This window comes from Populus euphratica, unplaced genomic scaffold, assembly GCF_000495115.2.
Source record: "Populus euphratica unplaced genomic scaffold, PopEup_1.0 scaffold475.1, whole genome shotgun sequence".
NCBI lineage: Eukaryota > Viridiplantae > Streptophyta > Magnoliopsida > Malpighiales > Salicaceae > Populus > Populus euphratica.
Genome location: NW_011500195.1, coordinates 186,220 through 258,308, shown reverse-complemented (window position 1 = coordinate 258,308; position 72,089 = coordinate 186,220). Strand labels below are relative to the sequence as shown.

General features: G+C 34.0%; 3 protein-coding genes and 1 long non-coding RNA gene across 6 annotated transcripts; 1 reads left to right on the top strand and 3 right to left on the bottom strand.

The window, feature by feature from the left end:
* The first annotated feature begins 8,411 nt into the window (after nucleotides 1-8,411).
* LOC105111783 (uncharacterized) lies at nucleotides 8,412-9,766 on the top strand. The gene is made up of 5 exons (XM_011007234.1): nucleotides 8,412-8,637; nucleotides 8,730-8,764; nucleotides 8,797-8,811; nucleotides 9,235-9,339; nucleotides 9,628-9,766. The coding sequence occupies exons 1-5, from the start codon at nucleotides 8,533-8,535 to the stop codon at nucleotides 9,764-9,766; spliced, it is 399 nt and encodes a 132-aa protein (XP_011005536.1). The 5' UTR covers nucleotides 8,412-8,532.
* Nucleotides 9,767-45,758: 35,992 nt separating this feature from the next.
* Nucleotides 45,759-47,811, bottom strand: LOC105111777 (uncharacterized). The gene is made up of 5 exons (XR_839654.1): nucleotides 47,613-47,811; nucleotides 47,358-47,423; nucleotides 46,370-46,441; nucleotides 46,011-46,271; nucleotides 45,759-45,901 (listed from the first exon to the last, which is right to left on the bottom strand). It is a non-coding gene; the product is annotated as an uncharacterized LOC105111777 (long non-coding RNA).
* A 3,025-nt stretch (nucleotides 47,812-50,836) lies between these two features.
* Nucleotides 50,837-55,350, bottom strand: LOC105111776 (uncharacterized). 3 transcript variants are annotated; one of them, XM_011007229.1, is made up of 9 exons: nucleotides 55,099-55,350; nucleotides 54,272-54,345; nucleotides 53,751-53,876; nucleotides 53,527-53,632; nucleotides 53,024-53,206; nucleotides 52,236-52,317; nucleotides 51,509-51,741; nucleotides 51,205-51,261; nucleotides 50,837-51,076 (listed from the first exon to the last, which is right to left on the bottom strand). In XM_011007229.1, exons 2-9 carry the CDS (start codon nucleotides 54,284-54,286, stop codon nucleotides 51,015-51,017), a joined length of 864 nt encoding a protein of 287 aa, XP_011005531.1. In that variant the 5' UTR covers nucleotides 54,287-54,345; nucleotides 55,099-55,350; the 3' UTR covers nucleotides 50,837-51,014. The 3 variants fall into 3 exon arrangements, with proteins under 3 accessions (XP_011005531.1, XP_011005530.1, XP_011005529.1); XM_011007228.1 differs by having other exon boundaries at nucleotides 52,236-52,398; nucleotides 54,272-54,322; nucleotides 55,099-55,347; XM_011007227.1 differs by having other exon boundaries at nucleotides 52,236-52,398; nucleotides 55,099-55,346.
* Nucleotides 55,351-56,029: 679 nt separating this feature from the next.
* Nucleotides 56,030-58,755, bottom strand: LOC105111775 (ubiquinol oxidase 2, mitochondrial-like). The gene is made up of 4 exons (XM_011007226.1): nucleotides 58,233-58,755; nucleotides 57,738-57,866; nucleotides 56,672-57,160; nucleotides 56,030-56,554 (listed from the first exon to the last, which is right to left on the bottom strand). The coding sequence occupies exons 1-4, from the start codon at nucleotides 58,608-58,610 to the stop codon at nucleotides 56,495-56,497; spliced, it is 1,056 nt and encodes a 351-aa protein (XP_011005528.1). The 5' UTR covers nucleotides 58,611-58,755; the 3' UTR covers nucleotides 56,030-56,494.
* Between the last annotated feature and the right edge of the window lie 13,334 nt (nucleotides 58,756-72,089).

Here is a 72,089-nt window from a genome sequence, read left to right as displayed (position 1 = left end):
CTTCTTGAAAACAACTAGGGCTTCTTCAATCTCCCAATTCTGAAATACTTCTTCAACTGAAAGATTTCACACAAAGGCGCTGGCTGAAGCTTCTTCTAAAGTATGGACAATTAACTAAGGTAACAATTCCTCTTCTTTTATTGTTTTTTGCTCATCATCACAGTTCTAGCCTTTCTCTTCACCTTTCTCTACATTGTTGATCCATGACAACAAGTTTCTATCCCAAGACTTCCATCATGTTTTCAGGTTTCATCACATATACTGACTTTGGAAAAGAAACATGGATAGGTGGGATTACAATGTCTTCTTCCTTTGGCTTTCTTCCTTCTATTCTGGCCAATCTTCTTTCTCGCTTTATCCTAGCAGCTCTCTTGTGATCATCTTTCTTAGGCTTAAAGCCAAGCCCAAACCTTTGATCAGCGGCCTTAATTTTCATCATGTTGACTCTTTTAAGATTTCCAGTAATTAGATCATTCTGGAATGGTAGACCATGTTTCAAAAAGCATTTAGCTATCATTCTGACAGTATCAGAAATAACTGGTCTTCTCAACACCGTATTCTTTGGAACTCATTCGGTGTTCAGAATCTCAAAGGCATGGAGATTTCCATCTTTACAATCTTCTGCTTTAATATAAGGGACTACCATATTCCTTATCATAGACAACATTTCTTCTGCCTTAACTTTCATTAGAGTACCATTGATGATGTATTTTAGGCATTGGTGTAGATATGATGTCACAGCCCTAGAGGCGTGTATCTATGGTCTTCCTAATAACAGTTTATACGAAGGATGGATATCCATCACTTATAGGGTTATCAAAAACATTTGAGGCCCTATAAACAATTCAATATCAATGGTCCCTATCACCTATTTAGGGGAACCATCATATGCTCTAGCCGTCATAGTACTTGGCCTCATATGAGTAACATCAATTGGCATCTCATCTAGCATATGCCTTGGTAGTATATTCAAAGCTGAACCATTATCCACAAGTACTTTGCCGATCAGATAGTCCTTATATTTCACAGTGATATACAAGGGCTTGTTATGCCTAGTCCTTTCCGGGTCTAGCTCATCTTTAGTGAAGTATAAATAATTAGAGGTTTGAATTCTTCCCACCAAATGCTCCATTGTATCTTGAGTAATATCCTGTGGCTCATATGCTTCATTCAACACCTTTTGCAACGCTTTACGGTGTAACTCAGAACTTAAGATAAGTGACATTAAAGAGATTCTAGGAGGAGTTTTCTTCAACTGATCTACCACACTATACTCACTATGCTTCATCAACTTCAAAAATTCATTAGACTCCTCTTCACTTATGGGTTTGTTCACTTCCATATCTTTAAAAGCATCAACAGTTTCTTTTCCTTTAGCTTTCCTCTGCCTCTCTAATTCTTCTAGTGTAAAACATCAACCACTTTGAGTTAAACCACCGATTTCAGTATGAAAGATAGGAGTAGGATTTTTAACGTTGAAAGCATACCCATAATTGTAAGGTATTGTGCTATAACTTCCATTATTGGTGTATACAGGCTTGGTTAGGATTAGTTTTGGCAGACCACCCACAGTTGGTTAAAGTCTACAAACCTCCTATTTTTTCTCCTAGCAGCCTATCATCCCAACTTCACTGCTTTCTTCTTAACTTTCTATTCGTATAATGCCGAAAATCAGTATCTTTTTCACTTTTTGGTGAAATTCTTCGCAATCATCAATGTGATGTCCCACCTCGCCATGAAACTTACAGTAAATATTTCCATTCATTACTAGTTCAAACTTGGATAAATATCCAGACTGTACCATCATACCATATAATTTTTCCATAGAAACCTTCAAAGTTCTTTCCTTCTTACCCTCTACTCCTATAACATTCACCCCTCTATTGCTTGTAGCATGATTAGGTAAAGGGTTGGAATTCACATTCGGTGCATCACCAAAAGTTATCTATCCAGCTTTTATCAATTACAGAAGCTTGTTTTTAAATGCATTGCAGCTTTCAATGTTATGCCTAACAATGGCAGCATGATACTCATATGTCATATTAGGCTTATACTAATTTAGGTATGGAGGTTGTAGTGGGTTTAAAGGAACAGGGGCCACTTGCCCAATACTCAACAACTTCGAATACATTTCTCTCAAGGGAAGTGGTAATGGTGGCAACCGTTCATGGGTTCTTTGAAAATTCCTTCTTGGAGGATTAATAATCTGGTTACTTTATTGGTCATTTGGTTGGTTTTGTTGGTTGGTAGGGAAGGGTTTAATGAAGTTTACACTTGCAACTTGTTGGGTAAGTATTTGGAAGTTATAGTGATGGTAATTTTTCTTCTTACTCTTGTACCCTCCTTCCACATTGTTCACCTCAAACTCCTTCTTTTTCCCAATAAAGCCTTTCTTCTTAGTAGCCTTTAACATTCTCCCCATTCTTATTATTTGTTCTATCCTCTCAACAATAGTTACAACATCATAGAAATGCTGAGCTGAACTACTCACTAGGTGTTCAAAGTAGGGAGATTTAAAAGTGTTAGTAAACAGAGTGACCATTTCTTTTTCTAACAAAGAGGGTTGTAAACGAGATGCTTTTTCATGTCATCTCAAAACGTATTCTCTTACAGTCTCTTTGTTGCCCTTCTCTATGACTAACAAGCTTGACCTGTCCGGGGCTACCTCCATGTTGAATTTATACTGCTCCATAAAAGTTTTGACCAAATCTTTCCACTTTCTGATCTTTGTATTATCTAACCTTGATACCAGCTTAGTACTTCTCTAGAAAGACTATCTTGAAAGAAATGGATGAGAAGTTTCTTATCGTTCATCACTTCTACCATCTTATTGCAATAAGATTTAAGATGAGTGATTGGGCATTCAGTTCCCGTATACTTGATAAATTCCGGTACCCTAAATTCTTTAGGTACAACTACATTTGGGACTAAACATATCTCTGCAGCATGAACAGGATCATATAAGTCTACCCCTTCGACTACTCTCAATCTTTCTTTTAGAGCGGTTAATTTATCATAATCAACAGGTTTAGAGTATCTCATCCTTTGTGGGTCATTAGTTATCAAGTTTATAATCGGCACTTGTGCTAGTAGAACATTAGCAGTGAACTGCTGTTCAAATAAAGAAGGATTTGCCCCTAGATTTTAAGAAGTGAATACAAAATGAGCTACTAACATAGATACAGATGGAGTTGCAACTGCTGGTTGAGTAGAGATATCCTCTCCAGACTTGGATACCAGGGTCTACTCGAGTAGACTTGTAAGTTGTGTGATGTCATTTTTCATGCTCTCCAACTCTTTTTGATAGTTAGCCTCTAGATGTGCTCTTTCTTCGTTCTCTATTATCTTTCTTCATAGTCGAGTGTAATGAATTTTATGGTCTTTTGGGGGACCTATATTTCAACCTGAATGAATGCAAGTAAAATGAATGAAATGCATAAATGGATGCAAAATGCCATATGGATAATGCATGCTTATTATTTGTTTCAGGTTTTCCTTTAACTTATGATGAGGAACAGACCAGATTAGATTCTTTTAAGAAAGTTCTCATTGAGGACTCCAAACCTACAAGAACTTGAATCGATTTAGGGAAGAAATTTGATGCCATAACTCCATATCAAAATAAACATTTCTCATAATGAAAAGATGATGAAATTGTCTTTTATTGGTTTACAATATTAGAATTACAACAAGTCAATCTTTCCAAAGCCTTGGACCATTATATATTGTTATCTTTAATTAACCCAAAAAACTAATGGAATTCATTTCTAGTCATTGGCTCACCATCAGCTATTTGTTGGGCTATGCTTCTTAATCCTAAAGTATAATTCTTGGCATCATCTACTTGTAGATGATAGCGCATAGCTTCAGAAGCACAACATTCTGCTTCTTTTTCTACATTTTCTTTTTCTGATGATAAGGTTTGCTCAATGGAAAGCAAATGGTCCACCTGCTTATCTAAATTAGCAATTACTGTATCTTGATTTTGACACTGTTCCTGAAGTGATTTATTTGCCTATTCCAACTTTAATGCCATTTCCTCAGATTTTGATGCTCTTCTAACCCATTTCTTCATGTTGACTTCTTGCTTCCTCTTATCTTCTGACATAAATGCATATTTTTCTTGTAGCTGCTAGAACTCAAGTTGTTAATGTTGTAGCTGAGTTGACAAGTCATCCTTTTCCTGTTTCGTGATAGCCAATGCTTTTTCTCGAATGGCTAGATTACATGCTAACTTTTTTTTTTTTAGCCGCTAACTCTTCCACTTTAAAATTCAAATTTAGGTTGTAAGATTCATGTTGAGCATGAACTTCTTTATATATGTCTTCAGCAGATTGAATCAAAGACCTAGATGACCCTTCAAATGCAGGCCTACCAGGATGTTTCCATGCTTTTTTCACTAACTCTAATAATTTCTTTGAGGTCTTGAAATCTTTATAAAATGTTGCCAGCTCGGTAGTCCTTGGAATAAAATGCTAAAATCCAAACTGTCGTAAAACCATGTTAGGACAATAACTAATACAACAGCGGGCTCCTATCAACGGGACCTATGGGTACTCACCATAGTATGCCAGATAAGATTTGAAGTAAGAATATCGACTCCTCCAATGAAATTGAGATTTACTTAGACTCAAAAATAGTGATTCCCATGTAGCTCTTCCTACTTCATGCAAATGTTTTTCAACAAAATTCTCCAGCTTAGAATAAAGATACCATAGGGTACCAACCAAACCTGAAATCTTCCCCTCAATCATGTGACTCATAGTCCAGACAAACAATAGCTGCAAGTAACATCTTAAACGATCCTTTCCTGTTTTTCTACAATAATTCAAGAATAAGAGAGTTTTAGCCAATATTGTTGTAGCAGGATTAATTTTAAGGGTCGCCATACTTTTAAATATATTAATAGCCTTAAAATCGATCATTCCCTTGGCAAATGGGAAAAGAACCAAACTGTATATGCCTAAGGTCAAAATTCTCAATCGAATTTCATTGTTGTCATCATGTAGTCTCCTCTGGAATACAACTTCTAGCTCATTCCAAAACCAACCCTAGCTATTTCCTTGTGAAGTTGCATGTGATTTTGCTAGTTGATAGTCTATTTGGGTAATCCAAGCAAAGTTAGAAATGCATGTTTTATAGGTGTATAAAAGTATACCTTTTCTCACTTGGGACAATTTAGCAGAGATTCATACTCCTCGATAGTAAAAGTCATATCCATAGTATCAAAAGTGAAGCACCGATATTCTGGATCCTAAAAACCTATCATGGCTTGAAAACAAGCATGTTGGACTCTAATTTTCATTAAATGTGACAAGTCCCCATATTGTTTCTGAAAATCAATCTAATCATGAACAGATAGCATTTCCCAACAATTTAGTAGTTGTCCTGTACCAAGTGGTCTATCATCTAATTTAATCTGTGCTGGTAATTGAGGCTCAAATTCTGATGGCAAACAATCCCCTTCATCATGTTGGCTCAATTCTGATCTGGTTAAAAATTCCTCAATAGTATTGGTTTTTTCCATCTCACACTTCCTAAGGATCGGTGGAGATATAATGAGAATATAGAATGTATATAAAAATGTATGTTAATGCAATGACATTTATTTGTGTCTTAGAGGGTATATCCTACTTGATAGGATTTAACTCATAAGGTTTGGTAAGTTATAATCATGAATGTTTGATGAGATTTACAAGTATTAGCATTAATCGAATAAGATGACTAATGTAATAATGTTAACAATCTATAATCAGATTGGAACCTCCTTTGGTGTGGTTTCCAATTAAATAATAAGAGTTTATACTATACTTGTTTGACATATCATTAGTGAAACCTCTAACCTTGACATTTGTTATTATCATCGTTTAATCCTTACATTAATATTCCATCTCAAAGGTCATCATCTTCTCCTTCTTTTTCTTTTTCTTTATTAATATTACTACTACTGCTACTACTACTACTATTATTAGTATTATTATTATTATTCTAGTTGTTGTTATTGTTATTGTTATTGTTGTTGTTATCGTTATTATTATTATTTTTTATAATTTGTATAATTAACCTCCATGTAGTTCGACCCCGGTCTTGCCGGGTTATTTATTACTTCGACACTCCTACACTTGGGAGAAGACATCAATCTTTTAGTCATGTCAAGTTTTTGGCGTCGTTACCGGGGAGGTAAGTTCTTGTATAAATTATAATAGTTATTTTAGTTTCTCTTTTCACTTTTCTTGTATATAACTTTGTTTCTTTTCTCTTGTTTCTTCTTCTTTTGTTTTCTTCTTTCTTTTATTCTATTCCTACACATGCATGAGAGTGTGGTCACGTACATCAAGTGGTAGACTTTGTAGGGTATCCTCATCATTTTCAGAAAATATAGCCAATGAAGATAATTAAACACTTCATAATAAGAATAATGAGAATAACCGTGCTAGAACACTTAGAGACCACATGAATCCCATAAGAACAAGTGCACCATTATGCATTGTTTTTCCTCCTGATGCATCTCATTTTAATTTTAAGCCAGACATTATTCAACTTTTACCTTCTTGTCATGGCTTAGAATTGGAAAATCCATACTTGCATTTAAGGGAATTTGAGAAGGTTTGCAACACATATAATAATTTAAATTATAGCATGAACACCATTAGACTAAAGCTCTTTCCTTTTTCATTAAAAAATAAAGCTAAAACATGGCTACAAAATTTAAGACCAGGATCCATTCGTGCTTGGAGTGAAATGCAACAATAGTTTTTGAAGAAGTTTTTCCCATCTCACAGAATAAACTCTTTCAAAAGAAAAATCACCACTTTCACTCAAAAATCAGGAGAAACATTTTACCAATGTTGGGATAGGTATCAAGACTCACTTAGTACTTGCCCTCATCATGGTTTTGAAACATGGAGATTGATTTCACATTTTTATAAAGGGTTAATGATTAGTACTTAAAAGTGCATTTTTGTCATGTTTTTATATCATCATTTTGCACTTGAAGTATCAATAACTCCTTAACTAAAGCATGTTTTATAATAACATATCTAATAATATAAGATACCTTTAATTTGTGGTAAATATTCATTTTAAATGCAGGCCTATCACATAAATAAAAGGATTGATTGATGACTTTAAGAACTTAAATTGCAAGGGGAAAGAGATGACCGAACTTAGAAAAGAGATGTCGGAGCAATCCAAACCAGAACCCTGTAGATTTCAGCTTTAAGTCTACTTTATATGGATGGAAAGGTAAGACATAGGTCTACAACTTTTATATGGAGCCCAAGATCTAAAAAGACCATTTTCAAGTCCAAATGGTATCAACTACAAAGAAGCCCGAATCTATCCTCCAGCCTGAGCACTGTTCAGTATTTTAGTCATATCTGGAGTTCTAGAAGTTCAAATGAGCTGAATTGTTTACATAAGAAAGATGAGACAATTGCCTACAACTTTCATATTTTCAAATGGCTCCAATTTGGACGTTATTAATGACGTTTTGGGCAAACAAAAGAAGATAAGGATTGTCACCAAGTCAAGAGTTGGCCACCCACTCATCAATTAATCACCAAATCAATAGTTTCCAATTTTGGCCTATAAAATGAGGCATTTGCCATGCATTTAGGCATCTTAGTGTCTATATCAAGATCATACTCTCGCTTTCTCTCTTTGTATTTTTTGTAATGTTTATGCTTTGCTTTCATTAATATCAAGTTTATGTCTTTCATTTCCTTTCATTTACGTAGTTAACTCTTATTTTATTTATGTTCTTATTTTATTTGTCTTGTCTGTAAAATAAAATTTAAACTCTAATTTTAGTTACTTTTTTTTAAAAAAAATTAAACGAGATAAGATAAAGAAAATATCTAAAAAGTTTAGGTAAGATAAGAAAATTTTAAAATAACTGGATTTAATTAAACCTAATCCTATTCAATTGGACAAAACTATACAAAAGAAATAGATAAGAAATTTCAAAACAACTTTGATTGTGGGATAGGATGAAACCTTACCATATTGGTACTTGTAAATGAGCCCTTAAGTTATTAGTAATATTATTTATCGTATTGATTTTGCATTTAACTATAGTTTTTTATAAATTGGTAATTATTTTCTTATAGAAAAAAATCAAAGGATTAATTTCAAAATAGATTATATTACTGTATCATGACAAGAATGGAGTCAAACCATCAATTTAAAAATAATAGTTGGATTGGATTTGACCTAACCCTAGCCACATTTTTCGTTGGGACGCTGACAATTTTGATGCTCTGACAACATAAGTTTCCATTGGAGTCATTACTCTTATGCTTATCCAGCACAAGCAATTACGTGGTACAAGGAAACTACGAAAGAGTACGATAATTCTTAAGTTGGCAATCCCACGTATAATTAGAAAAGAGAGAAAGTACGTGAACACGTGTATGAAGGAAAACCCTGATGAGAGGATGAATCCAGCCTATATAATCTCTCATATACATTTTGAAAAATCCCAACTCTAATTAGAGGCGTTGTTTTTAACAAAATAAATAAATAAATAAAATGGAGATAGTTAGAAAAGAAGAAGAGGGAGATGATGAGGAGGAGGAAGAGCTTAAAACAATTCTCTTTTATCAATTTGAGTATATACCAAATCAAACTCCTAAGGTATGTATGTTCTTGTTTCTTATTGTTCTCTTTATTTCTTTTTTGTGCTGTCAATCAAGATTTAAAAAGGAATAATACTTAATTTTCTTCAGATTTTGGAGCTAAAGAAAATGGAGAGCAACTGGACATCCATCATTTTGCAGCGCGCTTCAGGTTGACTTGGATCAAGCATAGGTATTGCATCTGGCTTTGTATTGGTTAATTTCTTTTCTTCATTTTTTTCTTTTTCTTTTTCTTAATTATTTGTAATAAACTAGATTAAAATTGAATTTTCCATGAATTTAAAATAAATTACATGAACTAAGAGTTTTGCTAAACCGTTGTTAAATTGAGAATAAATCTTTTATTTTCATGTCTAATTGGAACATGTGTAAATGATACTTTCGTATGATGAATGACTTTATATGCCAAGTAGACCCCTAAGAAAAAGGGCTTTCACGAGTCCAATCTTGCAATTTTATCACTTAGCATATATAAATTTCTAATATTTACTATTTGTTTCAAAGGTCAATTATGCATAAATTTTCACAATTTAATAAGGGAGTTTAATTTGAGGATATTAATGTAGCAGATATATTTACTATGTTTGAAATATAGTGAATCTCAGTTAAAGTTAATCAGCTCTCTCTTGCAGTACCAGAATGAGGCTTGGGATGGCAAGGTGGATGTGGGGTGGCATATTCAATCCGATTGCGCCTCTCAGTAGCGTAATTGATATGATGCCTGTTCGTAGGTTCTAATGTGGGAGAAATTATTTCTTTGCAAGAAATTGACCAGGCATCAATCATTTTCATCTATCCATTCATCCATCTGGTTGGTTTGTTGCCCATATTGTTCGAGTAATTTGGTCGGCATTTTCTTGCACATCCTTGAATTGCTCTTCTAGAACCCCAACTTCTAGTTCATCAGAAGTAGAATTCTCTCATTGTTCTCCTTGTTCACTGAGCATGGCGAGTTGGAAAGCTTAACATCTTTAATCCCCATTTCAAGGAAGAATTCAGCAACTTCCTTGGAAACTGTTGCATGTGAGTTTCCAGCACCTCCTGTTACCAGCAGACCTCCTGTGTATGGATTAACTGCAGCTGCAGTTTTCATTACTAGCAACTCGCTCAGGATGTCTAGTTCTTAAGCAAGACTCTTGCCTTTTGCTTCAACAATTTGCTTCCTGAATAGTTTCCCTTGCATTAAGTGGAGCTCCATTAAAAGGAGATGCATCCAAGGTCACTAAGCCACCTTGTTGCAATATACATGCTTTGCACTTCTGGTTTCTGTAATCTAAAGCCACATCAATATATATAATCATGGATGCTCATAGAGATCATGCCTCTGCTAGAAGCTGCCAGTTTCATTTACAGAGATTAAACTTGCAAACTAAAGAAGAACTATCAGGGTAGAATGAATGATAAAATTACTCAGATTATTTTAGATACTTTGTAATAGCTTTATGTAGGTAATTGCAAGGATGCAAGAAAATCTGAGTGGTCAATATTAACTTTGTATTGAATTCCTGTAACAATAGAATATACACTTGAATGATTCTCTGACTAATCTTTCAGAAATTATCTTGTACTTCTCTGTTTTATGTTTCCATATTAATCCAATTTACAAAATGAAAAAAATGAATATAGTAATATAAGAAAATAAGAATATAAACTTAGCAGCCTTCAAGAAATGAAAATAATAATTATTACATTGATATTACTCTCTCTCTTTTCTTTTTTTCTAAATATTTTTGAAAATAGATAACAATACTTTTGAGGATAAATTAATATGAATATAAATAAAAATATTAGTGACATTATATATAATTCTCATATCAATAATATATTAAATTTACCGATGAAAATATTACTAAGAAAATAAAGCAGGCTTACGCGATTTGTGCTCCTGGAAATTAATCCCTTTTGATTCGGCATTCTCTCTTTTACAATGACAACACAATTTTCATTGAACTTGAAATCACAAATGCAAAGAACCCTGTAGAGATAAGTTAATTTCTATATAAAATCTCTTTGCTTTCGATTGGCATTACTCTTGCCTTAATTAGTGCCTTGGAAATTATTAGCATACCCTATGCGGTCTGAAAATCCTATCGAAAAGGAAAATGATGCAAAATAAGGCAAGAAATCCCTACTGGTATATATGAGTATGAAAAAACCAAACCCTGTAGGAGAAGGACTATGAATGGTTGAAATACGAACTGCGGTATGTCTACAAGGGCGGAGAGAGGAGGTTTGCGGGGGTCGGGGCCATGCGAAAAAGAAAAACCATTAATATTATGCTCCCGAAAAAGGAGCAATCTTAAAATGTAAATCAGAATGTTATTCTGGATGAAGAGCTTTATAGCTAAGGGATAATTTAATTTCATGAAATGTAAATCAGATTATGCGATTACTGTTAATTACTTTTTGTAGGAATAGAGCCAGGATTCTTTTTAAAAGCTCTATACAGGTAATGGCAAGGATGCAGGAAAATCTGAGCTGTAAATTTAAAGCAATCTTGTTCATAGAATGTTTTTGAAGATACACTGTCAATTCATGTAAACATGTTAATTACTTTGTGTATGTTGAATGATTATTCATATTGTAACAATTCGAATTTTTATTTAATAGAAATATAGATTATCTATATTTTATTTCATGCAAAAAAGATTATCTATATTTTATCCAATTAAGAAAAATTTCTTTTTTTTTCTATTTAAGGAAAATAGTTTTCGTATTTTTCTACATACAATATTGAAAGAGCTTTCGAGTTTTTTCTATATAAAAAATTTCAATAGTCTTTTATCAAGCAAGATAAATAAAAAATTAAATATTTTCAACAACAATAATAAACCATTTCGTAAGAGATTTTTTGTTTCATACAAGGATCACATATATCAACATTTTAAAACAATATTGAAGATCTTCTGGTCAAGGACTTAGCGATAATGGTTTTAATAATTAGTTTCTTTAAATTAACGGCTTGAGTTATATATAATGACTCAAGTTTTCACAATTATAATGTAATGAGGGCTGTACTACCACATTATTTATACATAATTAAGAAAGTTACATAAGATTAAAAGTAAAAAAAAATGGATAATATTAATGCTAGATATACAAAAAAAATTTGCTGAATTTCGCTTGCTAAGACATACGATATCTATTGTAAGGTATGTTTTATAAAGAAAGAATTACATATCTTATAACATTTAGTAGAATAATTTTAATTATGAAATTAAATTGAAAATAAGTTGTTTACTTTCATGTCTTGGAATATGTGTGAATGATATAATGAATGATTTAATGCGTAGATGACTCTAAAAAATTTTAATGAGTCTAAGTATCGCACAAGTATCGCACATGTATGTATTGTGATGATTATTTTTTGTTTCCAGATAAAAATTTAATTATTTTAATGTATGTAAAAGAAACATATTTTTAATATTAAGAATATGTTTTATGTGTAAATTTGTAATTCTGAATATTAAAAAGAAAACAAAATAATTTTTTTTGAAATTTTTGAAATGTTAATTTAGTTCTTATGACTTTAATAAATTGGTTATCAAAACCAAAATGCATGCAAATATATATTTTGAATTTTTGTTATATGAAAACATGATATGATTTTTTTATTTTAGAGATTTAACCATATGCATGAAGACAAAAATATTTTTTTTATTTTTTTAATGTTTTGACAAAAATCAAGTATTTTAATCTAGATTTGTATCTTTATAGTATAAAAATACATAATGATATTAATCAGAATGTCGTTAAACATTTATGCATGAAAATCACAAATTTTAAAATGATTTTCTTGGAATTTTTTTACTAAGATGGCTGAATCTGACCTAAAAAAAACTGGATTGATGAGATCTATTTAAAATAAAATCAAGCTAAAACTAATAAAAAAAAACTTATTTATAGTTGGACTCAATTTAGCCGCATAGACTAAGTTGATGTTACAGCCGAAACATCCAATATACCAATTATGTTACTGTGATGAGAACCATAGCTAGCTAATTATAATTAATCAGTTATGTGCTAATGTATAGTAAACAATTAATTTTTTTTTTGATGTAAGAAAGTCAACAATACATATACTGCATGCAAAAGAACAACTAAGAAGATGAGAATAAGGTATGATTTCAGGTTCAAGTTTTTAATTGCTTATGTAATAATCATTAGAGAGTTATATAATTATTAATTTTAAGATCCATTAAATTAATTGTGATGCATAAAAATTGATCTGGATACCTATATTAATAATAAAAAAAAAACAAGAAGAAGGAGAATAGCATTACCTAGAATGGTGGTGCTCTGTAGTTGGGCTACCGCAGCTTGCAGTGGCGGTTGGGCATTTGTTCTAAGCGGTGATGCTGCTGTTTCTGTTTCTTCTTCCCACTGCCTTGTTTTATCTCTGCCCCTCCCCCTCGTTTTGTTCTGTTCTTCTCTGTTTATGTTCTGGCGGTGGCCAGGGGCGGAGTTAGGTTCATCTTACAGGGGAGGCCAAAACTAATATAATAATATATATATTATTAAAAAGTTTATTTATTTAAAATAAAAATATTACATAATAAAATATTTTAAAATGTTTTACAGGAGCCCGGGCCCCTGCTTGCCACCCCCTAGTTCCGCCCCTGGCGGTGGCGGTGCTGTCTACGGCGAAGAGGAAAAATGAAGGTGGCATTACGGTGGCAAATAATTTCAGGCGGTGATCCTTCTTCTTCTTCTCCTCCCTTGTGTCTTCTGTTCTTTTTTTTCCCCTTCTTTCTCTCCTTTCTGTTTCTGTTTCTCTCTTCCTCCTCTCCTTCTTTCTCTCCTTTTTTTTTTCAATTCTCAAAACGATCTTCCTCCCTGATTCTCTCAAGTCTCACCGGCTTTCTTCTCAAAATTTCCTTTTGTTTTACTCCAAAAACTCTCCTCCTCCGTCTGCTTGTCTGTTCATTTTTTAAACCAAAAACCCTCTCTCCCCCTTTTTTCTCTCTATACCTCTCAGTACGTATAGCCAGTGGGAGCGAGAGGAACGCTGCCTTGTCCTGTCATGGTGCAGGTCAGGGTGGCGTGAGGCAGCTCTGCACAGCCGCCCCTGCCACTGAAGTATAGGTTTTTGACATCAAAGTTTACAATGTGGTAAAAGAACAGACACTGGTGAAAGAATCAGGAATAGGAAGGCGGATTGCTAAGCAAGATGAAACATCTTCATATCCTTTTGATGGTTAATTAATCCAATGAAAGAGTGAATGTATGTTGCTGAGTTTGAAATTTCAATGTTCCATATGTACCTGCTGCCTCAAATGTATTACCCGTGTCTCTCCTTTTTTTCTTGAATAATAGAAATTGTGTTATTTTAAACCCTAATCATGAAACCCTAGTTCAGCTTCATGATCTGAGGCCATTCCTCCGCGACAAAGAAAATATAGGAGGGGTAGGGCATCAATTCTCATCGTTATGCTAAATGGAAGCCACCCCCTCAAGGTTGTGGAAGCTAAATGTCCACGGAAGTTCTCCTGGTGGCGCAGGATGTGGTGGTGTTATCAGTGATTATTTAGGAAATCGGTGCTATGGTTTTTCTTCTTGTATCGGTTCTGCATCAAATATGGTTGCTGAGCTGTGGGGGATTGATCTGGGAAGGAATCTCTCTTGCGAAAGATAATGGCTGTCCCTCTTCAAGTTGAAACGGATTCCATAGAAGCTGTTCGGTGCTTACCTTGTACTCCTGCTCATCATCCTCTCTACAGTATTATACCAATGTTATATTGTAGGTTTGAGATTATTCGAGAGGGCAGTCAATGTGCGGGTTCCATGAATCGATTAGGTTCATCTCGAGATGATCGTATGCTAAGGTCGAAGTCTCCTCCTGGTATTAGGAATTTGTCTACAAATATGTATCTTTTTGAAGGAATGCAACTTTGTAGCTTATTATAATGAAAAACAAAAGAGAACAGGGGATGTTGCGTTTTGAGTGTTTAGAACATTATTATAGGAACAGGTCATGCAGTAAAACCATAATCCTGATTGTGGTCATGGGCAAAATCCTAACGAAAGGTTATACCATCAGCTGGTTGCAGTAGTATTTACATACGAATCACAGTAAAATCTTCGCAGCTGTTACGCTAGCTCACAAAGCATCACTAGCCACGTTGTTGCAACATGCATGCATTGCACTTTCCGGTTTTGGTAATCCAAAGCCGCATCATAATCATGATGCGCAGAGACATTACGTCACCATTTGATTTTGTTATTTTTTTTATGGTATATCATAGTAAATCTGTGAAGAACTTTCTTAACATACTTGGTTTATAAAAGTTTTAATACATCTTTATCTTTATTTTTGATAATTATTATGTCAACTATTTATTTAGCAGCTCATAAATCTCTTATTTTAAACTATTTGGGCAACTATTATTTCAACTTATCAATCTTTTTCATGCTGAATTCTGCAATTAACATATCATTCACATACAATAGTAGAATGATATAAGAATTGTTAAAATATATGACATAACAACAATGATCAGCCTAGCATCTTGTGTATCCCAAACTACACATGAAGTTGTCAAACTTCTTGTACCATTGTCTTGGAGCTTGTTTCAAACCATATAGGCTTTTCTTTAACTTGCAGACTTCGTTATCCTTTTATTGGATTGCAAACCCCTCTAGTTGTTGCATATAAATATCTTCCTTCAATTCACCATGAAGAAATGTTGTTTTTACATCTAATTGTTCTAGATGTAAATTTATTGCAGCTACTATCCCTATAACTACTCTAATTGTTGTGACCTTCACAACTGAAGAAAATATCTCAAAGTAGTCAATCCCTTTCTTTTGTTGAAACCATTTTACAACAAGTTTTGTCTTGAATCGTTTGCTTCCATCATGCTCAATCTTTACTCTATAAACCCACTTGTTTTGCAAAACCTTCTTTCCTTCAGGTAATGTGGTTAACTCTCAAGTCTTGTTCTTCAACAATGACTCCATCTCCTCCTTCATGGCTAACTCTCACTTGCTCAAGTTTTCGTCTTGTAAGGATTCTTCATAAGTTAATGTTTCACTATCATTTGTTAGTAAAATATAATTCAATAGAAGTGTGAATTGTTGTGGAGGCTTTACCATAGCCTTTCATTTCTTGAATGTTTCAAACACATCAAATTTATTTTTCAAAAAGTAGAACCATATCTTCCTGCTGAAGTCATCAATAAAAGTCACATAATACCAAGAACCTCTAAAAGATGTTACTAGAACTAGTCCTCATAAATCTGTGTGTACTAGTTGGAGCTTTCTTGGTCTTAAAGTCCTGTTAACCTTTAAGAAATTAAGCTTCTTCTGTTTTTCAAGAACACAGGTTTCACAAATGCTTAGATCAATATTTTTTAACTCTGGTAGCTTTCCCTTTAACTAAAGTATCTTCATCTCTTTTTGACTCATATGACCGAGTCTACAGTGCTATAATTGTACCTGATTTTATGCTTTAGTAGAAGCAATATTTTTTGCATCATTTCATGGTATGGTATATAGTGGAATGAAGCACCAGGATCAAGGACCCAATTATCAATTGGACTTTTTATAGCAAGAATCAAAACATCTTGTACCTTATCTATAGTAGCGTTTGCTGAGTCAGCTTCAAGTTTTTTCAGTTTTGTGCAACTCCTCATGAAATGACTAGGTTTGCCATAATTCCAACATTCAACTTGCTTTTTGGGTCCAAACTTGCTTTTACTTTTGTACCTTGATTTTGATCTGTCTCTAGATAAGCCTTTATCTTGTCTCCTCCCTCGAGTGTTAATGTTGAAAGCTGAACTTGAACTTAAATTTTCACCTGAGTCTTTCCTTCTCACTTCTTTAGCTAGAATCAAGTTTCGGATGTCATCATATTTTAGTTTGGATTTTCCTGCTAAGTTGCTTACAGCCATTCTCATGCCTTCTTAACCACTTGAAAGTGAAGCTAGCAAAATAAATGTATGAATCTCATCATCAAACTCATTCTCATCAGATGATAATTCATTTATGATGGTATTGAAGTTGTTGAGATGTTGTGTGACAAAGGTGCTTTTTGTCATCTTCAGTTTGAACAACTTCTTCATTAAATGCACTTTGTTATTTGTTGAGGGCTTCTCATACATCCTAGACAAGGCTTTCATCAATCTTGTAGTGGAGTTTTCTTTTGTAGCATTATAAGCAACTTTTCTTAACAAAGATAGCCGAATAATACCCAAAACCTATCTATCAAGAATTTGTCAATCTTCTTCTGACATGTTTTTTGGATTTTTATCTGATGTGTCTGTTGCTAATATGAACAGTGACATGTCAAGTGATGTGGCTGATGACTATGCAGAATTGCTACTATGGTTGCTGACTGGTCGCTAATGTTTCGAGTTAACCTGGTCCAGTTGCAAGAATTCAAGCGAAGAAGACACATGGAGAGCGTGTGGTGCTTTGGTACATGTGGGCAGTGTTGTCATCGACACGTGTGGGCATGCAGGACATTGATTTTTTACCGGGTTTTCACTAGTGGATTCGTCTCGTGTTCCTCTACACAATGGCATGTTCAAAAACACATTTGAGAACTTTTATTTTTAAGTTTGGATCAAACACCCTCTTTTTCAAGAACAAGCTCTAATACTAGTTGTTGGGTCATTCAAGCATTCAAACATATAAATTTACATAGTTCGGCAATTTGCCTACTCCTTGGAGCTATTGATTTGTATTAATCACTTAAATAAACAATACAAATAAAGAGGAGGAGAAAACTTTCCACAACTCAACTCTACACTCAAGCTCTTTCTTCTTCTCTTTTGTTCTCTCTGTTTTTCACACACACACACACACAGCTTTTCACTGAGCATGTGTATATATATACAAATGGGAGGAAAGGGGTATAAATATTGTCATGATTTATACCACCATTTGTGTCCTCCACCATGTGTAAAGTGGGAAGTTAGGTATTCCCACTTGCATATGGTGGGATATTGTTTTGTCTCCACTAACACTCATTTGATTAAGGCGACAATGTGTAAGACAATAGTTCGTATTTCATCCATTTTTATGACTGAATTTTTACTGAATAAGTTATCTATATACGCATAAGGATACTCATATTCCTTCTCCTCTATGGTTTGGTTTTTGGATGCCAACTACCATTCGGGATTTCTTGCTTTATTTTTCATTATTTTCCTTTTTAATTGGATTTTCATACCACATAAGGTGTGCTAATAATTTCCATGGCATTAATTAAGGGAAGAGTAATGCCAATCAAAAGCAAAAAGATTTTGTTTAAATCTAAGGTCTAGAATTTAGATGTCTAGGGTTTGTTGCCTTGACACTACCAGAATCTTTTAATTTTAATTTCCCAATAGAAAATTCCATTGATATTTATACATTGATTTTGTTGGCATGACTTTTACCATAAGGCTTATAAACAAAAATACTTTGTCAAAAAACCCATCGTTTGTGATTTATGGTTTGTCGGTAAGTTCGTTGGTAATAAAATTACTAATAGATTTCTAGATAAAAAAACACTCCAAACAAAAAAAATATCTATTTTAATTTATCAATATTTTCATTGGTGAATATGAGATATCATTAACAAAAACACCATATGTAATTCCTTAGCTTTAAGCTATCATTATTCAATTAGCGGTCAAACACAAATATTTATATTCTAAACTAGACTATTAGAATAAGGTATAACCCTAAATAAATACATGAACTTTGACCTTATGGATATGCAAAGGTAGGGGAAGAAGGTTTTCCTTCCTCTCTTTATAGTGTCATCTTAAGTCAAAGCCTCGGACGACAACAACTGCCTCAACTCATCAATTAGTAATCGAAAAAAAATATTTATATTCTAAACTAGACTATTAGAATAGGGTATAACCCTAGATAAATACATGAACTTTGACCTTATAAACATGCAAAGGTAGGGGAATAAGGTTTTTCTTCCTCTCTTTGCAGTGTCTGTTCCTCTCTCTCTCCTTCCTATTTACCCAAAAAAAAACCCCACACAACCTCCACTCTATCATGGCCTACTACAATGATAAAAGGGGTAGAGAAGATAAGCCTTGTGGGCAGCTCTAGGACAATTGGACAGATGCCGCCCTAACAACCTTATCCGTTCATCAAGACTAGACTAGGGTAGAGTAGCTCTCTCCCATTGCCTCTTATAAACACCCTCTCACCAGAAGGTAGAGGGACGAGAAGACAAGGATGAAAAAAATAATGAAATAAATAAAAAGGAGAGACAAAAAAAATAAAAAAATAAAAGAAAAAAATAATTGAGAAAATGAAAGAAAAATAGAAAGAAAGAAGAAGAAAAAGAAACAAAGAGGAGGAAGAATGGTAACAAAAACATAGAAAAAGCAGAGAAAGAAAGAGATGGGATAAGGAAAGGAAAGGGAAGAAACAGAAGAGAAAAACAAAAAAGAAGAGAAAAAAAAGGAAGAAACACCACCGTTTTTCTCCCCATCACCGCCTAGAACCACTGTCATTCTGCACTAGCACCATCGTGAAGCCACTACTTGGTCAACCTCACCCACTCTTTTTCTTCGCCTCTTCTTTTTCTCTTGCATCTCTTCCTTCTTTATTGTTTTAAGAGAACGTGGAGAGTGAATTAATTCACTCTCCACTCTTTACTAGGTCAGACCAGTGCTGACCCAAATTAAAATGATAGGGCTAGGTTTGGCCCAATCCAATAAAAAAAAAAAAGACTTGTTGAGCCAACATTAGCCTAACATTCTTTTAGGCTGGCATCGCTAACCCCCTATCTTAGGCCAATATTGGCCCAACTCTTTTGGGTCGATCTAAGCCTAGCTAGGATGAGCTTAGCCCATGTAATTGGGTTAGACTCATCCCCTTATAGTACAATAATATTATATTATATAGTATAATATTATATATTAATTAAAAATAAAAATTTCAAAAATCCTTTAAAAAAATTTATGATTTTCTTGTAGAGTTTTTTATTTTTTTAGTTTAATATTGATTTGTCTTTTTACACTAAATGATAAAAATTCAATATTAAAATATTCAATTTTCTCCAAAATATTGTAAAAACAATATATAGAAAAACAACAAAAAAAGTCTTGTTTTCATGTAAATGGACAAGTCTCTCAAAGATATAAAAATAATATCGTATTTTCATATAAAAACATTTTTAAAAAAATTTCTTGTTAGCATGCATTTTGAACTTTAATAACCAGTTTATTAAAATTATGAGAATTATGCCCATATTTTAAAAATATTAAAATAAGATATTTTATTTTCTTTTAGTATCTGGAATTATAAAATTATATGTAAGATGTATTCTCGATCTTAAATAAATATAGTTCTTTTTTATATTCATATTAGAACAGTTAGGTTTTTTACTTCATAAGATAAAGATCTCCTTACTAAAAAGAATTTTCACTTAAATTTTAGACAGAACAATAATTAGAAAAATATGTCAATACCTTAATTTATATCAAACAATTAAATTAATACATCTTCGGTAAGGTATATTATGAGTGTTAATACCTTTCATTCATATTACCAGTCCTTGTATTTGATTTCTGAAACTTTATATAGTTTCTAATGACTAAAATATAAAATGATGATTCTCATTCTTTTTTTCTACTTATAAGATACAATAATTTTTTATTTTATTCATTTTCCTTATAAGATATAAAAATTTCTTATTTTATCCATTTCCCTCGCACCATATATAATTAGATATTCTGGAAGGATATTTACTGCGAAGCCACACCACATACAACAGGTTCTATGTTTGAGATTGAAAAAAGCATTATTAGAAGATAAGAGGCCACTGTAGCCCGTCAACATTGTAGCCTGACATCTTTCTTTCTTTCTTTTTTTTTTTTTTTTGGATGAAAACATTTTAGTCTTACTAGCTTCTAGTTTTCAAAACACCAGCTCGTGACTCTAACCCTAATTACAAAGTTTTATCAATGTCAAATATATAGAAAACAAAACTTACTCAGTAATGCATCACAAAAACCAAATGAAATATCTTTCTTTTATGACCACGAAACGCTGAGGAGCACAGCAATACAAGTAAAGATTTTTTTTTTTCCTTTTTCGTATGTACTCAAATTAAAATTTGGAAAGTAAAATTATTTATTGTCAGATAAACATTTACAGGCCGCATGATTTGAACCAAATCCATTTCCTTCCAAACCACATTCTTTTCTGGCATCATTATTTTTCTTCTAATAAACCAAACCTAATAACAATGTGGTTTTGAAATTCTGCGTGCCATTGCAAAATAAGGCAATAAATCCAACGACCAGGCGGTATAAGGAAACCACTACTGAGTATGGAATTGTTTTGATAATTTTTAGGCGCTGGGCAGTCCATGCCACCAAAGATAAAAAACCACACCACACACAGAAAGGGAGAGGAAGGGCAGATCTTATCATGTAAAGACACGTCCATGCCCTGTATAATGCACCATATTCATTCACCAAAATCACAACTCTAATTAGATGTGCCGTCTTTTACAAATAATGGAAAATGTCTGTAAAGAAGAAGATGAAGGTGATAATGAGAATAAGCTGAAAGCGATTCTCTTTTATCAGTTTGGGGATATACCAAAACAAGTTTCCAAGGTTAGTGCTTCTTTCCTATTTCTCTCTTTTTTTTCCTTCTTCGCTAGGGTTAGGGTTAACAACGTTTTATATACTTGGAGTTTGCTAGCTAGGTTAAAAATGAACTAAATTGTGACGAGCAATCTTTAAACTATGCGCCACCTTATTTATAGCAACAGCTGATCCTTATTTTGTTTTTTTTTTTTTGGGCACAGAAAACATAGGGTTAGGGCTCTTGACGATGGAATACCATGCCATGCACATATATACTTGTCCATTTTACCAAGGATTTGTTGGGTGTGGACACAACATGGTTGGTGGCAGCCATGTTAGACATGGCTAAAGTCAATGGTGGATACAAATAGTAGGTGGCAGCCATGTTGCAAGGTTGCATGGTGGGTGCCTAACCAAAGAAATTGTTGCCCACCATTGTTGACTAAAGAAGAAACTTGTCTCCCACATCAGCTATAAATAGAGAGTGCCATTGATAGCTGATGAGCACCACGAGATAGAGAGAAACACAGAGAGAGAGCTAAGGGTGAGAGTTGAGTTGAGTTGAGAAGTTTTTCTCCTCCTCCTTGTTTTGTTGTTTGTATTGCTTTTGAGCTTGATTAATACAAACCAGTAGCTCCGTGGAGTAGGCAAGTTGTCGAACCACGTAAATTTATGTGTGTTTGAATGTTTGGATATCCTAACAACTGGTATCAGAGCTTGTTCTTGAAAGTTCTTGAAAAAAAGGGTGTTTGATCCAAACTCAAAAATCAAAGTTCTCAAAACGTGTTTTTGAACATACCACCGTGAAGAGGACGACGAGAGGAATCCACTGGTGAAAACCCGGCAAACATCCGACGTCCTGCATGCCCGCACGCGCCTACACGCGCCACCACCAAGACTGCCCCCGTGCACAGACGCGCCGTACGCGCGTCACGCGTCTTCCTCGCCAATTCCTGCAAATCGACACTGCCATGTCAGCAGACACGTCAGCCGTCCAGCACAGTTAGCAGCCGCGCGCCCCTGACACGTCAGCCGTCTGACCGGTCAAGCAGCCACGTCATCCCTGCCATGTCATCACCACGTCAGCACTGCCACGTCATCCAAAAATCTCCGCGGGTCTGCCACGTCAGATTCGGTGGACCCCACATTGCCTACGTGTGTGACACGTCATCCTGATACGTCAGTATACCTGGGTTTTGATCCGGTGTGGCGCAGAGACTATTCCTCCTGCCACGTGGCTTCATCTGCAGCGTCCAGTTATCCCAAACTTTGATTGTTTAAATCGGAGCCATCCGAAGTCCGATTTAGGTGATCTCAGTGTCGTTTCCAGCATTTTTGGCCATTCCGGACACATCTGTAAGGTCAGATTTTTGAGATTCAAATCCGAGAAAGAGTAAAAATGGCTGATGAAATAAAGGCTGCAGGAATTGAAAAATTTGATGGAACTGATTTTGGATATTGGAAAATGCAAATTGAAGATTATCTATATGGGAAGAAACTTCATCTTCCTCTGTTGGGGAGCAAGCCAGAAAACATGTCAGAAGAAGATTGGCAAATTCTTGATAGACAAGTCTTGGGCATTATCCGGCTATCATTGTCAAGAAGAGTTGCTCATAATGTTACAAAAGAGAAATCCACAGCAAGATTGATGGAAGCCTTGTCTAGGATGTATGAGAAGCCATCAGCAAATAACAAAGTACACTTGATGAAGAAGCTGTTCAACCTGAAGATGACAGAAAGCACCTCTGTTACACAGCATCTTAATAATTTCAACACCATCACAAATCAATTGTCATCCGTTGAAATTGAGTTTGATGATGAGATCCGAGCACTTATTTTGCTAGCTTCACTTCCAAGCAGTTGGGAAGGTATGAGAACAGCCGTAAGCAACTCAACCGGAAAATCCAAATTAAAGTATGATGATATCCGAGACCTGATTTTAGCTGAAGAAGTACGAAGAAAAGACTCGGGTGAAAGCTCAAGTTCAGGTTCAGCTTTCAACATCAACACTCGAGGAAGGAGACAAGACAGAGGCTTATCCAGAGGCAGATCAAAATCCAGGTACAAAAGCAAAAGCAAGTTTGGACCCAGGAAGCAGGTTGAATGTTGGAATTGTGGCAAACCTGGCCATTTTATGAGGAGTTGCACAAAACCAAAGAAACCTGAAGCTGATTCTGTAAATGCCACTACAGACGAGGTACAAGATGCTTTGATTCTTGCTGTACATAGTCCTATTGATGATTGGGTTCTTGACTCTGGAGCTTCATTTCACTGTACTCCACACCATGAAATGATGCAAAATTACACTGCTGGAAATTATGGGGTAGTCTATCTGGCCGATGGACAACCATTGGAGATTGTGGGTATAGGAGATGTGCAAATCAAGACAATGAATGGATCTACATGGAACTTGCAAAATGTAAGGCATGTTCCTGAACTAAAGAAGAAGTTGATCTCGGTCGGACAACTTGATGATAGTGGCCATTCAATCCTTTTCTCTGGAGGAATGTGGAAGGTATCAAAGGGAGCAATGGTTTTGGCTCGTGGAAAGAAAACTGGCACTCTGTATATGACCACAAGATCAGCAGATATAATTGCCTCTACTGAAGCAGAAAATCAGGCACAGCTATGGCATTGCAGACTCGGCCATATGAGTCAAAAGGGGATGAAGATACTTCAGTCAAAGGGAAAGCTGCCAGAATTAAAAAATGTTGATCTAGACATTTGTGAAAGCTGTGTTCTCGGAAAACAGAAGAAGCTCAGTTTCTTAAAGGTTGGCAGGACCTTAAGACCAAGAAAACTAGAACTGGTGCACACAGATTTATGGGGACCAGCTCCAGTAGCATCTCTTGGCGGTTCTCGGTACTATGTCACTTTTATTGATGACTTTAGCAGAAAGGTATGGGTCTACTTTCTGAAAAATAAATCTGATGTGTTTGACACGTTCAAGAAATGGAAGGCTATGGTTGAGACTGAATCAGGTTTGAAGCTGAAATGCTTACGATCTGATAATGGAGGAGAATACATTGATGGAGGTTTCAAGGAGTATTGCGCTGTCAACGGTATCAGAATGGAAAAGACAGTTCCAGGCACACCACAACAGAATGGTATTGCTGAACGGATGAACCGGACCATCAATGAACGAGCTAGAAGCATGAGGTTGCATTCTGGGCTACCTCAAACATTCTGGGCTGATGCAGTTCATACTGCAGTTTACTTGATCAACCGTGGACCATCAGTACCTTTGGAGTTCAGACTGCCCGAGGAAGTCTGGAGAGGAAAAGAAGTACAGCTTGCTCACCTAAAAGTCTTTGGGTGTGTTTCCTATGTACATGTAGACTCTGATGCTCGCAACAAGCTGGATGCCAAATCAAAGAAATGTTTCTTTATTGGCTATGGAGATGAAGAATTTGGATTTCGGTTCTGGGATGATCAGAACAGGAAGATTATCAGAAGCAGGAACGTGATCTTCAACGAGAAAGTTTTGTACAAAGACAAATCAAGTACAGAACTAGAGATAACTGATTCAGATACGAGTTCACAGAAATCTGAATTCATACAATTAGAAGGGCTTCCTGATGTTACCACTCAAGAGTCCACACAAGATAGTTCAAGCACTTCAGTACCCACCACTTCTACACAAGATAGTGCAGAGCCAAGTGAACCAGCTGTTCGCAGGTCTTCAAGGACTATAAAGCCTCCACAACGGTTCACACTTCTACTGAATTATATCTTGCTGATCGATGGTGGTGAACCATTAAATTATGAAGAATCCTTACAAGATGGAAACTCGAGCAAGTGGGAGTTAGCCATGAAGGATGAGATGGAGTCATTGTTGAAGAACAAGACTTGGGAGTTAACCAAACTGCCTGAAGGAAAGAAGGCCCTGCAAAATAAGTGGGTTTACAGAGTAAAGACCGAGCATGACGGAAGTAAACGGTTCAAAGCAAGACTTGTTGTAAAAGGGTTTCAGCAAAAGAAGGGGATCGACTATTCTGAGATATTTTCTCCAGTTGTGAAGCTTACAACAATCAGAGTTGTTCTGGGGATAGTAGCTGCAGAAAATTTACATCTTGAACAATTAGATGTAAAAACAGCATTTCTTCATGGAGAATTGGAGGAAGACATTTACATGCAACAACCAGAGGGGTTTGCAATACCAGGAAAGGAGAGTCAAGTTTGCAAACTAAAGAAGAGTCTATATGGTTTGAAGCAAGCTCCAAGACAGTGGTACAAGAAGTTTGATAACTTCATGAGTAGTACGGGATACACAAAATGTCAGGCTGATCATTGTTGCTATGTCAAACATTTTGACAACTCCTATATCATTCTACTGCTATATGTGGATGATATGTTAATTGCAGGTTCCAGCATGGAAGAGATTGACAAGCTAAAGCAACAGTTGTCAAAATAGTTTGAAATGAAGGATCTGGGAGCTGCTAAACAAATACTTGGTATGAGAATCATCAGAGACAAAGACAAAGGCATACTAAAGCTTTCACAGGCAGAGTATGTCAAGAAGGTTCTCAGCAGGTTTAGTATGGATAATGCTAAGCCAGTATGTACACCTCTGGGGAATCATTTCAAGCTCAGTAAAGACCAGTCACCAAAAACTGAGCCAGAACGTGGATACATGGACCAGATCCCATACGCCTCAGCTATCGGCTCCTTGATGTATGCCATGGTCTGTACTAGACCAGATATTGCCCATGCAGTGGGAGTTGTAAGCCGATATATGAGCAATCCTGGAAAGCAGCATTGGGAGGCAGTGAAATGGATCATGAGGTACTTAAAAGGCTCATCGGAGACATGTCTTATTTTCACAGCTGGCGGTTTAAAACTTGAAGGCTTTGTAGATGCTGATCTAGCAGGAGATGTTGATAGCAGAAAGAGTACTACAGGTTATATATACACTCTAGGAGGCACTGCTGTTTCTTGGAGTTCTACCTTGCAAAAGATAGTTGCTCTTTCAACGACAGAAGCTGAATATGTCGCAGTTTCAGAATCCGCAAAAGAGATAGTATGGCTACAGAGTTTCCTGCAAGAATTGGGCAAGATGCATGGAAAGGGTACTTTGTATAGTGACAGTCAGAGTGCAATCTTCCTTGCCAAGAATCCAGCATTTCACTCCAGAACAAAGCACATACAGATCAAATATCACTTCATCCGGCAACTACTCGACGATGAACAACTGTTACTTGAAAAGATCTGTGGAAGCAAGAATCCAGCTGACATGTTAACCAAAGGAGTCACTCTTGATAAACTGAAGCTGTGTAAAGCTTCAGTTGGACTTAAAGATTAAAAAACAGATCTAGCGCCATTTGTGTCCAAGTGGGAGATTGTTGGGTGTGGACACAACATGGTTGGTGGCAGCCATGTTAGACATGGCTAAAGTCAATGGTGGTTGCATGGTGGGTGCCTAACCAAAGAAATTGTTGCCCACCATTGTTGACTAAAGAAGAAACTTGTCTCCCACATCAGCTATAAATAGAGAGTGCCATTGATAGCTGATGAGCACCACGAGATAGAGAGAAACACAGAGAGAGAGCTAAGGGTGAGAGTTGAGTTGAGTTGAAAAGTTTTCTCCTCCTCCTTGTTTTGTTGTTTGTATTGCTTTTGAGCTTGATTAATACAAATCAGTAGCTCCGTGGAGTAGGCAAGTTGCCGAACCACGTAAATCTATGTGTGTTTGAATGTTTGGATCTCCTAACAATATCTCTCAATATCATGCTTAGCTGTAAACATGTAATCAGTTGTCAATTAAGGCATACATTTAGGTAGCTATGTTTGGAAGTTGCACGGGAATAATGCTTCTGCATGTATATATGTACTGGTTTTCTGAATCAATAGATTAGACGTTCAAGTCCAAATCCTTTCTTCTGAGCTGTATCTAGTTTAATAAAATATCCTCGCCTTTTTTCTGCAATGACCAGCAAAGATGGTGAAACGGCTACCTTGAGGAAAACTATCTCCCCTTATGACATAACTTCCAATGACAACCCTGGAAGTCTGTTGACACAAGTTCAGCTGAAGGGAGAAAATTATGATGAATGGGCTCGTGCTCTCAAGACTGCATTGTGAGCAAGGAAAAAGTTTGGCTTTGTGGACGGATCTATTAAGCGTCCAGATGAGGAATCACTGGACCTTGAAGACTGGTGGACCAACAACTCTTTACTGGTGTCCTGGATAATGAACACCATTGAACCATCATTGAGATCAACTATGTCACATATGGAGGTGGCACAAGATCTTTGGGAAGACATAAAAGAACGATTTTCCATGGTGAATGGACCACGCATACAACAACAAAGGGCTGAGCTTGCTGAATGCAAACAGAGAGGATTGACAATTGTTGCCTACTTTGGAAAGCTTAAGAAACTATGGGAAGAATTGGCAAACTTTGAACAAATGCCGATGTGCAAGTGCGGCTTGTGTACCTGCAACCTTGGAGCGGCCTTAGAAAAGAAGCGTGAGGAAGAGAAAGCTCATCAGTTCCTCATGGGACATGATGAAATAGTCTATGGGACTGTAAGATCAAATCTGTTGGCTCAAGACCCATTGCCAAATCTGAACAGACTCTACTCAACACTAGTTCAGGAAGAACGTGTCAGAATCATATCTCGTGGAAAGGAAGAGCGCGGCGAGGTGATGAGCTTTGCAGTGCAAGCAGAGTTCAAATCACGCAACAAAAACGAAGGAAAGGACAAAAATGTGGTATGCAGCCATTGTAATCGCACGGGACATGAATCTAATAGCTGTTTTCAGCTAATTGGCTATCCGGATTGGTGGGGAGATTGTGCTCGTGGGACTGGAAGAGGAAATGGACGTGGAAAGGGAGGACAGCGAGGCATGACTCCTGTTGGCAGAGGACGTGGAGGATTGGTCAAGGCCAATGCAACTCAAGTCTCCACACCAGGAACAAGCACAAACACTGCAGTCTCATATACTGATAGAAGCAATACCAATGGCCTTAGTGATGAACAATGGCAGACATTACTGAACATTCTAAACAATACCAAGATAGGGGCAAATGAGAAACTCACTGGTAAGTGTTCCTCTATACAATGGATCATTGACACGGGTGCTTCTCATCATATGACAGGAAGGCTAGGTTGCTTATCCCATGTCCGAGACATGATAGAATGTCCTGTTGGGCTTCCAAACAGGCAACAAACAGCTGCTGCAAAAGAAGGAACAGTGGTGCTGAGTGACAAGGTAAAATTGGTGGTGGGAGAAACTATTGATAGTGGTTTTAGAATACTCAGAGGAAATAAAACACATGATTTTATTACAAAAATCAAGTTTATAAATTACAAAACTCACAATTCTAATACACACCCTCTCTTTTTCTCTTATGTTTCTCTCTACTCTTTCTCACACTTAATAACATAAGATTAACAATCTATTTATACATAAATTGAGAGATAGCAGGTGGTGATGGTTAATGATAGGTGGCTGCAGGTGGTGATGGTTTAATATTAAGTGATAGCTGATGGTGGTGATTGATAGTAGATAGCTGCAGGTGATTGATTAAGTTTAGCACAATAGAAATTAGCAAATGTTTTATATATGTCAAGTTTGCAATACAATCTCATTTCGGTATCTCAGTTGATTGATGAATCTGATTGTGTAGCTCAGTTCACTAAAAAATTTATGCTATATAGGACCGCACTTCGAGGATGGTGATTGGTGCAAGTGAGCTATGAGAAGGGCTTTACTACTTGCGAGGAAAGGCAATTATGGCAACAAAACAAACTAGCAATGAGAAATCCTTCAATTTATGGCACAAGCGGCTGGGACATCCATCATCTAAGGTTTTAGAGTTGGTTCCAAATGTTGGTGCACGGTAGCATACGTAATCAGGTTTGCAATGTTTGTCTTAGAGCAAAACAAAAAAGATAAATTTCCTGCTAATAATAATAAAACTTCAGAAACTTTTCAGTTAATTCACTATGACTCATGGGGAACCTATCGAACCACTGCACTTTATGGTGCAAGATATTTTTCAACCACTGTTGATGATTATTCGTGAGCAATGTGGATATACTTGCCGCTTGACAAGAAATAAGTGTTATGTATGGATACAAAATGGTTGTTGGCAACCATGTCAAACATGGCTGCATGATAAGAGTCAAGAGTGGGTGCTTAAACAAAAAAAACGATGGCCACCATAATTGACTAAATGGAGAGGTTTGTCTCCTATTTCAGCTATAAATAGAGGATGTTATTGAAAGCTGAGATAGACAAGAAATAGAGAGAAATAGAGAGAGAGAGCTAGAGAGAAAGTTGAGTTGAGTAGAGAAGATTTTTTCTCCTCCTCCTTGTTTTGTTATTTGTATTGTTTCTAAGCAAGATTAATACAAACCAGTAGCTCCGTGGAGTAGGCAAGTTATCAAACCACGTAAATTGATGTGTGTTTGAATGCTTAAATGTCCCAACAACTGGTATTCATTCTGGGGATTGTAGCTACAGAAAATTTACATCTTGAATAATTAGATGTAAAAACAACATTTCTTCATGGTGAATTGGAGGAGGACATTTACATGCAACAACCAGAGGGGTTTGCAATACAAGGAAAGAAGAATCAAGTTTGCAAGCTAAAGAAAAGCCTATATAGTTTGAAGCAAGCTCCTAGATAGTGGTACAAGAAGTTTAACAACTTCATATGTAATTCGGGATACACAAAATGCCAAGTTGGTCACTGTTGCTATTTCAAACATTTTAACAACTCCTATATCATTCTACTGTTGTATGTGGATGATATGTTGATTGCAGGATCCAGCATGGAAGAGATTGACAAGTTGAAATAACAGTTGTCAAAACAGTTTGAAATGAAGGATCTGGGAGCTGCTAAACAAATACTTGGCATGAGAATCATCAGAGATAAAGACAAAGGCATACTAAAGCTTTCACAGATACAGTATGTCAAGAAGGTTCTCAGTAGGTTTAGTATGGATAATCCTAAACCAGTAAATACACCTCTAGGGAATTATTTCAAGCTCAACAGAGACTAGTCACCAAAAACTAAGCTAAAATATGGATATATGGATAAGATTCCATACGCCTCAGCTATAGACTCTTTGATGTATGTTATGCTCTATACCAGACCAGACATTGCCCATGCAGTGGGAGTTGTAAGCCGATATATGAGCAATCATAGAAAGCAGCATTGGGAGGTGGTGAAATGGATCATGAGGTACTTAAAAGGTTCATCGGAGATATGTCTTACCTTCACAGCTGGTGGTTTGAAACTTGAAGGTTTTGTAGATGCTGATCTAGTAGGAGATATTGATAGCAGAAAAAGTACTACAGGACATGTATACACTCTAGGAGGCACTGTTGTTTCCTGGAGTTCTACCTTCCAAAAGATCATCACTCTTTCAACAACAGAAGCTGAATATGTTGCAGTCTCAGAATCTACAAAAGAGATTGTATGCTTGCAGAGTTTCTTGAAAGAATTGGGCAAGATGAATGGAAAGGTACTTTATTTAGCGACAGCCAGAGTGCAATCTTCCTTACCAAGAATTCAGCATTTCACTCCAGAACTAAGCATATTCAGATCAAATATCACTTCATCTGACAATTGCTAGACGACGAGCAACTAATGTTAGAAAAGATCTATGGAAGCAAGAATCCAGCTGACATGTTAACCAAAGGAGTTACTCTTAATAAACTGAAGCTGTGTAAAGCTTCAGTTGGTCTCAAAAATTAAAAGACAGATCTAGTGCCATTTGTGTCTAAATGGGAGATTGTTATGTATGGACACAAAATGGTTGTTGGCAGCCATGTCAAACATGGCTGCATAGTAAGAGTCAAGAGTGGGTGCCTAAACAAAGAAAATAGTGGCCACCATAATTTACTAAATGGAGAGGTTTGTCTCTTATTTCAGCTATAAATAGAGGATGTTATTTAGAGCTGAGATAGACAAGAAATAGAGAGAAACACAAAGAGAGAGCTAGAGAGAAAGTTGAGTTGATTAGAGAATATTTTCTCTCCTCCTCCTTATTTTGTTGTTTGTATTGTTTCTAAGCAAGATTAATACAAACTAGTAGTTCCGTGGAGTAGGCAAGTTGTCGAACCATGTAAATTGATATGTGTTTAAATATTTGAATGTCCCAACAAGAAGTCTCAATGAATTTATACGATTTTATCGCTTTGATGGAATGTCAATTTAACAAACAAGTGAAAACAATGCGAAGTGACAACAATACTGAATTCACCTACCTTGGCAATTATTTTCACAATCATGGTATTATGCATAAAACTTCTTGTTCAAGAACTCCACAACAAAATGGACGTGTGAAACGCAAGCATAAGCATATACTCAATGTGGATCGTGCTCTAGGGTTCCAAGCAAATTAATCTCCCGATTGAATTTTAGGGGGAATGCATTTTGACTGCTGGATATGTGATAAATCGAACTCCATCACTCATTTTGCATGGGAAAACACCATATGGAGTTTTATATGGTAAGACGCCTCAACTCGGACATATGCGTGTGTTCGGATGTTTATGTTATGTTCATAACCAAGGACATAAAGGAGATGAATTTGTTAGCTGCAGCCGCAAATGTGTTTTCGTGGGTTATTCTTATGGCGAGTTTATGACTTGAGTTAGGAGTATTTCTAATTTCAAGAGATGTTATGTTCTGTGAGGACAAATTTCCTTATCTTACTACTAACCAGCAAAGCCCACTTTCTGCGCATACTGATTCTACCCCAGGTCCTATGATAGATTGGAATGATATAGATGACAATGAGGGACCAAGCAATGCTCCGCATAGTCACATGCATGAAAATCTTGTTCCTCATGTTGGGCAAGAAATTAGTAGGGAAAATGGGACAAATGATAATCTGGAAGGCAATGCATCAACACTCGAGCCCTCAACTGTCCTTCCCTCTGAAACAGCAGTAGTTCATGACAACAGCCATGAGACTACACATGATAAGAGGGGTTCCAGTGTTGTTGTAAATGAGGAATATTTGGGTCGAGGCCAACACACCAAGATACCTTCCACTCTTCTGCGAGAATTTGTGACACACACCATCTGTATGTTAAGCCCCTCGAAGAGTTCATCTTGCTCATCACAATCCTCAGGTACACCATACCCTATAGCTCATTATGTGAACTGTGATAACTTTTCTGCCCAATACAGACATTTCTTGGCAGTTATCACTACAGGAACTAAACCTCAAACATTTGTTGAGGCCGTGAAAGATGAACGGTGGAGACAAGCCATGAAACATGAAATACATACTTTAGAACATAATGGCACTTGGACTATAAAACCTCTTCCTCCTGGTAAGAAAGTTATCGAATGCAAATGGGTTTATCGAATTAAGTATAATTCTGATGGCTCCATTGAGAGATTCAAAGCAAGACTCGTGATCTTGGGAAATAATCAAGTTGAAGGGTTTGACTACAATGAAACATTTTCTCCTGTCACCAAAATGGTTATTGTCCGTACCTTTCTTGCTGTTGCTATTGCCAAAAACTGGGAAGTTCACCAAATGGATGTTCACAATGCTTTCTTGCATAGTGATCTTGAAGAAGAGGTGTACATGAAAATGCCCCCCGGCTTTCGATCTCCTACTTTAAACCAAGTATGTCGTCTTCAAAAGTCTTTTTATGATTTGAAACAAGCTCCTAGATGTTAGTTTGCTAAATTGGCTGGTGCTTTGAAACAATATGGGTCACGCAATCTCATTCTGATTATTCTTTGTTTACTCCGCACAAAGGTACACTACAACTCCATATACTGGTCTATCTTGATGATCTAATTATTTTAGGAAATAATAGTGCTTCCATTCACACCTTCAAATATTACTTAAGCACCTGCTTCCATACGAAGGATCTTGGTACTTTGAAATTGTCACGACCCGAATCCTGGATCCATGACCGGCACATAGGCAAGGTTCCCCTCCAAGGTTCCATACCTATGCGAACCCAAACTTACACACAAACTTATCCTAACTCAATCAAAGTTCAACGCAACATTAATAACAAAATCAACTTCATAATATAATTGAATTGTCTTAATACAAGAGTTAATATAATTTCATAGTTTTGGAGCACTAATTAGGCATAAAGGAAAATGTACGAATTACAACCAAAAGAGCAGGTTTTGAAGGTCCAACAAAAGTGACCTACTATCAAGCTATAAGCCTGAAAATGATAAATAGTGAGAGTGTGAGTTCAACAACTCAGTGAGTAGATAACGTTCAATATACACACACGAGATAATATAACAATGAGAAATATATATACAAGTATAGCTTTAGGTACTTATAAAAAGGTTTCTCAAATAGGCCATAACAAGAATATCATATGGTAAAATTCATCAGAAAATCAAAATACAATGAGCATGGGGCTCCGTACTATGGGATGATCAGTCCACACAGGTTGGTGACTCCCCCGACCAACTAGAGTTCAGATACGATGTGCACAAAGACTAACACTACCCTGTTAGCATGGGTATTCTGACTGACATACCATAGGGTCATAATCATAATCAAACAGACATATTAATATCTCAAAGCTCAACTCATGACATTAATCAAATAAGGAGCTATCAATTCAGAAGTCAATTCAAAATAAATATTGGTTCATAACAAGAATTCGGATTCAACAAATGATCATGCTTATCATAACAAGGATAATAGTCAACATATATATTATCAAGAAGCATGATCCAATTCATATTAACAAATCAAATATTTATAATATTTCTCTTGCATATGGAAAATTATCCATTCACCTGACTCGAAGCAAACAAAAGTCAAAAGCAAACACAGGAGAAAATCCTACTAACATCCCGCCGGTAGAATATCAGGATTATCTGAATATAAAGGAAACATATTCAAGAATGACTCAAAAGAACATATATCCTATTCAATACACTTAACTAAGGGTCTATTCCATAACCCTATATGTTTTTAGACTAAACTAGTTATTTTACTAAAAACCCAAAAATTAACGGTTTTTCCGAAATCTAATCCATAATAAAACAAATAACAAAATTGGTAATAATTCACTAAATAACCCTAATTTCTTCATCAAACCAATCTGGAAAGGCTAACATCACAGCTAGGGACTAATATGGAATTTATCACATTTTTAGGGCCAAATTATAATTTTCGTCTAATTGGAGGACCAAACTAAACATATCATAAATTCATGACTATAGTGGAATTATGTCCATAATTCATCCTCATTTCTGTTCAGAACCTCTAATTATGCTCCAGGGACCATTCCAGAATTTTTCCCAAAATTTTAGGGTCAAATTGTAATTTTTGTCAAATGGAGGACCAAACTAAAATTTATCATAAATCCATGAATATACTGAAATTATGACCGTAATTAATCCTCAAATCTGTCCATAATATCTCATTATACTGCAGGGACCATTCTGGAATTTTACCAAATTTTTCGGGTCAAATGGTAATTTTTGTCAAATTGGAGGACCAAATTGAAAGTTTTAAAATTTCATAACTATACAGTAATTCTACCCATAATTCATATGTTATTCTTTTCAGAATCTCAGTATATGCTCCAGGGATCATTCTGTAATTTTCCAAAGTTTGGGGACTAAACTATAATTTTCCAAAATTGAGGGACCAAAATCAATTTTCATCATCTTCAACCTCCAAACCAGAATTTCAATAGAAACCCACTGTTCTTTCCTTATTTCTAACATAAATTCACCATTCAAACAAAATCCATAACTCAAAATCATCATTTTCATCTACAATCTCTCAAATTCAACTTAACAATCAATGAACCACAACAATCAACCCCTAATATTTAATTTAATTCATCAGTTAAACTCACAACACAAATTTCATAACCCTAACATTTATCAAAACTAAAATTAAAGCTTAATTAACACATATTTATACATAATCTTACCTTTTTACTTATTTCTTCCAACTCCTTTCTATTCCCTTTCTAATTTCTCTATTTTCTCTTCTTCTTCTCTCCCTTCTCTCTCCTGCCGATTCTCTCTCAAATTTCAGATCTCTTCTTTTGTTTTTTTTTTACTTTCTATTTATATTTATTAAATTTTGTTGAATTACTACACTACCCCTTATTCATTTATACTCACACTGTAAGCCACCAAGAGCTTTATTGTATTTTCCTATTCATTTATTCAAAACATCACAGAAATATTTTTTGGGCATTGAAGTTGCTCGCAACTCTACTGGTCTTTTCCTTTCGTCAAAGGAAATATGCTCTTGACATCATTTCTGAAGTTGGCATGCTAGGCGTTAAACCTGTTGCTTTTCCTCTAGATCAAAACCATCATCTTCCATTAGCTGATGGACCACTTCTTTTAGACCCCGACCAATATCGTGGATTAGTGGGATGTTTAATTTATTTATCGGTTACAAGACCAGAGCTTTCCTATTATGTGCATATGCTTGCACAATTCATGCAACATCCACGTCATGAACATGTTGTCTGGTACCTGAAAGGTAATCCAGGCCAAGGAATTATACTCCGTGCTGACTGTGATCTCTAGCTCTATGCTTGGTGTGACTCTGATTGGGCAAGCTGCCTTTTAACCAGACGCTCCATTACAGGTTGGTTTGTACTTCTTGGTAATTCACCTATCTTTTGGAAAATGAAGAAACAACATTGTATCTCGCTCTTCAGCTAAAGCTGAGTATCGATCCATGGCTGCCACCACTTGTGAATTAATATGGCTAAAAGCTTTGCTTTTGTCTCTCAGATTTGCTCATCCACATCCTATGAAACTCCATTGTGATAATCAAGCAGCACTTCACATTGCTGCCAATCCAGTTTTTTATTAGCATACAAAATATATTAAAATTAATTGTTATTTTATCCGCAATGCAATTCTCATAGGCAACATCACTACCAAGTACGTGCCCACTCATGCTCAACTGGCGGACATCTTCACCAAGGCATTGGGCTAAAAGCAGTTTGAATGCTTTCTTGGCAAGTTGGGCATTCAAAATCTGTATGCTCCAACTTGAGGGAGGGTATTAGACGAATATCTCTGAAATCATGTTAGCGCCTAGTATGTTGCCTTATTCTATCATATCTCTTAATATCATGCTTAGCTGTAAACGGGTAATCAGTTGTCAATTAAGGCATATATTTAGGTAGCTATGTTTGGAAGTTGCATAGGAATAGTGCTTCTCCATATATATATATACATATTGGTTTTCTAAATCAATAGATTAGACCTTCCAGTCCAAATCCTTTCTTCTCATATTCCATCAATTAACACAGTTCATATTTCCTCTTCGAAATATGAAAAAACATGAATGGTGCAGTAAAGTTATTTTTATAAGGTTACACAGTGAAGGGTTTGATGTAAGTTATTTTGTGTTTATCTCAATTAAAAGCACCTTGTAATTTAAGATTAGAGTTCTAACTAAAATAGTTTAAACTCTGAATTTAATGTTGAATCTACTTATATAATTTTAAATTTATATTACAGAGTTGCGTGAGTGTTAATATAATGAAATTCATTTTCACATAAATAATAATTTAATTAAAAAATAATTAAATAATTAAAACAACTTAAATATAAAATAAATTCAATAATTTAGAAAATAAATGCTTACATTTATAGAGTAATTTATATTTTGATTACATCCAGACTCCTAGATAATAAAACATTCTTTTGGTATTATTGGCTTATAAAATTAAAACTATGATTATGATTACAAAAAAAAAACTACAAAGCTACTTGATTAACACCTATAAAATTACTTCTTACAAGCCATTACCTATTGGTTATAAGCTTTCAATTACAAGTCTACTTGATAAATAAGTTTTGAAGATGCTGTGAACTTGATTAAATTGCAATATAGTTGCTTTGTGGAGTTTTTCAGTTGTGTTGCTCCTTGATTATCTTGCCTCGTAATTTAAATAAAAAAGTTTAAGATAAGTTTCAATAATTACCCACTCATTTTATTCAAAATAACTTTAGATAATTATCCACTCACTCTATTCAAAGCAATTACCAACTAATTTTTTATTTTAAAAATCTTATATCATATAGATTTTTTATACCTTTCCACATTAGGTCATTTTATCAAGTATGGTTTTGACATCCTTACTCAATTTTAGTGTATAACGTGTATCGTTACAGGTTATGCAGTGAAGGTAAATGCAGTTAATTATTAGTCAAAACTCATAAATTGAAGTCGATTTCTTGCTGCGAAGCTCCTGGCTCCTGGTAATTGTTTTTTACTAGTCTTTTTTTTCCAAGTTAATTAGAATCAATTAAATTAATCTTCGCGTGGTTGTTGGCCCTGCATGCAGGTACAGTAATTTTAGCTAGAAGGTTGGTTTGAAGAATCAAGATGAATGATTACATTACTGCAAGGTTAAGTCGCAGGAGCTATCGTTTTAATCATTCTGGCTTTCTTTATCCAGTCGCTTTTTTCTGGCCGTAAGGGGAGGCAGTAAGCAGAAGCAGAAGCAGCCTGACTGCAAGCATGGAGCCAAAACTCGAATGAGAGTCGGGGGACACGTTGCAGGTGGAGATGATAAGGTTAGTTGCAGAGTTATTTTTGTAGGCCAGGAAAGCAGCTAGTCCATATCAGCTTAACTTTATTGGTAAAGTTGAGAATGACCTTTAGCAATTTATCCCAAAGAACAATTATCTTAGACAATCCCGAGCTTGAACATGTTACCTTGAAGCATTAGATGCTTTGAATCGACATGAAGCAAAGATAATCAGTGAAGTTCTGTTAGCTTGACCTGAAACTATCGTGTACAATACAGAGAGAGAGCTTACTTTTGCATTCGTGGATTAATTCCTAGGGAGGAAGCTCAATGTCCTTTTTTTGATAGCGAATTTGAGACTTCAGATCACCTCCTTCTTCGGTGTCCAGTTTTGTGGAAAATATAGACCCGCTTCCTTCCATGGTGGGGTGTCTATAGTTGCTTTCCTAAACTGGTAGATGTGTAGAAGTAAACTCAATCTAGAAGGTTAAGGAAAGCAACCATCAGTTGTCATTGTTTAACCATCCAACCATCAACCATTAGTTGATAGCCACCTTCACACCGTCGCCACAGCCGTCTTCACACTTGAAGGTTGAATTTTTTTATTTTGAATTCATGTATAAATAGGCAGTTAAGCTTATACAATTATGTGTGAAGAGATTTGAGAGAAACACAGAGAGAAAGAGAGAGGGTGTGCATTGAAGCTTTTGTTTTAATTATTGTAAGCTTTTGTTCTTGAAATAAAGTGTGTTTTATCCCCTCTGAGTATTTCAAAGCCACCACCAGTGGTTTCTCCCACCAATAATTGGTATCAGAGCCCCATTCGTCAGAAAATAGAGGTATTTTGGGATATACCTGAATTTTCAAAGTTGTCAAAAACAAGTTTTGATCATTCCACAGTGTAGAGATAATCCATACAAACTCACTGGTGTAAAAATCAGCTTCATTGGAGCAAGCGGTAGCCCACACGCGTCGCCTGAAGATTATGCATTGCCGCCCACGCGCAGCCCACACACGCCAAAAGGTTGAAGACGACTAAGCCACATGCGCGCCATATTCGCACCGAGCTGCCAAGTCAATCGTCAAGCCAAGTTGTGAGCTGAGCCTCAAGCCAAGCCGTAGCCGAAGCAAAGCTGAACTGCAGCCAAGCTAATCGAATATTCCTGGTTCAACCCCAGCGAACCGCTGACGTATAGAATTGGTTTTCTAACCGATTCACCCCATTTCTGACCCATTTTCTACAAAGTCAGACCAGTTCCCTACTATTTAGACCATTCTAGATCAATCTACAGTATCCATTTTGCCAAATTCAACTCACAAAAGGTGATATAGTCATTCAAAAAGCAAAATGACTACAGAAAATACACAAACACTCATCCCGAAGCTGACCAAAGACAACTATGAAAGTTGGTGCATCAGATTAAAGGCATGTTTTGGTTCACAGGAGTGTATAGACATTGTGCAATATGGTTATGATGAACCAGAGTCCAAGAATCAAATGATACTCTACAAGAAGCACAGAAGCAAGTCCTCAAAACCAATAGAAAGAAAGACAACAAAGCAAATACCATCATTTATCAAGGTCTTGATAAAGCCATATTTGAGAACATTGCTTCCACAAAAACATCAAAAGATATATGGGAGGCTCTCCAACAAAAATACAAAGGTGCTGACAGAATCAAGAAGATTCATCTCTAATCTTTACGAGGTGAATTTGAATTATTACAAATAAAGTCCTCGGAATCTATTTCTGATTATCATACAAGAATTATGGTGGTAGTCAATCAGATGAGAAGAAATGGAGAAGCCCTCACAGATGCTCGAATTACTAAGAAAATTTTGAGATCCCTAGATCCAAAATTTGATTTTGTTGTTGTCGCTATTGAAGAGTCCAAAGAAGTGGACAAGTTGACAGTGGATGAGCTTATGAGTTCTTTGCAAGCTCATGAGCAAAAGATTGTAAAAATAAATGGAGATAAGGTAATTGAGCATACCTTACAAGCAAAGTTGTCTCTCAAGAACAGATATGAGCAAGGGGAGACTTCAACAAATGAATATACCACTCGAGGAAGAAGTCAACAAACACGAGGAGGATTTCAGCGATTTCAAGGAAGAGGTTCTTGGAATACAGGTTTTAGAGGAGGAGGTGGTAGAAACACCACTAGAGAAGGTCGAGGATAACAAGAATTCACTCCTAGAGAAAGAGGAGATGGTTACAATAATCGTGACAAAAGGAATATCCAATGTTATAATTGCAATCAATTTGGGCACTATAGCACTGAATGTCAAAAGAAAGCTCCATTAGAGGTATGTAAGCATGCCAACTATGCAGAGAAGGATGCCAACAACAGAGAAGCAACTGCATTATTTGTCCAACAAGGACTTGACAAGAATCAAGAGAATATTTGGTGCCAACTATGTAGAGGAGGGTGCCAACAACAGAGGAGTAGCTGCATTATTTGTCCAACAAGGACTTAACAAGAATCAAGAGAATATTTGGTATCTTGATTCTAGAGCCAGCAATCACATGTGTGAGCAACGAGATCTGTTTGGTGATCTAGATGAGACCATACAAGGTCTAGTCACCTTTGGAGATACCTCAAAAGTTTCATTCAAAGGTAAAGGCAACATCTCAATCAAGTTGAAGAATGGTGATCATAGTTACATCGTCGATGTCTACTATGTTCCAGCCATAAAGCAGAACTTGGTGAGCATAGGATAACTTTTGGAGAAAGGTTATATACTTTTCATGAAGAATTGTCATCTGACAATTACAAACTACAATAGGAGATTAATTGCTATGTGAAAATGTCCAAGAATAGGATGTTTCCTTTAAACATCCAATATGATGCAGCAAAATGTTCGAGCGTCATCACCAACAATGAAGAATGGCTTTGGCACCTGAGGTTTGGACATCTAAATTTCACAAGTCTGAAGATGCTAGGAAGCAAGAAGATGGTCAAAGGTATGCCCCACATTGATCATCTAGAAGAAGTCTATGAGAGTTATGTCCTTAGCAAACATCATAGATCCAGTTTTGCCAAAAAAGTCAACTGGAAAACAAACAAACCACTGGAGTTAGTGCACACAAATATGTGTGGTCCAATAAAGCCTATGTCAACTGTACAAAATAGGTACTTTCTTACTTTCATTGATGATTTTAGCAGAAAGACCTGGATATACTTTCTAAAAAGGAAGTCAGAAGTGTTCAATTGTTTTAAAGATTTTAAAGTAATTGTTAAAAAGCAAAGTGGTTATAAGATCAGAACCGTGAGATCTAATCAAGGTGGAGAATATACAGCAAATGACTTTGAAGCTTTTTGTACACAACAAGGCATCAGACATCTGACAACACCAGCTTATACACCACAACTAAATGGTGTAGCTGAGAGAAAGAATCAAACAATTCTTGACATGGCAAGAAGTCTACTCAAAGCAAAGAAGCTGCCCAAGCAATACTGGGCTGAAGTTGTATCATGTGCAGTGTATCTACTGAATCGCTATCCAACTAGAAGTTTGCAAGTTGTTACTCCATAAGAAGCATGGAGTAGTCACAAACCAAGTGTTACTCATTTTTTAGTCTTTGGTTATGTGGCATATGCAAAGATTTCAGATGCAAGAAGGACCAAACTCGATGATAAAAGCGAGAAATGCATCTTTGTCGGATACGGTGAGAGAAGGATGGGATACAAGCTGTATAATCCTATCACAAAGAAGGTAATTATGAGTAGATATGTTATCTTTGAAGAAGATAAAACTTGGCAATGAAATGATGACTAAGAAGCAATCAAATGGATCAGTACTGATTTGATCCTTGAAGACGAAGAAGTACCAACAGTACTTGTAGAAGGTCCAATAGTACCGGCAGACGAGCCACAAAGTCCGATACACAGATTCCTTATATTCAATAGGAGAAACACACCAGAATCATCATCAACACCATTATCAGCATCCTCATCAAAAGGACCAAGAAGGATGAGAAATCTAGACAAGCTGTACGATGCCACTCAAATCATAAAAGATACAACTCCTTTTTATTTCTTTGCAGATAGTGACCCACTTAGCTTCAATGAAGTTATCACAGAAGAGAAGTGGATAGAAGCAATGGATGAAGAAATGCATGCCATTGAGAAGAATGATACCTGGAAGCTAACTTATCTACCAGAAAATAAGCAAGCAATAAATGTCAAATGAATCTATAAGACAAAGAAGAATGCAAAAGGAGAAGTGCAAAGATACAAAGCAAGATTAGTGGTGAAAGGCTACAACAGAGAGAAGGCATTGACTATGATTAAGTATTTGCTCCAGTAGCCCGGCTAGAGACAATCAGACTGATGATTTCACTTACTGCACAACATAAATAGAAGATCTATCAACTCGATGTGAAGTCAGCATTTCTGAATGGCTTCCTAGAAGAAGAGATCTATGTTGAACAACCACTTGGATACATTGAAGCTAAAAATGAAGGCAAAGTATACAAGTTAAAAAAAGCCCTTTACGGTTTGAAGCAAGCTCTACGTGCTTGGAATACCAGAATTGACAGGTATTTTCAAGATAGTGGATTTGAAAAATATTCATATGAACAAGCAATTTATGTGAAGAAAGAAGTAGATGGTAGCATATTATTTGCGTACCTATATGTTGATGACTTGAGATTCACCGACAACAAATCTACCATGTTTGAAGACTTCAAGAAAAGCGTGGTATAGAAGTTTGAGATAACAAACATTGGTCTGATGGTACATTTTCTTGGCTTAGAAATGGTGCAGAAAGAAGAAGGGATTTTTGTATCCCAAAGCAGTTATGCCAAAGACATTCTTGAAAGATTCAAGATGGAAAGTTGCAATCTGGTATCAACTCTAGTTGAGAATGGAGTGGAATTAAAAAAGAGTAAAGTTGGAAATGTTGATCCAACTTACTTCAAAAGCTTAGTAGAAAGTTTAAGGTACTTGATATGCACCAGACCGGATATACTCTATGGAGTTAAACTGATTAGCAGATATATGGAGAAGCCAGACTAGTCTCACTTAAATGCAGCCAAGAGAATTCTTCGCTACATCAAAGGCACAATAAATGAAGGTATGTTTTATACCTCAAGCAAAAACTCCAATCTTGTTGGCTACTCGGATAGTGATTGGGGTAGAGATCTGAATGAAAGGAAAAGCACAACAGGGTTTGTCTTTTTCATGGAATATATATTTTTTACATGCTCATCCAAGAGGTAATTGATAGTAACGTTATCAAGCTATGAAGCTGAGTATGTTGCTGTCAACTCAGCTGTATGCCATTTAATATGCTAAAGCATTTGGGATTTCCTCAAGAAAATCCTATAGAGATTTATATCGATAATCGATTAGCAATTGCATTGGTAAAGAACCCGGTGTATCATGAAAAAAATAAACACATTGATACACGTCATCACTTTATCCGAGAGTATGTAAAGAACAAAGAAGCCGAGCTAATATCCTGCAAGACAAATGATCAAGTTGCAGATATCTTTACAAACCATTCAAGAGAGAAGTATTTATCAAATTGAAATTCATGTTTGGCATGACATCCCTCGATTGAGTTTAAAGGGAAGATTTGTTAAAATAAACTCAATCTAGAAGGTCAAGGAAGGCAACCATTAGCTATCACCGCCCAATCGTCCAGCCACTAGCCGCCTTCACACCGTCGACCACAGCCATCTTCACACTTGAAGGTTGAATTTTCTTGTTTTGAATTCGTGTATAAATAGGCAGTTAAGCTTATGCAATTATGTGTGGAGAGATTTGAGAGAAATATAGATAGAAAGAGAGAGGGTGTGCATTGAAACTTTTGTTTTAATTATTGTAAGCTTTTATTCTTGAAATAAAGAGTGTGTTTTATCCCCTTTGAGTGTTTCAAAGCCACCACCAGTGGTTTCTCCCACCAACAAGATGATCATCAGATTCTGCAATGGCATTTGTTGGTTAATGGTAAGATGCAAAAAAAACATGGAATATTCTCTCTTATGGGATAGCGTGGGGTATATGGTTAACTCGGAATAACTTAATCTTTGATTAAAAACAACCAAACTAGGATACGGTTTTGGACTTGATTCTTACATATTGGCTATGTGGTTTAAATCAAGTGTAAGAATTTTACTTACATAGGCAACGACCTGGTGCAAAAGTGTACATGTTTTGGTGGGAGAGATCATTGGTGATGGGTTTAAAACACTCAAGAGAGATAAAAGCATTCTTCCTACAGCGCATGAAATGATAATGGATTCTATGCAAAGAAAAATGTGTTATTATTCTTTTATGTATTGTTTGGTCCCTTTGAAATGCTTGGTTTCCAATTAGGTACTTCTTGATTGGGATGATATATATCATTTCCTTTCCCATAAAGTAACATCTTGAGCAAAATATGATTGTGAATTTTTTTGCTATATTGGAACAAATTTGCTTCAATCACCTGATGAGCTTTTTATTTGGATTGACACAACTAAAATACAATGTAATTCGACTTGGATACCACCTCCGGTAAGGATGTTAAAGTGGAATATGGATAGTTGTTCAAATGGCAAACTCCAACCATTTAGCATTGGTCACTTTTTAAGAGATCATGAAGGAAATCTTTTATGTGTTTTCTTTTGTTCTACAGGTATAAAAGAATCAAATGTGACTGAAGTGTTGACAATTAAAAAAGCTTTTTAAGTGTATATGAATTGTTCCTATACACTTACAAGAAGTTTGATTTATATAATGCCATTACATGGATCAAGAGCCACAATATGATGAGACCATGACGCTTATAAGATGAATTCTATGATATTTCAAATTCTGGGAGTATCCTTTGTTTTGTGATAGATCATTCGGCAAAGCAAGGAGTTGATTCCTAGAGAAACAGATTGAGTTGCATGGTTTTAGTTTTTAATAATCTCAAAGTTTGGTTTCTGTTAGGGGGTTATTAAGACATTGTTTTGTTTAGTCCTGTATAGACATTTTCTTCCTGGCTATAAAATATTTTATTGAAGTTCTCGTCTTTTATAAATAAATAAAACAAGAATACTTCGGCAAATGGTGAGGATTCAAGCTGTTAATATCGTTAGTTGGTTGTAGAGTTGGTTAGACAGTAATTTTTGGAGAGAAAGCAGCTCTTCCATTTGCAAGACTTGCTTTACTGTAATTAAGTTGATTTCTGTGTCGTATGTGTATCTGCACTTTGAATTTTTTCTGAAGTAATTATAAAAGAGCTTTGGAATAAAACTCAATTGAGTTAACTCAATTGGGAGTCAACTACATAGATTTGTCTGATTCAATATACATGAAACATATTCTGCTGCAAAAAGGAAAGGGGGAAAATACAGTAGCGGGACAACATTTTTCGCCAGCCTTAATCATCTTCAGGTTTCAAAGTTACCCTGATGAAGTAGATGCACCATGCAGCCAAACAACCAGTGAAGCTTTTCCAGGCTTAATATTGTAAGCGCCTTGCGTTAGGATTCTTCTTCTGATTGAGCGTCCAAGGATGATTGAGATTCTCATCAAATGACAATGGAACACAATTTGTCAAAAAGAGACAGAATAAGAAGATAAAGGGAAGAAATGAAGATTTACCATCGATTTTTGGCTGTGAATGATCAAGCAGAGTACCAAAATCTGGATTGGAATTTGGCGCTGGAGGATCAGGCAAGGCAATATAGGAGAGCGTGGATTGAGATTTGGCTCTAGAGGATCAGGCAATATAGTAGATCCTGGATTGAGATTTGGCCATGGAAGTTGGTAAGTACACCAGAAATCAGATATTCTATTCAAATTATGAAAGAACATGAACTTTGCTTCTCAAAATAAAAGAAAAGAAAAGGGACATCTTCATGAGGTTATTCCTGACAGTTCTTTAGAAAAAAAGCTAGTCATCATCATCTAATTCCAACAATGGAAATTGAATTACCTAGAAAGAATGGAAGCGCAAGACAAAACTGATTGTTTTTTTTTTTCGAAGAGCTACAGAAACAAGTCAAGTGAAAGGACATTACATACATACCTTCAGAAGCATTCCTTGAAACAGAATCCTGAGAGCTCTTTCTTCTTGTTTCTCTGCGCTCTGCCAATGTCCTCCTACAACTCCTCTTTTCACCATCAAACTCTGACACTACATGAAACCTACACAAATAACAAGCTAAGCCCACTTTTAATCTCACCAAGAAGCCCATCCAGCAATCATCATTCCAGGCAAACTGTCACTCTACATCAGATTCTGTAAAGACAAGACAACTGAAGAAAATCTCATAAATCCAGGAATAGTTACTATAGGCTAAAACAAATCAGCTGGCTGTAATTGAGAGAGTGAGAAACGCTAATGTTACCAGGTACATATCTAACAGAACCGCTGCCCCAAACCTCGAACAATTACATTAGGAGCCTTGGAATGCGTCTCACAAATTAACTCTATACTTCCTGTAAAAATCTTTAGCATTCAACAACGCCACATGGCACCCCTCCACCTGACAACTTGGCACTTCCACTAAAATCGAGCCCACAAATGAAGCCCCAGAGTGTTCCCTTCTTGGTCGCTTCCAAGATGCCAGTGCTGACAATCTTGTTTCTTCTGCTGAATCTTGCTTCTCCTGTGGGACTTTCATTTCATTTAATAACCACTAATGCCCACATTATTTTCACTTAACCAACTCAGATTCTTACGGATAATTAACAAGGAATTCAATACCTCCACCTTGCTCATTTCAACTCAATGCAAGCAATCACTTTCTCCTGTCCAGGCGTGGGATCTCTCTTGGTGCTGCATAGGAAATGTATCATTATCTGAATTTGACAATAAACAATATTACATTATGAAAAAATGATTTATTATGTCAATGCTGGTTTGTTTCTTACTCCAGAAGTAACAAAACTTGGAAGAAAAAACAAACTGAAAAACAAGAAATTCAATGAAATGAAACAATAAATGCGATTCAAGATTCCAGATTTTTCTTTCTTGCCTTTTCTTAGCAACCAAACACAGACAATTTCTCAGAAAGGGCAAGAGATTCAAAGTTAAGATGCAATGAATCAACAAAAATAGAAGATTATCAAGAAAGAACAAATAACTATTCTCAAGGGAGAAGAAAAGGGACAGAACGAAAACAAAAGAAAAACCACTGAAAAGAAACAATAAATTGAATTCAAGACAATTTCTTCTTATTTTCTTGCATTTTCTTAGCGACCAAACATCCCCAAATCCCAATATATGACAAAAATATCCAAATTCCGGGAGCCCAAAAGTTAAAGAAACGTGAGAATGCCACAGGACACGAAAGAAGAACCAAGTTCCTTAAATTCTACTTAGTTGAATGTCTTATTTTGTTTTTTACTTCACAAAGAACCTAGAAGCCAAAAAAAACACTAAAAATTAACAATTCAATGACGTTCAAGATTCTAAAATTTCTTTCTTGAAAGTTCTTAGCAACCAAACGCAGTAATTATCCCAAATAAATAGAAAGAATGAAAAGTAGAGTAATCAAACATTCAAGAAACTTGAGAACTTTCACTGCTACTTGCTTTCTTGCCACTCTTGTTTCTTTCTAACCAAGAAGAGATAGAAGGTTTTCCATGCAGAAATGTTGGTAGCTATCGGCAATCAGTCTTATTGTAATTTTTTGATGGCTGCATGCACATACGAAGGATTCAATACATATGCCTTGTCTACTGTTGCATACCTCATTTTACTTCGGATATGAGGATTGTAACTGTGCATGGAGTCGTCTTGGCCAAGTGATCTGACTCTGTAATGAAATGGTCTCTTGTTAAATACAGATAATTCATAGTTTAATCTAATTTATACTATGTTTAGTAAAGAATCTCCATCTTTAACTTTTTTTACCAACTTTGCAGTTTGATCATCTTCATCATCATCATCATCAATAATAAAGATGCAAAACGCATTGGTTCACTGGATTGAAGTGGAAGCTCACCAGTAAATAAAATAGGGATGTTAGGTTATGCAGAGCAAAACTGGCACAGCCGAACCTAGGCATTAAGGAAGTAAAGCACATATAAGTCAAAATTATCAGAAAAATTGTCTCAACAACAACAGCCTTAATCTGTGTTTTATTACTGAATTTTATTCTCTATGATGGTCTACCTCTTGATAGAGGATTACAATAGGTCAGAAATTGGCTCTCACAAGGAAGGAAAAATTAGAATCCTCCATTACGTTGGAAAAATAACACAAAATCCAAAATTATGTTGAAAATCCAAAAATAAAGCAGAAAATAACAAAACTAACATAACATCTTATGAGCCAAATTTGAGTGCCTTCCCAAACCTCAGCTGGTTACGATCCAACCCCTAATAACTGGATTTGTAAAACCTCTTAGTTGAATTTAAACATGATCTAATAATCAAATCAAAAGTTACGGGTTGTTTTGATTAGGCTTCTTCTAAGGTTTAGACTTGTCCTGGTCAATAAGTAAATATATATATCCTAGGTTTTCTACATGGTTAAATTATAATATATTTTCAAATGATTGTTCAGAACCTTTCAAATTCCATACATCAATATCAAAGAGAGTAATCACGGTTTTCTTTATCATCAATGACCAAAATATTGAATTCCATCCAAAAGTGCAGTTTTAAGCTACGAATTACACGATTTAACATAAAGGGAGTTATACAAACACATTCAGGAGAGCAGGCCTTTTGATCATTCGACTGACCAAGACCAAAAGAATCACATTAGAAAATAATGAGAACAATGTCCTACATACTAATAACTCAGATATCTGCATCTCTACTTGTGCATGTGTTCCACTTGTATATATCTTTAATTCCTTATCCTGAACTCTAACCATGACCTTCACATTTCCATACCTAATGAAGTTTTTTTAAAAAAAAAAAAAACATTTTCCCACATCCTATCAGGTATCATCACTATGACCAGACTTCTTTTCATCATATTCAAGAAATGGGAAATGATGATCGTGTTAAAAATAAAATTAAACTAAGATTTCTTGCATCCAGAGGCATTCAATTTCCAGATTGAGTTGACATAATTATTTTCGTAGTTAGAATAGATTTCTTATTCAGTTCAATTTCTTATTTTTCTAGAACTTTAGGCATATAAATAAGCTTGAAGTTAGAGTTATAAGAAGCAGTATAGCAGAGACAAAATTAGAGAAAACCACTTAATAAAGTATACATTCCTCTCAATTTCTTCATATTCTTTAGTTTTGCAAATTAGCATTACTATCTATAATAAGTTTATGCACTAATCTTCTTCCAATAAGTGGTATCAGAACCAAGATTGATTATTTGTGGCTAAATTTGATTGTATGTAATGGCCAACTCAAATCTCTCCCTTCAAGGTCCTCATTTGACAAAGAACAATTATGAGATATGGAGTGTCCGTGCAAAGGCTTGGTTAGGAGCTCAAGATGTATGAGAGATGGTTAAAGCAGGTTTTAATGGACCAGTTGAAGGAGCTATGTTGACACCTGCCCAAAAAGAGGTTGTGCAAAAGGCACGAAAAAAAAAGATCACCAGATCACCAAGCAATAACAATGATTCATCATTGTTTGGATGACACCACTTTTCTAAGGTGTCAAGAGCAACCACAACTAAAAAAGCATGAGATATTTTGTAAGGGACAAAATAAGGAACTGAGAAAATAAAAAGAGTTCACCTTCAGAAACTAAAAGGAGAATTTGAGGCATTGTGAATGCATGAATCTGAATGAATTTCAGGTTCCTTTGGCAGAGTGTTGGCAATTTACATTCAGATGATTATATGCAGTGACGATGTGAAAGAAATACGTGCAGTAGAAAAGATCATGAGATCAATGCCTAAAAGGTTCAACTCTGTAGTTATGTCGATAGAGGAATCTCAAGATTGGGAGAATGTGACCATTGAGTCAACCAGGAGAACCCCACAAGCCTATGAAGATAGAGTAAGTGAGAACAAAAGAGATACAAGTGCACAAATATTGTTTTTGAAGTTTTCTCTAAATGAGAAACATGATATTCCAGGATCCAACCAAAGGTGCAGAGATTGTGGACAAGGTAAAGGAAGAGCTAGATTTGAAAGAGGAGGCTGAGGTAACCTCAACAGATCATCCAATAGACTGGATAAAGCCAACCGGACTACCAGATCCTCAGCAGTAGCAATCCAAGGTCCAAGTATGACAAATAAAAAATTAAGTGTTATAATTATTAAAAAAAAAATTGTCACATGCCAGGGATTGCTGGAATCAAACCAAAAAGGTTGAAGAGAATGTCAATCTTACAGTAGAAGAAGAATAGGAAGCCACCCTATTACTAGTCCATGATGGACAAATGAAAATCAAAGAAAACATGTTGTATCTTGACAATAAAGCCAATAATCACATGTGTAGAGATAAAAAACAAGTTCATAAAGCTTTATAAATCAATTACAGGTAATGTCAATCATTCAAAGATATGCATAAAAAAAAGGTACAACTGAAAGATGATAGTCATTAATTTATTGATGATGTTTATAATATCCTAACTATAAAAAAACAATATATTGAGTTTGAAATAATTACTGAAAAAAGGTTATCAAATTATGATGAAACATTGTGGCCTGACATTATTTGATTCCCATGGAACGCCTATTTCTAAAGTAACCATGGCAAATAAAAAACAGTTCCTGTCTGCGTCGATTCTTTACCCAGAAAAAATGTCTGGTATCCTATCATTGGGATACCAGAAACTTTCATGTAGGTGTCATAAACATAGTCCTTTAGAAATAGGGTTGTTTGTATTCGTAGTGAAGGTGCGGGAGGAAACGGTTTACTTAAGGCGTTGAGGATTCAGGCGCCCAAGCACCCTTCACATGCACTTGTAGCAAAGTCTTATAACAAATATTCTACTCTATAACAGGGTAAAAAGGGATCAAAGCTAAAGTTATTAGCTTCCAATATCCTTTAATTTCTGTTCAAAAATGCATTGCAAAATTCTACCCACAACACCCTATACTACCTGCAATGCAATGCGGGTAAAAAAGTTAACAACCCTGATAGATAATAAGTTAATTTTATTAAATGCACGCTTCAAGTTCTTAATTCATAAATAAAAACTTTCTGGATGTAAAAATATATTAATAATGTCTGTATATTTTTTTATTGCATTAAAATTATTTTTTTATTTGGCCCGCGGCAAAATGCAGGTGAGTTTGCTTATTAGAAAGATAAAATATAGCAGAAGGCTTATTGATGCCTGCCTTAATCTGCTTTAAGGTTTCAAATTCACCCTAGTGCACTAGATCCCTCTAGAAAGTCAAGAAAATTAGGGAAGCTTCTCGAGTTCAAAATAGATCTAGCTAAATAAAAACTAGGGCTAAAACTGTGAGGGCTTCACTTAAGATTCTTCTTCTGATTGAGAGCTTGCAGCAGGAAAGGTATCGACAAAGAACTCCTCGACTGATGCAAATAACAAAAAAGTTAAATAAAAAATCTGGAGATAGAGTGATGCAAATAACAAAAAAGTTACATAAAATATCTGGAGATAGAGTGAGTCTAAAACACGAATGAAAGAACTGGCAATTTACCATTGTCATTTTGCTCCAAAGGATCAAGCAATCCAGTAGAAGTGGAACCTGAATACGCTGTTCAGCATATGAAAGAATAACATGAATTATGCAACTCAACAAATAAAAGGGGGATTTTTATCATATTATGTTGTGAAGTCTAATGCAGTTTTTGCTTAATTGCTGTTGTTGAGTTTCCTTAAGCCAGTTAATGATTTGATAGATGAAACAGTGTATTACTTGGAAATAATTTAGAATGATACACACACACACCATAGCAGACCAGCACCACGAAGAGTTTCAGAATATAATGTGTTTGTCTCACCTTCTACCAAGTTATTGGAGCTAGCATTACCAGGTCCAAGTGGCACCTGTCTTACACTTTGCAAATGAGATAACTCAGCAAATTCAACAGCTGAGGGGACCACACTCTCTTGTATCTCTCTTGGAATGAAAGGAAAATGATCATGGGATGTAACTGATACAGGACTTGGAATCTCTGGCTTCATAAAAGGATGGTTAGGCTCTATATCTGCTGCGTTATTGTCCATTGTCATCCTTCAACAAACAGCAGAGCAGTAAGATCACCACAGCATAAACTAAGTATTTATATTATTCGTAATACATCGCTTGATAATTTGTATGACCTCTAAACCTTCCAGTTCAATCTAATTTATCAATATTTTGTATATCTACACACACATTTATGGATTTCAACTTTGTTTCTGTTTTGTTACTTGTGCGACAAGATTCATCAAGTTCCAGGCAAATCAACAGTCACAACATAATGCATGGATGATAATGAAAATTTCTATGGAAGAAGCATATTCCAGAATCAATGCAGATTTATACTGTTGAGAGTATATATCAATAACAATAGCATTTAGAGCACACTGAATAATAAGCACAAGTGCAAAGGTATCATTCATGAAACACCCACATGGCAACTTCCTATGATATCACCAATGTAATTGTATGAATTACAAGCCACATGAGCATTAAACATTAAGAAGAGAAAAGACAAGAAACCAAGACTGAGAAGGAAGTCTCACCATATCCCATAATTCATCTGAGTTGAGAGGAAATTGCCACATTCTGGGTTTTCATATGCTAGGTCATAGTTGGAAATGGTGCCTCTAGAATCATTCTGGTAATTACTAGTTGATGGAATTGGATGCTGCTGCGGAAGGGTATATACCTTATGTAAATGGTTAACTGTGCTACAGAAAAGGAGCAAAAAGCTCTAATTCAGAAAAAATATCATGATAAAATAGCAATAAGGATTTTTACTTGCTGGAAATAAGTGGCATGATGAATAACAGCTTGAGAATAATTAGACAACCTAGTGAAATTGTATATGTTTTGTGCTTGGATGTGGTTTTTTATCTTGAAGAAAGTTTTGGATTGTGTTTTATGTGCCCAATAAGAGATTCAAAGTGTCTAACTCTTAAGCACTCCTTTGGCCACCTCTTTGTAATGTACATGACTATAGAAATATCATACCATCAATACCATAGTTATTCCTTTCGATCAAAAGATTTCTTCAGAATTGTCTGTGCAATTAACAATAAGCCCCTTGCATACCAGTGCAAAAAATGAAAACAGCGGATGTGCTACCAAGCTAGGGGGTGAAGGTTGATTTCAGGGCATCAGACGCCCCACTCCAATCTTCCATTCAAGATAATAAAATTAGGCTTTACAAATAAAGGCAGTAGAGAAAAATGTTGAGAGCATATTTTTTCTATCAGCATATTTTTTTCAAATTTATTCAAATGCCAACTTGTATTCTTTAACTTTATTATGCTTTTGATACAATATAATATTTATGCCATAAACGTACCTGGCATGTGCTGAATGCCTTCCTGCATGGGAGCCAAGGGAACCTCCCGAGGTGCAGCGTAACTCAGCAAATTGTGGTGATTCTCAAGTAATTCATTGAACTTTGCAATTTGTCTCTTCAAAACTAACTTTGTGTAATAGGCCTTAAAAAATCCTGCGTTGTCTTGCTCCAATCTATTCCATACTAGGAAAAAAAGTATGTTGGAGCTATTATATAAAAAAATATATATAATATTTATATGAGCCATGGATTCATGCACTTAATCCCAAAGATAAGCAGCAGATAAAGATAGCATGGAATAGAAGAATAGGGGAAAAGGGAAAGATTATCATTAGCAACACTGGATCACAATGATATAATATCAGCCCAGGCACTCCAATGATAGAAGCACCATTGCACTAACATCTCATTCTTTTTGTCCATTTATCGAGTGATGACAACCAAGCACCACTGTATGTAGAAGAGAAAGTAAGAAGACATGTAGCGAGGAATGAGTGATTTACCTATGCTTGTAAAGCCAGGCTGAATTCTAGCTTGTTCTAAGAGTGTCTTAACCACTTCATCTTTATTCATATAAAGTTGAAGACACCTTTCGATCAAATCTTGGACCTACACAGCCAATTATATAAAAACAAAGCAAAAACATAGAATGATTTATCTCAATTGCAATCTATAAATCATCAAAACCATAAACTGATGCAGATGAGCATCAAATGCATTCTCTTACAATTTTAATTTCTCTACATGGTGAAGCTGTTCTGCTGTTTCTAGCAATGGACACTGAACCAGTACCCACACCAAGAGCCACAGGTGTCATATTTTGTTGGTTTCCTATTCTTGCTTTGGCCGGATGCTGTGAAAGTTTATTTCAATTAGTGATCCAAACCAATAGGAAACAAAATAGGTTTAATAGCGCTCAATTATCTTCACTTGGCACTGCAATGCAAGTAATCTGGGAGGGGGTTTTCAATAATTGGAAATGCCTATTACTTACCTAGCATTGTCTGTAGTTTGCTTAGAATAATATTTTCAACAGAAATAAAAAATGTTCATCGTGGCCAATAACTCCGTGTGTATAACCAGCCCAGATTCTTACTAGTGTTCCACAACAGAGATGAGCTGGGACAGCACTCAAAGCTGGTTTGCTACTAACTACAACATTAATACCATATGACATAGGACTTGAAATAATTGACTGATTCCTTTAAGAAAACAGACAAAGAAAGCACGAGTTGATGAAGTCAATACCTTTTCAAACTTCATTTTAACTCGGTAATAGCAAGGATCTCTCCTGATGCTGTAAAGGAAATGTATGGTTACCTGAGTTTGATAATATAAATTAGAAGTTACATACATACATATATATACACACACACACACATATATATATATATAAAAAAAGAAAAATGATTCTTCGAATTCTACACAATTATAAGTTTTGTGCCTGAAATAAATAAGATTAGTTCAAAACAAGGAGATTTTTTTCGTGAACTTGATAAATAACCAAAATTCAAAACAAGGATTAGAACAAAAAAATCACCTGGAATGAAACAAGATTCAATTTTTTTCTCTCTTGCATTTTCTTTAGCAACCAAACAAAGCCAGTACCAGATAATGGCAAGAGATTCAAAATTAAGATTATCAAACAGTAATTTAAGCCATAATCACATTTAATTAAAGATAATGAAAATAACAATTAAAGGAAGTTGAAGATTCTAATTTTCATTCTGTCATCTTCTAAGCAATCAAACACATCCAATCCAGCAAAAAACAGCAAAAAGATTCAAACTTTGAGTAACCAAAATTTAAATTCCTCACAGAATATTTTTTTATTTCCTTTTCTTATTCACTTCATAAACAACCAAATGAAGAACTCAATCAAATCAACAACTCATTGAAGTTCATAATCCCAATTTTGTAAGCAACCAAACACACCCAGCTCCCCCCAAAAAAAAAAAAGTTTGAACTTTAAATCACCCCAGATTACATCACCCCAGATTACAAAAACTTGAGAATTGCCAACAAATCACAAAAAATAAAACCCTTGAAATGTTTATGTTCACAAATATCTTACCTCACTAGTATTGAAAGACGGTTAGTGGCCAATGTTGGCCAGCCACTACAAAAAAGGAGGAGTGAGAGTGTTTCAGTTCTAGCTTTCTACGTCTCTCTAAAGAGTGCAACTGAACGTTGGTCACTATCTAAATAAAGAAAGAAGTGACATTTTCTGGGCTTGTTTGCGAAATTCTTGGGCTTTCTTAGCCCAAAAAACTTTTCTACTGTAAATTTTCTTACCAACCAAACATGACAGAAGTTAGCTATCAGTCCCCGATATTTTGAGATTGAAATTAAATTGTTATATGTGAACAGTATATATTCATCCCGTCATGAGATGATAACCGGTGATCATTCACGTATAATCATTGACGAAAACAAGCGTGCTAGTGCTCAACTTTATAAAATTCAACGAATGTAATTTTATAAATAATTTTGATAAAAGATTTCAAATATTTTAGTAACTTGGTTTCCATCTTTGACTGGATTCTTGGATTCATATCCGCAACATATTAGAGTAATTGAAATCCTTCATAACTAGTTTTCTATTTTGGTTTGGATGCATATACGTAAATTTATTAATTGTCTATTTATTTTTGTATTTTAAAAATATTTGAAAAAATTAAATCTTTTTTTTATTTTTATTTTTAAAAAATTATGTTTTTATATTTTCTAATATTTTAAAGTGATGAAATATTCCTTCAATGCTAACTTCAATGCATTTCTTGACAATAGGAAAAGGAGGTGCTATAATAATCTGATAATTAATAATCATCATGAATATGACACATGCCTAAGAGGAAGGAAAAGGAGGCCAAGATGGCGGCCGGAAGTCAGCCGTACGTGACGCCTGATGGCGGCGGAACAGCTAACCCGCGCAGCAGACGAGTTGGTAGTTTTTTTTATTTATTTATAAAAATATCACGTTGATTTAAAGGGCAAGGGAGTCTCTAGCAAAAAAATATATATAAAAAATCAAAAAGCTCCTAAAACATGGCTGAATGTTTTTTCGAAGAATCTAAAAAACAGTGAAAATACAGATATGTCTCTAAATGATTATAGAACGACAAATTAACCATACCGTTACAATACAGTAAATCAAGAAACGTGTGCAGTGGTTTTCCCACTGTAACATGCATCTTATCATTAATAATCATCACTCGCCGCCATTGGTGCCTGAACGTTAAGGGTCACGGTCAAGATGACGAGTACCAACCACCGGCCGATGGTGATATCCAATACTAGCAGCCACTATGATTGGTAGCCGGGGCCCCACAATTCTAATCAACCACCTCGCCGTTCCACCAATGACCATAAATTGCTATTTAAATTTCATAGCATAATATAACGTCGCACAATACCACAATAGTTAAAAAGTGTCAGCCTGTCTCCTGGCAGCAGCCGCGAGTAGGCATTTTAGTGATAACCAATAGGAGCAGGAGCTTCTTTTAGTTCACGTCCTTGATAGTGTATGTCCTGCAATTGATTCAAGAACAACGGATAAGAATTTGGAGAGAAGAGCGGTCTTAAATGAAGATAAGGGTTCAAGAATGGCGAATTTGAACAATTTCAATCAGATTCTTAATTAATTACCGATGCAAAATGATTCACATCGCGGTGATGGGCCTCATCAGCTCTCACAACCAGAACAACATCGCGGAGGGTGGCGTTAGGAGGCAAGCGCCAGTAATCAACAGCAATGGCAGGAGCAGGAACATTCTCAATGTTGCCTTTGTCCAACTCCTTCAGGAACTCGGTGTAGGAATGGATAGCTTCTTCCTCGAGGTACCCCACCATGCGATGAGCGAATTTGGGGGAGATAATGTAGCCAAGGAAGTAAGCATTCAAGAAAACACCTTGGACAGTAATCACCAGAGCGCGCTCATACCACCTGGGCTTTGCCACCTCCATGAATGTCATAAGATGCATACGCTCGTTTTCAGCCTCGTCAAGAAGTGTTTTGATCCATCCTCCACTGTGCTCAAATCGCCTCAATGACTTGCAGTGTAGCAGCATGCCTCCTACCATTCCTGGCACTGCTGCCACAGTTTCTAGCATCATTGCACGGCAGCCATACCTCCTCTGTTACATGCACAAATAAGACCAAGTTTTTAATACATCGGCATTCATTCAATTTTTGAATTGTAAATCTTACAATCTTTTGTAGGTAGCAAGATTCACAGATAGTTGTTTTTCCTTGCAAAACATAGGAGAATTTAGAAATCTGATTCCTGATTATTTAAGAACTAGTCATCAAATTTATGACCCACTTGCAATATGTTTCATGGATGATCATCCGGCAGGAAATCTTTCCTAGATCATTTTTCCCTGAAATCTTCCACGAGCAATTTTCATTCCGCAGATACATGCCCATCAATTGGCCTCTGATACTATATTTCACACAACAACAGAGGGCTAGCATTCTGTATTACCTTAAAAACCAAAACAGAAGTCAAGCTTATGGCCCAATAGCACCATTTTCATGAATGATCGTTCAGTTTCGTTAACAAAAAACAATCTTGATAATTTGGAGTGAGGGTATTTGAACAGACACAACTTAATGAATCTAAAGAGTGAGAATTTGCGAACTCTTTAATTAAATTGATCAAGAAGAACAAAAGAAAACAAGGGTAAAGTGAAGAAATTGAACTAATCATACCTGAAAGAACAGATCAGTGGGCAATCTCAAAGCCTTGACAGTCCAATAAGCCATTTTGTCCAAAAAGGTCGCTGGGACATGATGTTTCTTCAGGTCAATTGATAAATCAGCAGAATACGTCTCCCATGGCTTCAATTTCATAGAACAAACCGTAAGTACAAGATCAATCTTCAAATCCCAAAATGAAAAGAAAACATGTACTGAATTCCACAAGATTTTTTATGCATATCTAGTCCAGTACTGATCCTCGCCTCACGGACTTGAAAAGGAGAGCAGATCTTCAACCTGCTCTCCTATACCACCCTAACAAGGACAAAAAGTTTCCCAATAAACAAAGAAGAAAACTTTTTGACCAAGAAAGCAACTTTGATTCAAGAAACCAAAACCATACATTAAAAAAAAAAAGAAGAAGAAGAAGAAGAAAAAAGGAAATAACCCATAAATCTTTATCAATATAAAAACCACAAAAATATGTAAATAAATTAACAATCTTACCCTAAAGCAATTCCACTTCCATTCAGCCCCATCTTCTTTAGTAACCCTACTAGGAGGAACACCCCAGTAACTAGCAATCTCTTTCTTCTCCTCTTTATCACCACCTTCCACAACCGGTTGGGTTTGCTTCATCTCCGCCTTCTGTTGATCCTTCTCACCGAAACTCATAGTACTTCCATGCCTCACACCAAAAACCGAACCACGAACCCAAAATTCACCAATATTCTTACGCGCAACATCACCATGAAACCCCACCGCTTTGGCTGTGACTGCCTCTTTGGCTATTATGCCACGATAGATGGCTGTTGAGAAAGAACGTGAAACCAACATCATGGAACTCGCCAGCTTGACGCCTCCGCCACGGCTTGCCATCATCATCTTGATGATCAAGAATGCCACGAGATGGGAAGTTTTCTTTCTTCTTTTTTTTTTTTTTTCCTTGTCGGTTTCTTTGGTTAGAAAGTCAGCAGAGATATAAAAGACAGATTTAGAGGGCGTTTTTGTATTTTTGTTTCGACTTTCTTTTGGTGAGGTTTAAGGAAGGTTTATGTAGTAAAAAATTATTGAGTGTTGGTGTCAGATTTGTATTGTAGCTACAGACACAGTTTATTAAGATGCTAATATGAAATTATATATAGGCTATTGAATGGGAAAAAAAAGCCTTGATGGTGGGGTGTTTAGTCTTTTTCTCTGTTTATTAGTCATTAAAATATTGTTTGGGTTGTTTAATTTTTTTTATATATAATAAAAATATTATTTTACCAGCCAATAAAACAGCTGTTGAATAAGAATTTTTTAACTTCTCATAAATTTTTAAACCATTATTGGGATGTTAGACAAGTTTTTTCTTTTTCCATTATAAAATATGTTTTTGGCTTTAGATAAGACAAAAAATAAGTTAACATTTGGGGATACCTTTTACTTTCCAGTCGGTTTTTAGGATAGTCAGTATTTAAAAATTATATTTTTAATTTTTCAAAAAACCTAATAGCTTGTGTTTAGTATGTGATGGATAGTGTCCATGACATTCAAGTTGTGTATATATAATATCATTCAGTAATCAAATATAATTTTAAATTATTTTTATATATATTATTATATTTTTTTTATATGGTATGGCATGTGATGACAAATGATAGTCAGATTATCTCTGAAAATTTCTTTTTTTTTCTTTTTTTTTCTTCTGCTAAGTAAAGTGTATAATTATCTTTTTTATTTATTTTTTAATTTTAGTCCTTATTATTTTAATTTTTTATTTTTTCTTATTCCTTTTATAAAAGCTTTTTTCTTCAATTTAGTCATTCAATTGTAATTTTTCATATGTTTTATTTTTCATTTCATTCCCTATTCTTTTTATTTTTAATTTTTTCCCTGGATCCTTTTGTTAACTATTTTTTTACTTTTAATTTCATCATTCAATCAAAGTTTTTGTTGTTTTATTTTTTTCAGTTTAATTTCCATTCTTCTGATTTTTTTGTTAAGCTATTTTCAATTAAATTTAACCCTCTAATTAAAAATTTTTGTTTGCCCTCTGATTTTTTTTTTTTTTTATTTTCACTCTCATTTTTCTTAGTTCCATTTGTTTGATTGATTTTTCCTCTTAGTTTTATCTTTTGATATTTGATTTGTTAGGGATCCGGTTTTGTGTGCTTATATCTTCATGCATTAGTTTTTTAAAGTATTAGTCATTTTCTTTAATTTTTTTTGTATGGATTTATTTTAGTCTCATGATATAGGTTGCAGGTTTTGTATTTCTTTTTATAATATAAGCTTTTAAAAAAATTATCTTGTTGATGTTAGAGTTTTCAAAATATTTTTCTAATTCATCTATGTTTTTTGTGTTTTATACAAATAAAATTTATTTTCAAAATAAAAAATATTCTTTTTAAATAATATTTCATATGTGTACGGCCTTGCATAATATTTTTTTAGGATGTAGGCTTATACAATTAGTTTCATTTGTGTTTATCTTTTAGGTCATGAGTTTTTTATGATATGAAATTATCTTTTATTGATTTAAATAAACAAGTTCAGTGAACATAGTTGGATGAATATTTTATTTTATATGATTGAATATCTTGATCTGCATTTATCTTTTAAGTTCAGCAAACAAAATAAATCAATCAAATATATTAGCTATTAATCAGCTTCTAAATATCACAATTCAAACCTCAAATATAAAAGATTCAAGATTTATATTATTTTTTTATTAATGATAATACAAAAGGAATAAAAAAAAAAAAGAATAACCAAACTCATTATATTTGTCAAGAAATTATGTGATTTAGTATCCCAGTGATATTTTTTAATCAATCTATTTTTATCAAGAAAATTATATAGTTTTGAAACTTGATCCAAAATCAATTTGGGACAATTCTTTGATCACAAGTAAATTTACTTTTTTTATTTTATAAAAATTATGAAGATGCATCACTTTGAAAAAAATAGAAAAGAAAAAAAAAACCAATGAGTTTTAACTAGGGTTTTTCCAAGTTAACTAGGTTGTGGGCAATTTAAATTTTTGATATGTAATACCCAATCACTTCTCCAATTATTTTTGTTGAAATTCAACTCGGTCTAGACTTTGGCTAACCTAAATTATGGTCAGCTTATAATTTGCGATAACGAATTAATCAGAACACCATTAAAGATATTTAACATGAATTAATCTTTAATTAATATTTCGACTTGTTGTCTGTGTGTCTATATATATATATAGACACACACACACACATACAAGAAACTAGTTGTCGTGCTCGCTTGCTGCCACGGGCTTATGGCATGTTTGTGCGTTGTCATGAATTTATAGAAAAAATCATAAAAAAATTTTAAAAAGTTATATGGAGAAACATTATTGCAATCCATAATGTTTTCAAGAAAAATTAAACTACAAAACTAAATTATCAACCAACTTAATATTAAAAAAAATAAAATAGAAAAAAATAATTTTAAAAAAATCATAAAAAAAGGAAAAAAATCATGTAGGGAAACATTGCAGTAATCTATAGTGTTTTATGAGGAAATATATAATTATAATTCTCAACTAACTCAATGTTAAAAAACTAAAATCAATAAAGATAATTTTAGAAACATTTATAAAAAAATGAAAGGAAAAAAAAACAATGCAGGAAAACACTGTAACAATCTATAGCGTTTCATGGGAAAATTTATAATTGCAATTTTTAATTAGCTCAATATTAAAAACAATAAAATCGATAAAGATAATTTTAAAAAATATTATAATAAAAAAATCATACGGGGAAACACTTTAGCAATCAATGGTATTTTAAAGAAAAAACTACAAAACTAAATTTTCAACCAGTTTAGTATGAAAAAAATAAATTTAACAAAGATAATTTAAAAAAAAAATTGATAAAAAAACATGTGGGGAACCATTGCAGGAAGAAAAAATCATGTGGGGAACACCGTAGCAATCTACAATATTTTTATTTTTAAAAAACAATTACAAAGATAAATGATCAACCAGCTCAACATAAAAAAAAAAGTAAAATTAATAAAAACAATTCTATAAAAAAACAAAGAAAACAGAAAAAACTATATGGAAAAATACTATAGCAATAAACAATATTTTAAAGAAAAAACTATAATTCTATATTCTCAGTCTGCTTAATATTAAAAAAATAAAATTGATAGAAACAATTCTGAAAAAAAAAAAAGAACACAATTTTGGAGAAAAAAGAAAAAAGAATAAAAAATAAAGAAAAAACACATGTGGAAAAAGTTAAAGCTAGATTTTCAATCAGCTCAATATTAACAAAATAAATTCAACAAAGAGAATTAAAAAAACCACATGGAGGAATATTGTAGCAAAACAAAAACCATGTGGGAGAAATATTGTAGTAATCTACAATATATTTTTATAAAAAAACTATAAATTAAATTCTCAATGAGTTTAATATGAAAAAAATCAAAAAATATTATTTAAAAAAAATCATAAAAAAATTATATAAAAAATATTATGACAATTCATGATTTTTTTTTTAATGATAGAGCTAAATTCTTAATTAATTTAAGGAAAAAACAAAAATAATTTTAAAAAATATATAATTTCTTTTTAATTCAGGGCAGTACAATGATAATAAAATGCATGGGAAAATATATATTTTCCCCAGACATTTTAAAATATAGCTTTTATAATCGTAATTTTAAAAAAATTATTTTATAATAAATATTTTTAGTTAAAATTGATATAATATTTATATATGTTTGGTTAAAATTGTAGTTAAAATTGAGATTGAATAAAAAATAATTTAATATGCTCCATTAATAATACTTTTTAAATTGAGGTTATAAAATAAATAAAAAATATATATTAATATTTATGTTTTTAAATTTAAATATTTTAAAATTAGTTACTAATATTACATCATGAAATAATAATATTTTATATAAAAATATTTTTTATTATTTCATTAAATCATCTACAATTTCATTATGTATAAAATTCATCCGATAAAAACTACAGTTTCCATTATTTTTTGAGCATATAATAAAATTAGATAAAATATTATTATGTAAAATTAATATTATAATGCAAAAAAAATATTATTTACATTACAGTGCAAGTAAATTGAATTTATTATAAACCAAATTTTTTTTAAAATCTATTAAAAAAATAAATTATCTGAAAAAAAACTATTATGTAAACAATGTAAATACTAAAATTAAATTAAAATTTTATTAAATTATTTTTAATAAATGGTACAATTTACTCGTGAATAGAGTAAATAAATTGTACTACTCCCTGAAACACTGAAAAAAAAAAACTTCGGAGTTGCCTCAGTAAAAATTGTTTGAAGCATAAATTATAGTGATTCCTATTAAAAATAAATTATGTTTTTATATAATTAAATATTTGTTTGGTTGTAATTGTTTTAAATAGATGTAACTACGCAAAAAAAAAAAAAAGGGTTTTAAATAAATGTTTTATGTTTTTAGATTGTTTTTATGTACTAATATTAAAAATAAAAAATATTTTAATATATTTTTAGATAAATAATATTTAGCATAATCTCATAAAATCAATAATTTTATTAGTTCAATATTTCAGACTCTAAATACTAGGTTTTTCAAGTACTGTAGGTTCAGGTTTAACAACTTCAATTATTATTGTTATTAAGAAAGAAAAAAAAAAGAGACTGTATCCCAAAAGAAACAGCATTGCAAGCAACTCATATCGCCGCAGAGAATACATGAGACAGGTGACGTTCTGGTTTGGTTGAACTTAGGCCCTTTCTCCTTCCTCTCCAAAACAAGAACAACTAAGGTCTATTGGTTTGACGATTAAACATAAGTAATAACAACAATACATATATCCTCGTAAATAAAAAACTATATAAACTCCCACCTATTTTATCCAAAGATTCACTTTAAATTTTCTTTCTCCTTGTAAATAATTTTATATGGTGTTCTCGAAAACCGTATACTAAAATTAAATAGTCTCTCTAATAACAAATAATTAGCTGCATTCCAAAGAAAAACATAACAAACAAGAAACCTATAAATAGGAAATAGCGAGGATTTAAACTTTGATTAGTTTGAGAGAACATGGAAAAAGCATTCAATTTTACCCTTATATTTGTGTTAATTATGTCACAACCCAATTTTTTATTTTCCCAAAATTTCTTATTTTTCATGTAAAAAAATATAAATATTTTTCTTTCAAAAAAGAAGAAGAACAAAAAACAAAAGGTAATGCTTTAGATCAATCAAACATAATCTTCAAAACATCAGGTGGATGGATAATTTAAGATTTTATTAAAAAAAATATTATAAAATAAATTAAAAATATGGTCTGGATGTATAAATTAAAGATTTGAGGACCAGTAGGAATGATATTGTAAAGTTTAACAATTCAATTTTAACAAATAAATATTTGATTAAGAAAAAAGTAAAATATGAGAGAAAAATTACAAAATAGAAGAAGCCAAGGGCTCAATCGAAGTTTGAATAGGTTTTGGCCAAAATTGAAATGTTTAATAAGTTTAGGGATGTAATTGAATTTTTGGATTGATTTCATATTTAATTGAAGAAATATGGAAGTCTAGGAGTAAATTCAAGTTGAAATTGCAAGAAATAAATATCCAGGAGCAAAATGAACAGGCATTAAGGTTCTAATTGTTTAATTGACTTAGTCAAGGGTGAAATGGAAAGAATTAGAATTTTAAAGAGTCAGTTGGGGACTGAATTGAATAAACCCAAAATAAAAAACCATTTTATAAGGAATATTGAAATTCTAGGGGTGAAACTTAAAATTTTATAAAAGATAAGGACAAATTCAGGCTTAATTGAAATATTTTTGAAGTTAAGGGGGCAAATTGAAAAATGACTTTAATATGACCTAAATCCCTCCTAGAAGACGACTCGTCTTATGGTTTTCAATCAAGGACTCGATTGATATGTCGTTCTAATATTATTAATTTTCTTCTTCCTTTTTGAGCCAGAAAAAGCTGCCCGAGAAACCAAAAAAATGACTTTGGGTCAACCCAGTCTCCCAACCAACCGCACCAAATCTGTCCTAAATCATAGCCCAGATTACCACCTCTTAATCTCACATGTTTGATTTGTTTCCTTCTCCCCCACGATGCTCCTCTGACATGAAGAAACCCCATCTTCAACGGTCTAATAATGGCAGGAATGTTGGTGTCCTGTTTTCACCAAATGCGGCACAAGATTAAGACGTTGAGAGGATCTCATTTCCTTTTTTTTTTAACGGTGATCAACAAGATCAGAGGGAAGGGGCGGGTTTTTTGGGAGGTGATCCCATGTTTGTCCTATAAAACCGAATGGAGGCCACTGTTAGCAAGGGAGGAGAGGACCGGGGAGCTTCAAGTTTTTGACCGCCAGCGATCATCAACCCTTAGAGAAGAGAAAAGATCACCTTTCAATTTCATTACACACACACACACACACACACACCAGCCTCTATCCTCCACCATTACCCACGGTCTTATTGTCATTTCAACCCTTCCTCACGTACGGCAGCAAAACTGACCTAGCAACGGTGGCCATCACAAATTCCATCACCATCTACCACCCTCTCCTCCTTCCATCTGCACATCCCATGTTCTCTCATCTGAAAAGGAGTTTCAAAGAATAGTCCAAGATTTGTCTCGTCTTGGCGTTTTCCTCCGGGATTCAAGGCAATAAACTATAAAGAAATTCTAGCGTCGTGTGGGCATATTCAAATAATCACCAAAATCTTCACTGCCGTGACAGGCACGTAGCTCTGCAACCCTCACTTCATTATTTGAATCTAAGATCAATGTTATGCATGCTTCCTTTCTTGACTTGGTGTTTGAGCTAAGAGTAGAGAAGAGTCTAATATAAAACAAAAACCCATTCTTTGAGTTAATCATGGTTAAACAAGAAAGCTTGCACATTACATTGCTACTTTTTTCCTTGCTTATATAATTTGATGTATTCTTCAACATTGCATGCTGCCATTCCCTTTAAGTTGTTTAATGAAAGACTTGGGGCCTTGATAAAGGTAGACTTTTATTCTGTGGAACTTTATTTCATGTAGCCGTTGGAACTAAAAAAACCTGACAGCCCTATTTGTAACATGCATGTCATCTATTTTTTAAATAATACATTTTCCCTAAAAAATATAAAATATTTTTTTTAAAGAAAAACTTATCGTGACATCGGATAAATTGGATAACAAGTAACTTGAAAAAAGTTAATTACTTAAAACTCCATCTAATTGGATTATGTTAACTAAATGCGATGAATTTTTTTTATTTTTTAAAGAATTTTTATTTAGAGATATATTAAAATAATACTTTTTATTTTTAAAAAATTATTTTTAATATTAATATATCAAAATGATCTTAAAAACATTAAAAATATTAATTTAAATAAAAAATTTAAAATATTTTTAAAATATAAAAATAAACAAACCTAATGGAGAGTAAACCCATTAACAACTAAAAAACCCTTTAAAACCTCAAACAAAATGCAAAAAACACTTGTTGGTCACCTCCATAAGAAACCAATTTCAATTATTCCCTTTAACAATAAAAAAAATTCAATACGATTCCAACACTATTAATTAAAATGAAAAATGCAAAAAAAAAAAACACTAGCAAACAATTTTTTAATCGTTAAATATCTACTAACAACTAGCATCTTCAATATTATATTTTTTCTTATGATAGAGATTGTTGTGATGTTCTTGTGAGTTTTTTTCAATTTGATCAACTTAAATATGTAAGGTTGTTTTTTTAGATTCAAGGTTGAGAAAATTGCAAGACCCCAACCGCTCAACTTAAATGTATTTCGTATTCCGTAGCTATTAATATAAACTATTTTTAAAATAAATTAAAATATTTTTTTAATTTTTTATATTACTACATTAAAATTATTAAAAAAATACTAAAAAAACATTAAGTTTATTTTTTTAAGTTAAACACACTTTTAAGTGGCATATAAACACCATTATAAACATAACAACAAACACCTATTAATATAAACTACAAATTTTAGTTTGAATAGCAGAGGAAATTTTAGGATTATTAACAAATCCTAGTTGTTTGGGTCAATGCTATCCTAACCATGATATTTTTTTTTCATGTTTAATTTAAATTATTATATTTAATTTTTATTAAATAAATAAAAATAATATAATTTAAAGTTATATTTATCAAAGTTTTAATACTATTTAAAAAATATTCAAATTATTATATAAAATTTGAAGATATAATTCATATAATTTTTCAAATACATTAAAGTCCTTGAAGCTAGATTTACTTAATTTTAGTTCGTCGAATATACTCGACAGCTTTCTTTATGTTGAGATATAGTACAAAATACGAACTCATAGCCAGTGTTATGATTATTGACTCTTCGCAAAACTGAAATTCCATGTGTCAACTGAACTAATTAAATCAAACATGACCATGCTCATGTTTGTTTAAGAATGCCAGTTACGTGTTGAACTGTTCCAGCTAAGGTCCGCTCAACACCTTGCTTGGCTTTTGGTTTTAAGGTCATTTCACGACATTTTTTCAGGGATAATTATTTATAATTTGGTTTAATTTTTATAAAAAAAATAACAAAATTGAACCGAAATCAGTTTAAATTGAATATTTTTAGTTTAATTTTTAGGAAAAAATAAGTTTGACTTAATTTTTTTAGTTTGGTTTGGTTTTTCAATTTAACTTGGTTTTTTCAATTTGAATTCGGTTCGGTTTGCTTTGGGTTTTTTAGTTGCAGGCTTATAAAATCAAAACTGAACCAAACTAGTTGATTTTTTTAAAAAAATTTAATCAATTTAATTAATTTTTTTTATGATTAATTTTTTTCAATTATTTTTTCAATTCTTTCAGTTTAATTAGTTTTTCTAATTCTTTCAGTTTAATTAGAGTGTTTTTTTCACCCCTATATTTTAACATCTTTAGAATTTGTTACTGAGAAGCAAGATTCGGAGGAAGGTTTTATAACTTGATTCTTCGTTTACACCTGTTCCTACAAGCTATCATTGTGAAGGAGTAATTTCCTTTTGTAGAATATGAGTCTTCTCTTAAGCTATCATTGTGATGACTTATAATTTTTGTATAGATTGATAGAGAAAAACACAAAGATACAATTTTTTTAAATTCCTATGTGTTGGGCTATCATACACCAACCCTAAACACTCTTATCATAAATGTGTTAGACTTGATAGTATATTAGGTTCAAGCATTGCCGAATCTAACAAATTCTACTAGCCCAACAACTTGGATTGATGCTCTATCAAGCCAATGTGGTGGGCCTGGCATGCATCTACCAAGGCGTAAGAGCCAAGGCTTTTTGGCATTACATCACAAGTGTCATAGAATATTTGATATTTAATTAGGCATTATATAAGGCTGGATTTATTACATTCATAGATTCAAATATAATGCTTGGATATAACACCATACCTCTACATATTTTACATAAATTTTAAAGGAATTATTTTTAAAAAAATTGATTTAATTAAATAAGTTTACACTTGATCAATACTATTAGGTGTATTAAAATCTTTCATGATCCATCATATCTCCATCTCTAATTAACATGATAAAATAAGGGAACACTTCATAATATAAAATTGATTTATAAGAGTGTAATGACTCCGACCTCTCCAATCTAGCAAATAAACAAGGGTCGGGAATGCCTCCTGAACCAGTGGCGGAGTCAGAATTTTTTAAATGAGAGGGTAAATTACTAACAATATTTAATATTATATATTATATAGATATATGTTATATAAAGAAATGTACCAACTCAAGTCAAACAAAATTAAATTAAGAATTTTTAAAATAAAAAAACTTACATTATAATTATTCTCTTTGACATTTTATATTTTAAAACTGTTTTATAATGATTTTATTTTTAATCTTATTAAAAATATTTTTCTCAATATATATAACAAAACTTTTATTTATTTATTTCTAAATCTTTCAAGAACTACAAAAGTTCTTGGCATTAATTCTATAATGACATATGATACATAACATTTAAAATCATAACTTAAAAGGATTGTCATAAATTGATGTTATTTTTACTGACTTGTTATTTTATACAAGTAGATTAAACTTAAATATTAAATATTTTCTTTTCAATTTATCTATTATGTCTCTAATTATTTTAGTTGTTCTGTACTTCACTTTTAATCATTAGTAAATTCATTACCATCATTTTTTATATGAATTTTATAGCAAATACTTATCAATTTATTAAAACTCATTTCAATTTATATTTCTATTAGATTATTCATACATATATTAATTCAACAAACTCATAAATTATTATAAACTCTAATATTTTTAATAACTAATTTCTATAAAAAAAACTAATAAGTAGCCTAACAAAAAAAATTATTTTGAAAAAAAAATTAAAGGGGCAATGCCCCCAATTGCACCTACGTGGCTCCGCCATTATCTTGAATCATCTAGATAATGTCATCATTTTAATTTTTTATTGTATATATATATATATATATTTTCAAAGTTTATATCTTTAGAATATTATTATTGTATTATTTTTTTTATATAAAAATACAAATTTAAGTGCATGAGAATACTCAAATTTATAAAAAATAATTTTTTGCAGGCATTAACTATTATCCATCTTACCCTCTCAAATACTATATATAAACTATCAATTATGTTAATTGAAAAAATAAAAAAAATTATTAAAATAAAAAAAATAAATCGATAATCTAACCCTCTCAAATACTATATATAAACTATCAACTATGTTAATTGAAAAAATAAAAAAAATAAATCGATAATCTAGTATATAAATATTACTTCTAAACTGCTTTGATATTTTGAGACATCACAGTGCTCGGTATTGTGTACTAGTCAATTAGCAATGATGGTGGTAGCTGGTTCCCTTGTTTTCTTTTTCGTTATCTGAAAAATAGGAATTGAAATATTGATACCGGTAGTTACCTTGATCATGACATGCATGTTTAGAACTGGGGAAATTGGTATTTTCGTGATTAGGAGCGTCCTTTGCCCAAAATAATCTGATGATTTGTTGGTTCATTCTCTTGGGGATTGGTCTAGCTGTGTTCCAGGGAAAGGATTGGGACATAAGCTGACAAAAAACATACCCAGGATCAACAACACAATCAGTTATTGTAGATGAGCTTTCCCAATTAAGAAGCCAGGAGCCCCAAAGAGCTTATCAGCTTGCAACTCTAAATATCGTAGAGCTTTAGGAGGTTAGCGAGTCTTAGTGGTTAATTCCAGAATAGGGTTGCATGCATCCATTTCAGTCATTAGCACATGTTGTTTCTGAGGCTTAGCCTTCTTGAAATGTCGAGCAGGTACAGACTTTTTTTAACCTGTATTATACTCGAGTAAAGGCTGTCATGTGAGTTCTTAGTTCTTAAACTGTATATGTATCTCTAATGTTTCCTTCGAGATTTGGAGCACTAGCCGTGGAATCGATATTGTATTATTTGCTACAAGGAACATTGCTTCTGTACAAATTTCTATTTAATTATTTGCTATAAAAACTCAAGTTCAGCCATATGGACAGTGTTAATCAGCTGACAAATACGTTGTGTTTTTCGGAATGTTGCAGGGTCACAATTAGGTTGGGTTCATGCCTTACACCGGTGCACAGTTACAATGCAGATGGGGGTTCAAGCTAGGAGTGTGAGCATTTCTACTTTCGAAAGTTTATACAGTGACTAGTTTTGTTAGCAAATGTGATGAATATTTTGCTAGATGAGTTCAATGCTGGTGGCACACTTTTAGAATTTCCAACTAAAATGAATATGTAAACTTATTATGAGAAAGAACTCGTAGCTTTAGCTTGTGTTGTGCATGTGGGAATGAGAATTTGAATGTGAATACTGAGTTCACAAATTGATTGAACTATTATTGGATGTGTGTCAATCTGAAGGTGAATTATACGCGGTTCCGCCGTAAGACTGTTTGAGAGATTGCAGAATTGAAGACTGATGTGTTCAATTTTGGCCAGTGGATTGCAATGCTGATGAAAGTTGTTGCTGTTGGAGTGACATAATTAGTCACTGGAGCTGTAGGTGTCTCTGTAGTTTTGGCGCCCGAGACCTATCCTAAAATACCAGTAATCGTTGCTATTAAAGCAATGATATTCACCTTTCTTGACTTGATTATGGTGAATTTATTACTATGATGGTTATTTATAGAAACAAATAAGTCGATTTGGGTATCCAAGCAAAGTGATTGTCCATACAATCTGTCAAAGATTTTCACTGCTCTGAATAAGCATCTGCAGAAATGAAAATGCTTCAGTAGCCACGCCAAGCAAAGGTTAGGAAAATCTTGGCATTAAAATTAGCAGACAGACTCCCGTGATTTCCGATTGTCGATGATAACCTTCTTTTGACTGGAGCATCTGTGACGGAGGTGGATGAGCTGAATCCCTGCCCCTCGTGGATAAGGAATCTTCTTAAGTTGAAACGTGGCAAGAGAACTCAAGTCCAGGACAGCAGAAGAGTGGAGGCAGTAGAGAGACATGACAAATTAATACCCAAGTCTTCCTACAGTCCTCGGAAGATCAAAGAAGCAGGATTTGCGATGGTGAAGATTAGAGCTCAGAGTAAACATACGGGATGGAAAGAGAAGACATTGTTTTAGCAGGGAAGTAATGATGATCAAAGAGGTGGCTCAATAATCCAACTTCACCAGGAGCTCCTTCAAGCATCCAGTGAGCTTTTACAACGAGATCGATCCCATCAACTCTGTGTTTCTTTCTTTCGAAGCCCGTCAAATTCTTAAACATTAATGGACATTGTTATACCAAAAAAATAGAAAAAACTTCCCCACACAATTACTTTCTATTTTCAAAAAACTCGCTCTCAAGTTATCTGTGAGTATCTGTGAAGAATCGAACTCATTGTAGCCAACAATTTCATGAAGTAACATCTCTTTGACTAGTAAATTTTAAAATTTAAATTAAGATGTGAACATGTTAAATTTTTTTTATTTTTTTATTTTTATAAAGTCCACTTGTAGTTTCTTCATATATATTTTATTTTTTAATGTTTGACCTCATTATCTTCTAAGACTTTTAATACTTCAACTTTTGAATATAAAATAAAAACTTCAAGATAATCTTTAAAAATAATTTTAGAAGGATTTTCATAAACTACCATGTCTTCCATGCTCTTGTTTGTAAGATTTTTATTCATGATTAAGAGATCATTATTTATCACTGATTTCTCCTATTTAAGGTCAAAAAACTAAATTATTTGTCAACAACCTCTTCGATTATGTTATTTTCAACATAATTAGATAATTTTAAAATTTTATTTTCATCAAAATTCTCTGTTTTTTTCCTCCTTGCCTTCTGAGAAGGTAGAACATA

Excerpts from the sequence above, each read along its gene's own strand:
- LOC105111783 (XM_011007234.1), top strand. The coding sequence starts at position 8,533 with ATGGAGATAGTTAGAAAAGAAGAAGAGGGAGATGATGAGGAGGAGGAA. Across the intron at positions 8,638-8,729 it reads TACCAAATCAAACTCCTAAG|ATTTTGGAGCTAAAGAAAAT; the intron begins GTATGTATGTTC and ends AATTTTCTTCAG. Across the intron at positions 9,340-9,627 it reads CAATCCGATTGCGCCTCTCA|GAAGAATTCAGCAACTTCCT; the intron begins GTAGCGTAATTG and ends CCCCATTTCAAG.
- LOC105111776 (XM_011007228.1), bottom strand. Across the intron at positions 51,742-52,235 it reads CAGATGAATTATGGGATATG|GATGACAATGGACAATAACG; the intron begins GTGAGACTTCCT and ends TGTTTGTTGAAG. Across the intron at positions 51,262-51,508 it reads CTCCAATAACTTGGTAGAAG|CGTATTCAGGTTCCACTTCT; the intron begins GTGAGACAAACA and ends TATGCTGAACAG.
- LOC105111775 (XM_011007226.1), bottom strand. The coding sequence starts at position 58,610 with ATGATGATGGCAAGCCGTGGCGGAGGCGTCAAGCTGGCGAGTTCCATG. Across the intron at positions 57,867-58,232 it reads GGAAGTGGAATTGCTTTAGG|CCATGGGAGACGTATTCTGC; the intron begins GTAAGATTGTTA and ends ATGAAATTGAAG. Across the intron at positions 57,161-57,737 it reads CCACTGATCTGTTCTTTCAG|AGGAGGTATGGCTGCCGTGC; the intron begins GTATGATTAGTT and ends TGCATGTAACAG.